The sequence below is a fragment of the Malania oleifera genome, chromosome 3, assembly GCF_029873635.1.
Source record: "Malania oleifera isolate guangnan ecotype guangnan chromosome 3, ASM2987363v1, whole genome shotgun sequence".
In the NCBI taxonomy this organism is placed as follows: Eukaryota; Viridiplantae; Streptophyta; class Magnoliopsida; order Santalales; family Ximeniaceae; genus Malania; species Malania oleifera.
The window spans coordinates 72,830,374-72,902,462 of NC_080419.1; the positions used below are offsets into that span (position 1 = coordinate 72,830,374).

At 36.6% G+C, this 72,089-nt stretch overlaps 1 protein-coding gene and 1 pseudogene across 2 annotated transcripts; both read left to right on the top strand.

Annotated features, from left to right (window-relative positions):
* Positions 1 to 4,662: 4,662 nt before the first annotated feature.
* LOC131151371 (uncharacterized) lies at positions 4,663 to 10,267 on the top strand (annotated as a pseudogene).
* A 5,312-nt stretch (positions 10,268 to 15,579) lies between these two features.
* LOC131151940 (endoribonuclease YBEY, chloroplastic) lies at positions 15,580 to 56,526 on the top strand. 2 transcript variants are annotated; one of them, XM_058103446.1, is made up of 12 exons: positions 15,580 to 16,141; positions 22,139 to 22,390; positions 22,471 to 22,566; positions 42,843 to 43,020; positions 43,172 to 43,240; positions 43,325 to 43,425; positions 43,716 to 43,808; positions 51,703 to 51,774; positions 53,337 to 53,456; positions 53,564 to 53,614; positions 55,073 to 55,261; positions 56,097 to 56,526. In XM_058103446.1, the coding sequence occupies exons 1-12, from the start codon at positions 15,740 to 15,742 to the stop codon at positions 56,262 to 56,264; spliced, it is 1,791 nt and encodes a 596-aa protein (XP_057959429.1). In that variant the 5' UTR covers positions 15,580 to 15,739; the 3' UTR covers positions 56,265 to 56,526. The 2 variants fall into 2 exon arrangements, with proteins under 2 accessions (XP_057959429.1, XP_057959430.1); XM_058103447.1 differs by lacking the exons at positions 53,337 to 53,456; positions 53,564 to 53,614 and having other exon boundaries at positions 15,598 to 16,141.
* The last annotated feature ends 15,563 nt before the right edge of the window (positions 56,527 to 72,089 follow it).

Consider the following 72,089-nt stretch of genomic DNA (forward strand, 5'->3'; position numbering starts at 1 on the left):
GTTGCTCAACCCGCAAGTGAGCTTTAGTGGAATTCTTAGGCTTGTGAGCTAGAGGTAGGGACGTAGGCAGTATTGGTTGAACCCCAATAACATTTCTTGTGTCCACTTTTAATTTCTGCACTTTAATTTACGTACTTGAATGCTTTATTTAATTTGTTATATCTTGTTTTAAATATTTGCATTTCTTATTATCTATCGAATTGGTGAATGCTTAGAAAGACCCTAGGTTGTGCATTATTGAATTGTGATTTTGGTTAAACCTAGGCATAAATTTTTAAATACCCAAGTCACCCCCCTCTTGGGAATACGCCAATTCCAACAATACATCCATTAATTTAACTTTAAATAAAAATGATATTTGTAAAATGTAACCCACACCTATATAGTAAAAAAAAAAATACTTATTTTCCTTTAGTTAATAACTTCGACTCAATAATAGTTCCAATTACATAAATCTACAAATATGTATAAAGGAACCTCTCATTTTGGATTAACGACATGTTTAACCCCCATAACAGGTTGTACAGTCCGACGACTGGACTTAGCCTTGGTTGGCCTACTAAGACTAAATCAAAATAGCTTGTCTGTAAGTCCGATTTGCCTACCGCTTCCTGGTCCGGACTCTAGGAGGGTACACAACCCTTCTCTGGCCAAATTGACTTTTCATCCACTAACACTCTCATAACAGTATGATTGCACTGATTCTCGTTTGTAACTATGATACCGAGCATCCACTAGTCCATCAAGGTTCTTAGAACATGTAATGAAATTTACATAATATAACAGATAACATGATCTCAATTCTCAACACATAATTTGCGGTAATTTCTCCCCATCATTCTTAACAATAAATTTCTTAACAACCAATTTCTCAACACACAATTCACAATAGTTTTTCCAAAATTTTCCAAACATCCATGTGATCGGTATTTGAACTGTCAAATTCACAATATCCGCATTATTCCCAACAATTCCATAAATCAGTATAATACCACAACTTTTGCCATATAATACCATAAAAATTCCAACATGTTTAAATATGCAATATAATAAATTATTCTCATGCCACACAATTTGAGTGTTATATCATAATCTAGTAAATTGACCGGAGAAAGTATGTCATAATACACTCGGTATATTTTGTTAAAAATAAGGCTGTGATCACCTCTATAGTTTTAATTCAACTCAATATATATATATTTTACAGGAAAAAATGAGATGATCACCTTACACACTTTTATTTTTCCCAAATACGTATATAATAAACCCAAAATCATAAATTTCACACGCTTGATTCATTCAGAAAATCCAATATAATATTTCTATATCCAAATACCCAAGTTTAATCGGTTCAATTCCAAAATAAACTAACATAATCAATTCCCCTTACTTTAGCCTTGGAGTGGTGCCTACAACGTTCAAATGATGAAATATCCCCGGTTAAAACGTTGAGGAGCCAAGCTAGGACCCGGGAATGATATTCGATTTTCAATTCGGCCAAGTAATGGCAGAAAAATTGAGAGAGAGGAAGAGAGAGAGAGAGAGAGAGAGAGAGAGAGAGAGAGAGAGAGAGAGAGAGAGAGAGAGAGATTACATGCATATTATTTTTGGGGTCGTTACATTATCGTATAACCCTTCTAACATTTCTGACTATTTTGGATCATGTGGTGCAATAAAAATTGGCAAAAAGGAAACCCAAAAGCCAAAAAATGACACTTCTAATATTTTTGACTATTACGGATCATGTGGTGCAATAAAAATTGGCAAAAAGGTAACCCAAAAGCCAAAAAATGACAAAGCTTTTTACTTCAATTTGCATGCTCAAAAAAATTAAAATTACTACTATACTTCTTCTTCGGAATTGGGAAAAAGACAGGAAAAAGGTACAAAGCACAAGGGTATTGCCTCGATTTGTTCGCCTAAGATCACAATCACTTTCATACATCTTCTTATCATTTCAAACTACCCTAAATCACCCAGTGTAGTCAAAATCGACAAAAAAAGAGAGTAGAAAGGCCCATAATGACATTATTTTGCCTTGCTTTTTGTATCCAAGGTTGAAATTATTATTGGAGCTCTTCTTACTCTTTTAGACTGCCCTAAGTCATCCCACCCGGTGTAGTTAGAATTGATAGAAAGAGAATAGAAAAGCTTGGAATTATAGGATTTTACCTCAATTTTTGTTCCTCAACTCAAAAACACTATCATACCTCATCTTATCATTTTGGACTATTTTAGATCACTTGGTTTAGTTAAAAATGACCAAAAAAAAATAGAAAAGTTAGAAAGTACAAGTAAAATCTAAAGGGCAGTAAATAGGACTTGCAAATCTCCATTTTGGTCATTTGATCAAAATAACCATTGATAGGGATACTAGAAGTCGAGCTGAAATCACCATGTATAATCACTAATTATTTGATTGTCCTTTGACTTGTTTGTCAAGAAAGCTAGATTTTGTTTTTTGCCCAAGTGAGAGATGATGTAGAGACTCGAAAAATTATAGTATTTAAATAGTAAATGAGGGAGGAAAAGGGAATTGTAAAGGGGGTCACAGTAGGTCCTTGCGTTCCCGTTCTTCGCAGGATTGACGATCTGAAACCGCCACGTCACTCCTGGGAAGATTCTCTCCAAATCTACTAGAGTAATCCGTTGGTTAGGCCAACTTGGGAACCATCCTAAAACCAAGGTGAGTGGATTATTTCAGCATTTTCAGTATTACCTAGTTCATTTAAGTCAGATTCTGCATTAGATGTGAAAATACTAAGGTTTTTTGAAGTAAAATTAAGATATTATATTTTTAGGAATAGGGTGTTTTGGGACCTTGTGGACAAGGGTTGAGGACCCCAGTGGGTGGTATTTCAAGAATCCAGGTAAAATGATATATGGATTATAGTTTAGAATTTGTGCATATGTGGATTTGGGGAGTATGAATATGATAATCATTTAGGTTAATTCAGTTCTTTGATTTGGAAAATGTACATGTGTTATCTCAAGATGTTGAAATTATGAATGCCGCACACGTGAGATTGGAAATAATAGTTAGTGCTCAGATAGTCAAGTAAGGGTAATATGTTATGCTAAGAGTTTTAGTATGATAGTTAGTAGAAATTATATGTTTTACCAGATTATTATTATTCGGATTATAATATATATGCATAGCAGAAAATACGAATTTTAGAACAAGTGAATTTATTTATTTAAATTGTGTGGCATGAGTTTATAGAAAATTAGTACAATATTTATATAGTTTACAAATACCATGTTTTACAGTGTATTAGGCAGAAAATATCATGGAATAAATATATGTTTTGTAAAAGATGATTTTCAGTATACATACAGATAGAAATTTTATAGAATATTCAAAGTACCATGATTTATCTATTTTCCATGATACCATGATTTACAGTATGTGTATAGAAACATATATTTACAAGCATATTCAGAATACCATGATTTCAGTCATATAATCACATATGCATACATTAAATGTTCAGCCAATTATTCAAATTAGCAAATTAGTTTTACAATGTTTTAATTATTATAAAATCATGGTGAAATAGTAATACAAATATATCAGTTACATATGTATAGAGGATCAGACCCTGATGGACCAGATTCAGTCAATAGAGCATGGTACCATAACTATATTCAGTTTAGAGTGTAACCACATTACTCAGATAGTATGTGGTATACAGTAGTCGATCGTGCCTATGTTGTGGATAGGCTCCCCTTCAGATAAGGGTTGAGGAGGCCGATCTGAATTTCAGAGTTCAGTTGACTTACTCTGGTCGGCCAGCTAGGATAGGTCCCGCCTTCAGTCACAACCCTGTCATGAAGGGTTAAATCATGACTTTCAATTATCCATCTAGGAAAATTTCTCAATTATTATATATATATATATATATATATATATATATATGTGTGTGTGTGTGTGTGTGTGTGTGTGTGTGTGTGTTCAAGTTATAGAAACTATAGATATATCTATGGATATTAGAAGTATTATGTTTAGAAAATCCAGAAAAATCAGTTTATGTTAAGCAACATAAGTTTGAGCTATACTGTGATATTTACACATGTTTTCTCAAACTTAGTTATTTATGGTATTTCTATATCTAATTTTACAAATATGTAAACTCACCTGTCACACACTAGTAATAGCATATTTTGTCTTACTGAGTGTTGTCTCATCCTAGTGATTTAATATTTTTCAGGTGATCCAACTAGGCGAGTAGATTAGGTTCGCAGGTAGAGGAGACTTCATTGCTGCTCTGACTGTAGGGTGAGTATTTTTAGGTAGTTATTTTGAGTAATCCCAAGGTCCATATGAGGGTATTTTGAGTACTATTGTATATGTATATTTTGGGAAATATTATGACACTCTGGTATTGTATATATGGTTATGGTTGTACGTATTCTACTTCTCGCTGCTTAGGTTGTTTATTGTGTCTTAGATTCCACAGGTCCTATCTAATCCGTGATATTGGTTTGTTTTATATTAAAAGGTATCAGAGCAGTAGAAATTTTACATTAAATTAAAAAGAAAAATTGATTTTGAATTTAGAACAGGGGGGATAGTTAATAGTGAATCTGAGATTTAGTTGAATGAAATAAATTAGGTTTGTATGGGAGATGGAATCCTTAAATAGCATTTTTTTTTTCAGGATGGACCCAAGGAGCAGTGGTATGAATGCTGGGGGTGATAGAGCAGGACCTTCCGGTATGGGAGATGGAGATACTGATGTAGTATTATGCAGCGTCACCTAACAGGTGATGGATAAGATGGCTAGGAGCTTAGGGGAGCGTAGTTGCATGATCGAGCAGTTTATGTGGATGAAGCCACCATCGTTTGCTGGAAGAGCTAACCCGATTATAGTTGAAAATTGGGTCCAGGACATTGAAGATACGTTGACAATGCTTCCATGTATAGACAAATAGAAGGTAGTATTTACGGCGTTTAAACTAACAGAAGAGGCAAAATACTGGTGGAGATTAGCGAGGTTGATTGAGGAGCAAAGGTCGGATCCAATGCCAGTGACATGGAGTCGATTCAAAGAATTATTCTTCGAGCGATATTTCCCTACTATCATTCGGAGCACAAAGGCAACAAAGTTTATGAACTTAGCCCAAGGGCGGATGACAATATCTCAGTACGCAACTCGATTTATTGAGTTGTCTTGGTTTGCCCCACATATGGCACCAGACGAGGAGAAGAAGGCAAGAAAGTTTGAAGAAGGCCTGAGGTAGAATTTGTTTGACTAGGTTATCGGTTTTTGGGCTCAGACATTCATAGAGGTCGTAGATAGGGCTACATTTATTGAGAGTGTCATGCAGAGGGGCATCACAGCTCAGAGTGAGAAAAAGAGGCCTATGCGTCAGGGTTTCAAGCAGGTTCTAGTCGAGGCCCATGGAGAGGAGACCGTTATAGAGGAGGTTAGAGATAGACGATAGGACCTCATGAGAATCAGGGAGTGCAGACCTACCCTGTGTGTCAGATTTGTGGGAAACGACATCTGGGAGAGTGCCGAGCTGGGAGAGATGTTTGTTATCAATGTGGGAGACACAGCCACATGGCACAAGCATGCCTAGGACTTCCAATCCAGGTTTTAGCTCCCAGACCCTACTATAGAGGTTATCAAGCGCCTCGTGGAGGCCAACAAAGGAATATAACTCTGATGAGGGTATATGTGTTGACATCAGGAGACACTGAGGTAGTTGGATATGTTGTCGCATGTATCTTTACTACTTTCCTGTATTAAGTTATTGTTTTATTTGATACAAGTGCCACCCATTGAAGCACAGTTGTTAGATGTTGAATTGGATGTAGCCATGCCGACTGGATCTATTTTGAGATGTGAGAAGATACTTAGGAATTTTCCAGTGGCCATCTAAGGGAAAGTATTATTAGCTGATCTTGTGATACTAGATATATAGGGATTTGATGTAATATTGGGTATGGATTGGCTTGCAGCAAATCCCGCCAGTATTGATTGTCATTAGAAAGAAGTAATTTTTAGGCCCCGTAGTGAGCAAGAATACATATTTGTGGTTCACGTGTGCGTGCCTCGCACAGTTGGTATCTGCCATGCAAGCAAGCAGACTACTTCTAGATGGAGGTCAGGAGTTTATGGCTTTTGTAAAAAAGGTATCAAGAAATGAATCAAAACTTGATAGTACGCCAGTGGTAAGGGAATTTCTCGATGTTTTTCCAAAAAAGCTACCTGGGTTGCCTCTTGATCATGAGGTAGATTTTACTATAGATTTACCTCAAGGGACAACACCGATCTCTAAGGCTCCATATCATATGGCTCCAGTTGAATTGAGAGAATTAAAAGACTAGTTACAGCATCTATTGAATAAAGGGTTTATCAGACCCAATGTATCGCCCTGGGGAGCACTAATGCTATTCATAAAGAAGAAAGATGAGTCTATGAGGATGTGCAAAGATTACAGGGAGATAAACAAGGTAACCATTAAGAACAAATATCCTCTACCTCGTATAGATGATTTATTTGATCAACTTCAGGGTACATGGGTCTATTCTAATATCAACCTCAGATCAGGCTATCATCAGGTGAAGGTTAAAGTAGAAGAATCTCTAAAATAGCATTTCGAACCAGATACGGGCACTATGAGTTTTTGGTGATGTCGTTCAGGTTGACTAATGCACCAGCAGTATTTATAGATTTAATGAATTGGGTGTTTCATCAATATCTAGACCAATTAGTGGTGGTTTTCATTAATGATATACTGGTCTACTCAAGGAGTTTTGAGGAGCATGAGGCACATTTACGACTGGTACTTAAGATGCTCAGGGAAAAGAAATTGTATGCCAAGTTTAGAAAATGTGAATTTTGGTTAGAGAAAGTTGCTTTATGGGGCATGTTATATCAGGGAATGGGATTTTAGTGGATCCTAGTAAAATAGAGGCAGTGGTAAATTGGGAAAGGCCGAGGAATGTTCAGGAGATTAGGAGTTTCTTGGGATTGGCAGGATATTACCGTCGATTTGTAAAGGAATTTTCACGACTATCAGGGCCTCTAACATGACTGACTAGGAAGAATTCCATATTTTCATGAGATAAAGAATGCAAACAGACCTTCCAGGAATTAAAACAGCGACTTGTCACTGCACCAGTATTGACGATTCCGTCTAAAGATGATGGCTATGTAATTTACAGTGATGCATCTTTGAAAGGGCTTAGTTATGTGTTGATGCAGCATGGTAGGGTTGTAGCTTATGCTTCCCGATAGTTGAAAGAATATGAAAAGAACTACCCTACCCATGATCTGGAGTTGGCTGCAATGATACATTCACTAAAGATTTGGAGGCATTACTTGTACGATGAGAGCTACGAGATATTCTCTTATCACAAAAGTTTAAAGTACTTCTTCCTGCAAAAAGAGTTGAATATGTGGCAAAGGAGATGATTAGAACTTATAAAGGATTACGATTGGACCATCAGCTACCACCCAAGTAAAGCAAATGTGGTGGCTGATGCATTGAGCTGTAAATCAGAGGGTACAGTGCAGTTAGCAGTAGTAATTTAGCATCCAATTCAAATGGACTTGGAAAGGCTTGGCGTGGAGTTAGTGGAGGATGATCCTCAGGCATTTATTGTCAACCTGGTTGTGCAGTCTACGCTATATGAAAAGATTAAAGTCGCTCAGGGGGATGACCTAGAATTTGCAGAGGTAATAGCCAGAGTACATGATGGTCAAGGAGAGGAATTCAACATTTCTGACGATGGGGCTCTAAGGTTTCGCACCAGATTGTGTGTGCCTATAGATGATGATATTAGGAGAATGATTCTAGAGGAGGCTTACAAATCTCTATACACGGTTCATCCTAGTAGTACTAAAATGTATAGGGATCTGTGAGAGTATTTCTGGTAGAGTGGCATAAAGAGTGAGATTACAGAATTTGTGCAGCAGTGCTTGACATGCCAGCAAGTTAAGGCTGAGCACTAGAGGCCGACAAAGCAATTGCAGCCACTTTACATCCCTAAGTGGAAATGGGATCACATATCCATTGATTTTGTTACTGGGCTACCGCCGACACTGCATGGTCAAAGTGTCATCTGGGTAATTGTCGATCTACTAATGAAAACAACCCACCTTTTACCTATTAAAGTTAGCTACCCTGTGAACAGATGAGTAGAGATCTATATTCAGGAGATTGTTCGACCCCATGGAGTGCCAGTATCTATAGTCTTAAACTGTGACCCACATTTTACATCACGATTTTGGAAGAGCTTGTAGGAGACTTTGGGGTCTCAGTTAGCATTCAACACCGCCTTCCATCCTCAGATAGATGGTTAGATAGAGAGGACGATCCAGGTACTTGAGAATATGCTGCGAGCATGTGTATTGGATTTTGGGGGTAATTGGACCCAATATTTGCCGCTGGTTGAATTTGTCTACAATAACAACTATTAGGCCAGCATAGGCATGGCACCTTATGAGGCACTTTATGGTAGGAGGTGTCGTTCTCCTTTATACTGGGATGAATTAGGTGAAAGGCTAGTTTTGGGGCCAAAGATAGTGCAACAAGCGTATGATAAAGTCTGACTTATTCGAGATAAAATAAGTGTAGGACAAAATCGGCAGAAAAGCTACACAGATAATCGCCACCGGGAATTAGAATTTAAAGTCGGTGACCATGTATTTTTGAAAATAGCACCACTGAAGGGAGTCATGAGGTTCGGGAAGAAGGGTAAGTTGAGCCCTAGGTTTATTGGCCTATTTGAGATACTTAAGAAGGTTGGGCCAGTTGCCTATCGATTAGCTTTACAACCTATTTTTTTCAGAATACATGACGTATTTCATGTTTCTATGTTAAGGAAATACGTCTCAAGTCCTTCTCATATTATCAGTTACACAGAATTAGAATTCAATGACGCTCCAGTATATGAGGAAGCTCCAGTACAGATCTTAAATAAAAAAGAACAAAAATTGCGCAGTAAGAAGATACCACTAGTAAAAGTCCTGTGGAGGGATCATGTGTTGGAAGAAGCTTTTTGGGAGCTTGAAGAGGAAATCAGATAGAAATAGCCGCACCTACTTAGTGGAGTACAATAGGAATATGTAAGTTTAAATAATGACAGTTTTAATTTGGTTTGTACAGTGTAATTGTAATTCAGAATATATATATATATATATATATATATATATATATATATATATATATATATATAGGATATGAAGTGTTTTAGTTTTGGGAGAATTTTCTTTTATAGTATAATTGTAATATCCATAACTGCTTATGTAACCACAGTATTCCTTCACCACAAATGAGCGTAAGTAATAAAATAAGTAACCTATTTTCTTTAAGGTATGGTGAATCACTCAAATAGTAAATTTCGAGGACAAAATTTTTATAAGGAGGAAAGAATGTAGAGACCCAAAGAGTTATGCTATTTAAATAGTAAAATAAGGAGGAAAATGGAATTGTAAAGGGGGTCACAGCAGGTCCTCGCGTTCGTCAACGAAGTGGCTTATTGGGATCGTCGACGGGGACACGTGTATCATTGATGAGGAGTTACTGAGAGGACTATTTCAAGGCTTGAAATTCATCAACGAAGGTTATAAGTTCGTCAATGAACTCCCTTCTTGACCTCGTTGACGAAGTGATGTGTCTCATTGATGAAGGTAGCTCGTCGACGAAGGTAGTTGTATAAGTATGTTAAAATCGGATTTCAACGCAGGAAAATTTTGCATGTGACTCTTTCTCTCTCTAGGTTTTGGTCCCCTTCACCTTCTCTCCTTGATTCTGGCTTCATTCTTCACCGAATTGACAATCTGAAGCCGCCATGTCACTCCTGGGAAGATTTTCTTCAAATCTGCTGGAGTAATCCGTTGGTTAGGCCAACTTAGGAACTATCCCAAAACCAGGGTGAGTGGATTATTTGAGCATTTTCAGTATTACCCAGTTCATTGAAGTCAGATTTTGTATTATATGTGAAAATATTGGGGTTTTGTGAAGTAAAATTAAGATATTATATTTTCAAGAATAGGGTGTTTTAGGACCCTGTGAACAAGTTTTGAGGACCCCAATGGATGGTATTTCAAGAACATAGGTAAAATGATATATGGATTATAGTTTAGGATTTGTGCATGTGTGGATTTGGGGAGTATGAGTATGATAATTATTTAGGTTAATTCCGTTGTTTGATTTGGTAAATGTACGTGTGTTATCTCAGGATGTTGAAATTATGAATGCCGCACATGTGGGATTGCAAATAATAGTTAGTGCTCAGATAGTCAAGTAAGAGAAATATGCTCTACTAAGAGTTTTAGTATGATAATCAGTAGAAATTATATGTTTTACCAGATTATTAATTTTCATATTATAATATATATGTATAGAAGAAAATACGGATTTTAAAACAAGTGAATTTATTTATTTAATTGTGTGGCATGAGTTTATTGCAAATTAGTATAGTATTTATACAGTTTACAAATACCAAGTTTTACAGTATATTAGGCAGAAAATATCATGGAATAAATATATGTTTTGTAAAAGATGATTTTCAGTATATATACAGATAGAAATTTATAGAATATTTAGAATACCATGATTTATCTATTTTCCATGATACCGTGATATACAGTATATGTATAGAAACATATATTTACAAGCATATTCAGAATACCATGATTTCAGTCATATAATCAGATATACAGACAATAAATGTTCAGCCAGTTATTCAGATTAGCAGATCGGTTTTACAATGTTTTAGCTATTATAAAATCATGGTAAAATAGTAATACAAATATATTAGTTACATATGTATATAGGATCAGACCCTGATGGACCAAATTCAGTCAATAGAGCACGGTACCGTAGCTATATTCAATTCAGAGTGCAACCACATTACTCAGATAGTATGTGGTATATAGTAGTCGATCGTGCCTACGTTGTGGACAGGCTCCCCTTGAGATAAGGGTTGAGAAGGCCGATCTGACTTTTGGAGTTTAGTTGACTTACCCTAGTCAGCCAGCTAGGATAGGTCCCACCTTTGGGCCGCACAACCCTGTCATGAGGGGTTAAATCATGACTTTCAATTATCCATTCAGGAAAATTTTCTCAATTATTATATACATGTATATTCAAGTTTACAGAAACTATAGATATATCTATGGATATTAGAAGTATTATGTTTAGAAAATCTAGAAAAATCAGTTTATGTTAAGCAACATAGGTTTGAGCTATATTGTAATATTTACACATTTTTTCTCATCCTTAGTTATTTATGGTATTTTTATATTTGATTTTACAAATATGTAAACTCACTTGTCACAAACTTGTAATAGCATATTCCGTCTTACTAAGCGTTGTCTCATCTGAGTGATTTAATATTTTTCAGATGATCCAGTTAGGCGAGCAGATCAGGCTCGCAGGTAGAGGAAACTACAATACTGCCCTTACTGTAGGGTGAGTATTTTTGGGTAGTTATTTTGAGTAGTCCCTAGGTCCAGATGAGGGTATTTTGAGTACTGTTTTATATGTATATTTTGGGAAATATTATGACACTCTAGTATTGTATATATGGTTATGGTTGTACGTATTCTACTTCTCACTGCTTAGGTTGTTTATTGTGTCTCAGATTCCACGGGTCCTATGTTCTCCATGATATTGGTTTGTTTTATATTAAAAGGTATTAAAGCAGTGGAAATTTTACATTAAATTTTTTTTTAAAAAAAAAAGGCCAGAAAAAGCAGGTTGTTACAGATGATTTGAAGTTTTAGGTAGGAGACTCCTCTGGCTCAACTCATGAAATTCTAAAGTCTTTGTTCTTTCATGTTAAATAGTTTTATATGGAATACGCGGGTTCTCTTTAAATTAGAGCTTTCATGTGGACTTAGTCAGCCTCACACATGCAAATGAGCAAGGAAAAAAAGAAGATCATTAAACTACCAATAGTTAGGAAATTATTAAAGATTTTTTGAAAAGCTCTTGTTTTTTAGAAGTAGGACATATTTTCCCATATTAGAAAAATGCAATCAAGGGGTACTAAGCGTACATACATTGGAAATTGCAAGAAAGTTAAAAAACTGAAGTACAATATCTATGCATCTGAATACATAATCAAAACATGTGGTTATTCAAAAGTGTTGAAATTAATTTTTTTTTTCAAAATTTATCCCAATTATATGTTAGAAGTGATCAACAGTACCTGAATGTCTTTAGATGCATAGTAAATTTTCATCAATGACTTTTCTAATACATATACAATATTTACGCTTAACATTAATAAAGATAAATTTAATTTTTTGTCCTAAAATTTACCATGAGTAAGACAGTGAAATTCCTATTGAGAACTAAACTCTTGCTTTGTCAATCTTCATGTTTGGATATTCAAGGAGTGTGAGGTGCTACTAGGTGTGCCATATAACACTAGGTGGAGGCAAGTCCATGAGGATTTATTAATATGGCTAGGGACTAGTTGGGTTTCTTTCTTGTCGACTTTTTGAGTTCTATTCCTGTTTTAATTATGACAAACCACAACATCTCAGTTGTGTACCAAGTTTGTACATATATATCTTTCTGAAAAATCATAAATGATGATGCAATATGGAACCCTGAAAAAGCTCCAACACGATCATTTCCAAGGCATATTCCATGGAGTTTTAAAAGGTAGAGCCTGAAGACTTTATGGTTTTTAAGTTTTAATAGTAATTAAGGTTTAATTTGTGCATGCATCTTATGATTTAAATTGAAGCTCTACCTTGACCTAAATTGACCTTAAGAACCCTCAAATTAAATGAAAACCATTTTACACTCAAAGTTAGACTTACACAAAAGGTTCAAATGATTTTGAAATCATAAACAGGCCAAAAACTCATTTTTGTTAAGAGTTAGTCGATCGGCCCGTTAGGCCCAGTCAGCCAAAGTGCTCATTTGGCCAAAACTGAGTTTTTTACAAAAGGGTCAGTCGATTGGCCTCCCATAAGTCTTTTTGGGCTAGTCAACTGGCGTGTGCAATTGGCCAAATTTATAAAGGCCTGGTAGACCGGTCTTCACATAAAGGATTTAGCCTAATAGACTGAATAGAAAAAAATGCCAAAAATATAGTTTTATATAGGGCTCAGTCTATTGGCCTCTTGAAGGCTTAATTGGCCTAGTTGACCGGCCTTATGATTCGGCAGATCGGATCTTGGTGCCTGGCAGACCGAAGCTTGTGAAATTGGAAATCACCTTTGGTTGGTTGACCGGCCCATGGCCCAGTTGACCAAACCTCTCGGGATCAACCCAGATTAAGCTTCAAATGGTCATAAAAATTCAAATTAAAATATTATTTAATTGTCCAAGGGTCACTTAACGACCATATTTCAAAATTGCATATAAATACTAGGCCCAAACACTTTGAAAAGGTTAGAAAAAACTCTTTGGAAGCATACTTGCATATTCTTTGATTACCATTCATTTTTTATACTCCATTTTGAAGATCAAAGTTCAACTTCTCCTACTCTTTAATTTTGAAAATTCTTTTTGGAGAAATTCTTGGGGTTATACAAGCTAGGCTTTGAGCATATATTCATTCATATATCTTTCTTGAAAAGCTTCTTGTTCTTGAGATTTCTAAAGTCAATTTTTATTTGTAGAAATCATTTTCTACATTTCTCCTACTCCTTTATTTGAAAATATTTTTGGAGAAAACTCTTTGGGTTTTGGAAGAGAGCCTTGAGCAATATATTCATTCATATATTCTTGCTTGAGAGGCTTCTTATATTTGATATTGCAAAAGCCAATCATTTTGAGAAAAATCATTTTCCATACTCTCACATTTTCTTGAAAAATATTTTTGAGAGGAAAATCATATATTCTATCGAACTTCATTTCATAAATAATTTGAGAGTACATATAGATTTCATTTGTACATCTTTGCTTATGGAGAAGCACTTATTTGTACAAAAAAAATTATTTTTAATTGTAAAGGAGGGCTCCATCCTGTAAGGAGTACTAGACGCGGGGTATTGCCTGGAGAGGCAACTGCGCCTAGAAGTAGCGGACTGGACATGGGGTATTGTCTGGAGAAAGGGTAGTTTCGCCCTGTGAAGAAGTGGATGTAGGGGGAGTTTCGCCCTGTTAAGAAGCGGATAGTGAAATCCTTGGGGGTTTTGCCCAAGGCGAGGACGTATGTGAGATTTGCTGAACCTCGTTAAAAATTCCAACGTCATTCTCTCTCTCCTTTTACTATTTATCTTTCCAACACATGTATGTTTATATTTGATTTATTGCAAATGTTGTGCATGATTTAAATATTTGCATATATTGATATTTATATTTAAGATTGTATAGAAAGACCTTAAGTTGCAATATACTGGTCGTGGTTTGAAATTAGAGAAAAAACAACCTAAATTTTTTAAATCTCTAATTCATCCCTTTCTTGAGATTACACCATTTCTATTATTTCTCAGTAAAATCAATAGCTATAATTTGCTCATGGAACGTTATCATGCATCTTCCCCTTGACAATAAAATGCATATCAAGTCAATCCAAAATTTTGTCAAATTATAGTACTCTAGGTTCTCTTTCCAAATGAAGTGCAAGTATATTTGAATACAAGTCTCACTTAAAATAGAGAATTTCAACAAGAAAAAATAATCACTTGTAGCAAAACATTGAATGTAGCTATTTTGGTGTATAGAATGTGGAACATTTTGTTAAATTCGAAAAAATGCATTCTAAAACTGCATACTAAATTCTAGCAAAAATGAAGATGTCATAACAACCATAACAACAATCAAATATAGAACACATAAGAGAAAATTAAACTAAACCCAGGGAAAATCATTTTACTCATTATAGTGTGTGCTTTCAAGGCAAGCACACAAAGCAAGCAAACAAGAAGATTAAGCTTGATGCAAGCAAACAAGAAGATTAAGCTTGATGCAAATGACCATCTCTTCTATTTTATATATTTATCTCTACCTTTCCTTTTCTATATGCATCTTTAACGAATATATAAACAAATAAAAATAGATATTACATAAAACTTTGTTATATAAATTTCACCAAAAAATCATTGCAATGCAGTGGCAATTTGGTTAGTTTTTGTAGTGAGCTAGACATTTTGTTAGAAAAGGAAAATGACATAGATAGGGGGTGGGGGGCAAGTGTTCAATTTATCTGGCACTTATGCTCCTTATCACAACGAAGATACCCTACTCATTAGTGAATTGGATGCAACAAAATAAAACAATTCTATTGCAAAGGAGGAGTTGAAAAAGATTCGATTTAAGGAGCACCAGCACATATTATAATAAATCCTACTTGAAGATTTATTTGACAAATATAATTTTGTTAGATAATCGTAAAAGAAGATTTGGCTAGTGAGTAGTGTAATTAGAAGGATATAATTGTATTTATAAAAAGAAAATTTTTTTTGGGAAAGTATGTATTTTTTCAAAAAATTTGAAAAAATTATGATATTTTTAAAATTTTAAAAGAGATTTATAATATTTTTGAAAACCTCATGGGACTTTTCTTTCTATCAAAACTCATGATGGTGTTGTGTCTTTTCTCCAATATTTTATAAGGTCAACTATATAAATTTTTTTAAAAAATAAGTAACTAAGCCTTGCATTCACCGTACAAGGATACCCTCGGCGGAGCAATGTGGGTCTGCTGAGTCGGCGTCACTGTCACGAACTCCTCCGTCCTCAGCACGCAAAGATAGTAACAACGGCCAAACTCAACCTTACCCACCTCTTCAAAGCTAAACTGCCGACCTGAATGCATCCTCGTTTCTCTTCTCTCTGCCGTGCCCTCTACCCATTTTCGTCCTCTTCCACATTGACCCTCATGGTGCGTGTCACCCCACGCACCACCCCTTTCCGGCTGAAGGCGCTCTCGGACGCCACCTACCACTTCTCCCATCGTTCCCATTTGGCTTTTGTAGCTTCTTATTCTTGTCCTTCTTCGTCGCCTGTGAACTCAGCATTGTTTGGCGGGAGATTTCACGGTGTTCGGGCCCGCGAAGATTGGGGCTTCTCGAGACGGATTGGTCCTGTCTTTGCGGCGGAGAGAGGGTATCGGAGGGTGAGGCGGCGACCAGCCAAGAAGAAGGAGAAGGAATTGGAGCTCAATGTTAATATTTGTATTGAAGAACAGCTGCCTGATGATCCCGAAATATTGGTCTCTCTCTCTCTCTCTCTATATATATATATATATATATATATATATACATGTATGTATGTGTATGTATATCGTATTTATGTATGTATGACTATATGCATGAATGATTTTATTCATGTTTTGACTGCAATGTGTGATTTTGAAGATTATTGTTTATTGGAAATGGATTAGATGTTGCCTTGGATGCAAGATATATGTTGCATCTGTTTTAGCATCTGAAGGGTGAGGTTGTTTGTGGGTTCCTTTTCATGTCTGCATTGATTGTGTAGAAATGCATAATAGTTATAATTTTTTAATTGTCTGTTGAAACCATGATAACCGAGTTATAATCAATAATGGTAGGAGTCAATACACAATCTTGGTTGCAAATTTTGTGTGCTTTTGTTTAAGTGTGAAGAAAGTGGATGGTTTTTGTTTCACTCACAATGTGGGAAATTGGAATCAGTATGGTGCAGATTAGATTTTATGTTGATATTGTAATTTACAAATCGACTGATTAAGATTAATTTATTATTTTTTGTGAAGGATAATGGAGGACAGGGGTGTACAAAGGGAAAAAAAAATGTTACATACTCTTTGTTTCTTTGTAACACTCTGTACACAAGGTTTTCAAACCAAATTATGGGTCTGCAAAGAGCAAGATATATGCAGCATTACCTGTACATTGGAGAGGCTGTTTCCATGACTTGACTTGTGAGCTTCGAGTTAAGACATAACCTCCTTATCATTGCCTAAAACCATTTTTCTTGTCAATATGGCTTGGACATGATATGATTTTACTCATGAAGCAACCAAAATAAGTGGAATTTTTTTTTTTTTATAATATTAAAAGGACAACTGTTGGCCTGGATATTTCAACAAAAACAAAAACAAACATTGCAAAAGAATGCATACTTTTTGATCTAAGTGCATTTAGATTGAATATATTTGTCTCTCTTCTTGTTATTCTCTTGTTAGTTGAAAATTTCTTGTACACTTGTAGCATCCTTCTTGTTTACCATTTTGCTAGCCACTATGCCCTAGTATAGAAATCTTTTGATTAGTTTTAAGGGTAGATGTTCAACTATCAATTATAGGAAAAGCTTAGTGTTATGGCATATGGGTACAAGAATGGGTTGATGTTGGAGGGTTTTGATTGGAGCCCCATAGGGGTAGATATTGCTAGTTGGTTAGAGTGGCATTTTGAAGTTGAGGAAGTTATGAGGGCAATCTAGATATGTGGATAAAAATTTACATGGTTTTTTGATGGCTTTATCTTTTTAGGATAGTTAGGAGGTGTTAGAAAAAGATATCATGATGTTTTTTGAGGAGTTTGATTGTTATGTGGTTGAAGGAAATAATGTGTACTCACCTTTATAGTCCATATTCCTAGGAAGAAGAAGTCTAGGAGGGCGAAGGGCTTTAGGCCTATTAATATGATGATGAGTATTTACAAGGTTTTAATTAAGGTATCGCCCAAGATGCTTAGGGAGGTTCTAGGGGATATATTGATGTTGGCTCATTATTCTTTTATTAAAGAAGACAAGAAATTCATTTGCAGCTGTAGTGGCAAATGAGGAGCTTGGGGATGTGGGAACGAGGGCTCAAAAGGGTGTGGTTTTTAAATTGGATTTGAAAAGGTGTATGATATGTGACATGGTGAATTGGGGCTTTCCAAATAATATGATTTGGAAGATGGGTTTTGGGGTAGCGCTGAAGAATTGGATAAGAGGGTGCCTTAGTTCAACTAATATGTTGATGATGGGGTAGCCTAGAGATTTGTTTAGGGTTTCTCAAGGGTTTAGGCAAGGGGAGTTCAATTTTTTTTTTTTCCCCTAGAAAAAATGGCTATTGGGGTCTACATCTATTTTATTTGGTCTGATAAATAGAATTCCCTTGTCTCCCTCTTTGTTTACATTGGTGATTGAATGGTTGAGTAGGATAATTTTCACATGCTTAGGGCTGATCATGGGTTTATCATTTGGGAGGGAGAGGTGGAGTATCTTGAGTCTAAGGATGGTACCATTTTTTTCATGGAAATAGTGTTGGGAAATTTTATAAGGCCTATGTTTTGTTTAGATTTTTAAAGGATATTTTGAGGTTAAAGATTAATTGGTCCAAAAGCGGGGCAGCTGGCTTTAATTTGTATAATGATGACTTAGAGGGTTTCGGGACTCTAGCTGATTGTGATTCATTAGCTTGGCTTTTATCATATATAAGTCTTCCTTTAAAGAGTAAACCTATGCCTACAGCCTTTTGGGGGATCCGGTGCTTGAGAGCGTGTGGAGGATTGCAAGACTGGAAGAGGCTTAGTTTTTGTTAGGGGGTCTGATTACTCTTACTAGAAATTTCCTTTTTGATAGTCCCATTTATTTTTTATCTCCTTTTAGAGTTCTGTGAGTGTTGTGGGGACTTTGAAGTGTATTATGAGAGACTTTCCTGGTCTAGGGGAGGATAAAAGGGATCATCTAATAGGTGGGATGTGGTTAGGAGACCTAAGTTGGGGGGTGGGGGTTGGGGTTGCGGCTTGGTAATGTGGTATCTAAGTCCATATCCTTAATTGAAAAATGGTTATGGAAGTTTTTCGTAGAGGTTATAATTCCCTAGAACCCCTGTTATTAAAAGTAAGATATGGAATTCATTGGAATGGGTGAAATACTAAAGGATGTTGCGAATATTTGGGTGGGAGAGGTTCTGTTGCAGTCTTGCAGCTGTTAGTGCCTTTCCTTTTTAGATTATCTACTCTTCATGACACACCAGTTCTTGGACTCTTTTATTCCTAACACGAGGGGAGATGCTCGGGTTTGGCTAGGGAATTGTTTGGGGCTCTTTTCTTTTAGGTCTTACTCCATTTATCTCCTGAAACCTTCTACTCCCTTCCATTCAGTCGCTTGACTCTTAGATTAACAAGAATGACTTGTTATAGGTAAGGAGACCTTGCAAGACCCTCAGCCTAGATATCTGAATGTTGTGCCTTGAGTCAAATGAGACAAATGCACACCTTTTTCTTCATTGTTGGATGGCGAGACTTTTTTAAAATGCTCTTCTTCCAAATTTTGGAGAAGCACAGGTGGTTCTGCAAAATGTGCATGATTTTCTTGCTAGTAAGATTTCAGGGTTTTGGGGGAAGTAGAAAAGGAGGGCTTTATGGGCTTGTGCAGTGTAAGCTATTTTCTGGACTCTATGGCTTTAGAGGAATGTGAGAATTTTCAAGGATGAGATGACTTCTCCATTTTCACTTTGGGTTAGAGTTAATTTTCTTGCTTCTTTCTGTGCACACCCTTTTTGGTATTTTTGGAGGGATATCGCTGTTGAATTTTCGAGGGGCTGGAAGGCTGTTCTGTTGTAATTACTTGATTTTCGGATGATGTCTTATGCTCCATCTTTTTTTTTTTATTTAGCTTTTAATGAAAATTTTTTTTTTATCTAAAAAAAATGTTTGCTATAGTTTTTATGGAAAACTAGCTTAAGTAGCTTTAAATCTATGTCAGTTAAGAGTGATTTAATACTACTTTAATTAGAGCCAAAGTCTTGCAATGAGCTCTTCCTTCATGGATTTAGGAATCGAGTTCAAGCTTTAGAACTTTGATTTTTTTTTTTTTGAATTTTAAAACAAAAGGTATATTTTATTTGCGAGAAGTGAAAGAAAATAAAATAACATATGAGAATTAGACATCCTCCTTCTCACAAAAAAAAAGGCAATAAAAAAAGAAAAACAAAACAATACAACAAAGCTTTCTAATCATGTTTCAAATATAAAAAAAAAAAATCCCTTAAAAAGCTTTGGAAGCATAAGCCCATGAGGAAGGAATTCAATCTTCCCCCAAAGCAGATGCAAAGGCAAATGTTGAACCTTAAATATCTAAGTATCTCTCTCCAATAAAAGACAAAAAAATCCTAGAAACACCACACAAATCCAGCAGCACCGTTGGCTAAAATTTGTCCCTTTTTAATGCATTTATCCTGTTTAACTTATGGTTTTTGATGCATACAAGTCTTTTTGTTGGAACGTTGATACATAACTAATGGAATACTTAAAGTATCTCCATTACCTGACATAACTTTTTTGCATCTTTTTCCCTTCCAATATACTTTAAGAAAGAAAGCAAGAACTGCAATTCTTTATTGAACTTTGGCACTCAATGCATGAGTTAAACTTAGGGAAATTCAAGTAGGTTTGGGGAATTTAATTGCAAGAAGCCCCAACTCTGAAGTGTGGTTGTTGGGTCTTGGGACACAAGTTTTACAATGATTACTTGGATCCTTGTCCTAACCCTTAAATGTAATCCAGGGCGATGCTCCTAATTCATGGTACTTTATATTCAGCTTTGCTAGCTTAGAGGTGGTTAGAAGGCCTAAATTTGAAGAGGAGCTGGGGCTTGGTAACATGGTTTCTAGAAGCATCTCGCTAATTGGTAATGGTTGTGGAGGTTCTGCTTGGAGGTTAATTCCCTTTGGCACAAGGTTAACATGGTTCTGCTTATGAGGTTTATTGTAATGGATGGGATGCTAATGAAAGTGGCATTGTTTCTCATGCAAGTCCGGGATGTTTGTTTCCCAAGTTGCTTGTCTATTCTTTCCTCTCACCCGTTTCAGAGTGGATGATGGCAAGTTGGCTACAGGTTCAGTTCTGGGAGGATATTTGGGTGGCTGAGAGCTCTTTGGAGTTGATAGTTCCTCAGCTGATCAAGCTTTCTACTTCTCATAGTGCACCTATCAGCTCTTTCATTTCTTCCCCCTGGGGATGGGGGTTCTCTTGGGATTTCCATTTTTTTTGGTAATCTCAATGAAAGATAGGTTGATGAGCTCACGACCTTGCTAATGCCTTGGATTGTTTTTTGTTCCTTCCAGTAGGGGTGATCTGAGGGTTTGGGAGGGTGATTCATCAGGTCTCTTTTCTACAATATCTTTCCCCTTTTACCTCTTAAAAACGTTTTCCCCAATTTCTTCCCTTGGAGCTACTTCATTTGGAAGGCAGAGGTTCCTTTTATGATCAGTCAGACCTTTATCTGGACTGTCAATTGAATTATATGCATGATTTGTTGCAGAATAGAAGCCCCTGCGAGTTTCTTAGTCCTGATTTAGGGAGTCCAATGAAACGAGCACACACCTTTTCCTTCATTATCAGAAGGCAGGTGGTAACCCATCTTTGGAGTGCTTTGGTTTCTTGTTTTGGTGAAGCTTGGGTGGTGCTTCCGTAGGGGAGACTTCTTGCTTGAGAGACATTTGGGTTTTGGCACGAGTAGGTGGGGAAGAACTTTTGTGGCAGAGTGCAGTTTTTTCCTATCTTTTGAAGCCTTTGTATTGACAGGAATGCAGGAACCTTCAAGGATCACACAACCTCTCCTAGTTTGTTATGGGATAGAGCTGTGTGCTTGGCTTCTTGCTGGCTTATTCCTTTGGGTTTTTTTAGAGTTTGTTTCTGTTCAGCCTTGAAAGGGATTGGAAGCAGCTTTTGTATTGTAATTCTCTAAATTTTTGATTTTGCTTAAGGCGCACATCTTGTTCTCCTCTCATTCTTCCTTGCTTGTTCTCTGTTAATATATTTTTCTCATGCAAAAAATAAATAAATGAATAAAATGAGGAAACGGAAGGAAAATGAACTAAAAAATAAAATAACAATAAGAAAAAATAAGCCATCTAATTACATTCAATTAATGCAATCTTCCTTTATGCCACTTTAAATATGTACTTAGTGACTTAGTGAGTTCTTCAAAAGGCACCACAGCCCAAAATAGGAACTAAGCAAGTGTAGATCCCATGTATCACATTACCAAGCTAAGTACTTTATCCCATTGTGCACCTGTACCGTGCCCTACCATGTTGATTGAGTTCTAAACTTTTGAACTTTAGTTTCTTCCAAGGAAGACAACTAATGGAACCTGGATAGACTCCAAATTGCTTGTTCTTTTAGTAGTTCTGTAAGCTTAATTCTCTCATCTTTCTCCATTAAAAAGAGAGATATGGAAACTCCCCTCTATTAATTTTTGGCTGTAAAATGTTTTGTGCATGTTGCAGAATATCGCAGAAATGCTCCGTCTTAATGTACCAATGGCAATGAAGTTAGCATTTGACAGTATAAAAGATTCAAAGTACAAAACAAGAGATACAACTATCAATGATATTGGTGGGTTTGAAAATGTTGAGTTGTCTTTACTTCTTTGCAATGATGAGTTTATTCGCAAGCTTAACATAGATTGGAGGGATGAGGATCATGCTACTGATGTGCTTTCCATGTCCCAACACATCCCTGAACTCAAGCTTCCAATTGTAAGAACACAATCAGTCTACCAAATGTCTATTGTGAGTGACAAACAATTGATAACATGACGTGCTTTTTTATTTTGCAGCTTATGTTGGGTGACATTGTAATTTCTGTTGAGACAGCTGCTAGACAAGCACAGGAAAGGGGGCACACGCTTCTTGACGAGATACGCATCCTTATGGTCGGTTTAAACACTATTTTCTTTATTATCTTGTATGTCGTTATATTATGTGTGAGAATACCACTTTACCCTAAAAGCTCAAGCTGTTACGTTATGATTCAACAATGTATATTAGGGGTTAACACTTCCCTGCATGTGCAGCGTGACAGCATGTGGAGAGATAAACAAACAATAAACAACACACATTACAGGGAATAAGATAGTTCTTAACAAATAGATGATAAACACGGGTGACAAGACTTGAGCCTAGGACCTCCTGGAAACTTGGCTTTGATACTACCACTTTACCTAAAAGCATAAGCTGTTAGGTTGTGGGCCAGCAATGTACATCAGGCCTTAACAATATGCTTTAGTATAATGATTGTGTGTTACTTACTGTCAGAAGATAATGTCATATTTTATTAATTAGTTTGAGTGAGTGGGGTTATTTTTGTGCTTAAGTATTTATTTATTATTACTATACAAAAGGGCAGGCCTGGAGTTGTATGTATGCTTCAGAAAACTATGGCTAGGCTCTCTTCTTATTCTCTTCTCCATCTCTAACCCTAAGTGCTGCAGTGTCTTCATTGAATCTTCAATTTATTTCAGATTTACGACATGGTATCTGAGCAGATTCTCAGAATCTGATGCAGTTACAGCCATTCTCTTCCTCTCCTTTTCTCTCCCTTGTCGACCCACTCTTAACGTAGTTTTTTTTTCCCCTGGTTTGAGAGTTGTTTAGGGTTTCATATCCTTCTCCTCTCATCTGTGAGCCACCCTTGTCAGTGTTGTGTGGCTTGTGGTAGATTGCTCATGTAAAGGCAGCACCCTACTGTTTCTAGCAGACTGCTGTTGCTGTTCTGTTGTTTCCTAGGACTGTTCGTCGACTGATGATAAAGTTATGATGTCGTGGTTGTTCTTTCCATGCCTACCTATCCTTCTAGCTGCTGCCAGGTTATTAAGTGCCTATGCTGCTGTTTTAAGTGTCTCGGTGCATCATTGTGGTCTGCCCTGTTCCAAGCAGCCAGAGTGTGGTCTGCTCTGTTCTGTGATCAAAACCAACTTTGACAGGATGACTGAGAGACTGTTTATGTCTGTGATTCCTCCTAGGATACTGCAAAACTTAGTTTTGTGGTTGTAACTTCTTGTTGAGGTTCTGGTTCATTGAAGATCTGGAGCCCTGTTCTGTGCTTGTATTTGCTGCCTGATTCTGCTTTTTTGCTGTGTGTTGTTCATTCCTGTTGTGTTTGTGGTGGTTGTGATGGCCTATGTAGAGAGAGCTTTGGCTGATGTGGTTAACACACATATCACAGCCATCAAATTGGTTGGTCCTCCAACTACTTCTTGTAGTCTCAGTGTCTGTGTATCAATGCAAAATGGAAGTCCAAGTGTTTGCTGTATTTCCTCCGTCACTAGACTCTAAGGATGATGAATATTGGGTGAAAGAGAATGGCATATTGCTTGTGTGGTTGTGGAATAGCATGGAGCTGTGAATTGTTGCAAATTCGGTCTTCCATAGAACAGACAAGTCCAAATGATTTTGTGAAAGCTTCTCACGAACATAAAAATCAAACTTGAGTTTTTGACTTGTATGAGAAGTTTTGCAAATACCAAGAAGGTAGGTCCATCATTGAGTATTTTAGTACTGGGTATTTGGGAGGAACTCAATATATCAACTAGCTAGTTCCGACATTCGGATGACTAAGAGGAAATAGGAAGAGTTTTTGATTGCCAGGTTTCTATTTGGGTTGAGTCATGAGCTTCAACCCTTGCATGATTATATTCTTGTTGATGAATCCAGACCATCCATGAATGAAGCATATGCTTCAATCCTATGGATCACCAAAGATTGAATTTAGTCGTCTTCTCGAGCTTCTTTCGTGATAGGTTAGGCATGGTTAGGACCACCTCTAACCGTGTTGTTGGGATCTTCATGGCAAATTGACTTGGGCCCCTAAAACTCTCTTATCGAGGGTTACTATCCACACTTCAAGTGCACTTGGCCACCCCTCTTAAAGGAGTATAACAATCTTGTTGCATGGTTCAACGACTCCAACCCATTCTTCTACATTAGTGCTACTGCGGCCCATTGAGGTATAGTTGGGCTTCTTGGCTCTTCATCCTCCTCACTTGGGTTATTGATCCTGGTGCTGCCAATATGAAAGGTAGTCTTAATTTATTTTAGTCCCTACTTTGTACTCTTAAGGTTACTCTTGTTGATGGTTTGTCTACACTAGTTTCTGGTTGCTGCAAGCCTGCAATGTTCCTTTGCTTCCTTCTATCCTCTTCGCGTGTATTATATGTTTCTGAAATTTCCGTTGAACTTGTTATGAGTTAGTCAATTAATTAAATCTTATAATTATTTTGTAACCTTCTTTTCTTCTCATTAGTGCATGATCTCTAGATGAAGAAGAGAATTGATGGAAGGCTTGAGAAAGATGGCCTGTACTATTTCGATATGGTGGTAGATCCAGTTCTTGTCATACAACTTCCATAATTTGTAGTCATGGTGTTTCTCTAGAGCATTGGCATGCTCGTTTGGGTCATCCGTCCCTTAAAAAAATGCATCTTTTTGTATGTGTTCTTCTCATCAGTTATGGAAGCATATTAGAACATCTTTTCCATTTAAAGTCTTGTAGTAATTATTGTTATATATATATATATATATATATATTTTGGGTCCATGTAGAGTTAAGAATTTGATTGGTCATTAATATATGATGTCTTTTATGGATGATTTTGTGTGCATGACCAGGATCTATTTGTTAAGAGTCAAGTTTGTATTTTTGAGTGTATTTACTCAATTGTAAGTGGAAATAAAAACTTAATTTAGCAGTGATATTCAAATTTTTTGATTTGATAATGCTAAGAGTTTGTTCAAAATGAGCTTTAGTCTTTTTGCTTGGCCAAAGTGATTATTCATCAAGCATCTTTTATACATTCCAATTGAATAGCTAAATGAAAAAAAAAAATAGACATTTACTTTGCACAACATGGTCTTTGCTCCTTCGTATGCATGTTCTTAAAAAATTTTGGACTGATGCTCTTCTTGTTCCTACTTAATGAGATGCCTTCTAGTGTTACCCATGCTCTCTGTAGTGCCTTGTGTTTTTGGGTGCACATGTTTTGTTCATGTTTCTCATACTGGTTGAGAAAAATTCTCTCCTTGTGCTATTAAATGTATCTTTGTAGGATACTCGACAAAATATATAGATATTATGATTCCCACTTGCTGTAAATTTGTTAGTGACTATGTCACCTTTTTTGAGGGGACTAGATAGATATTATAATTCCCACTTGCTGTAAATATGTTAGTACCTTTTTTGAGGGGACACCTTATTTCTCTAGTGCCATGTCCTCTTTGGTTGAATCTTTTTTTTAGCCCATTGACGACTTATGGTCCCGCCCTCGTGTGTTGATCCTCATTTTCCTACCTTATCCCTTCTGAGAAATGTTCTAGTCTTTTGAATCCATTAGTTGCTGACCTAGAGAAATAATCAAGGGTTGTTTTTGAATGACGGAAAGTAGGCACAAACATCACTAACACCATGTAGCTGCCTCTTCTACCAATCACTATTTTGACTTTTGGTTCTGGAGGTCCATGTAAGGTGCTTGGATTTTCCCATTGCTTACCAAAAAGTTACTCAAACACGTGCTCAGCAGTATTTAGTTGCTTATCCTCATTATGTTCTAGTTATTCACCTTCCTAGTCCTATGCATTTTTTGCTTTGTCTATGTCCTCTATTTCTATCCCTTCCTCACATGTTGAAGTGCTTGCTAACCTTGTGTGGAAGGATGCAATGAATCTATAGTGGATGCTTTGACCACTCTAGGGGCATGGGGCTTGGTGGATTTTACTTTGGTAAGGAGTTGGTTTGGCGTCGTTAAGTCTACAACATCAAATACCTTCCTAACGGCTGTATCGAACGGCTTAAGGTTCGATTTGTTGCATAAGAGTACACCTAAAAATATGATATTGATTATTTTGAGACCTTCTCTCTTGTTGCATGCAAGGTTTTTATAATCGGGATCCTACATAGGATTGTTGGGAGGGTTGCAGGATTGGATTGTAAGATCGGATCGTGGATTGTAAGATTCTACTTATAATGTAAAATAAATTAAAAATTTATATCTTTTGGCAATTTATGACATCTCTTAATAAAATAATCCTAAAAACTTGGTAGTAAGTTCAAGAAATTAAAGCAAATTTTAGGAATGTTGCTAGCTTGCTAGCTAGCACCTAGCAAGTTTTTCCTTCAACATTTTTGAACCTGAAAAAAAAAAAAATCTAAGTAGCTTGGATTTCAAAGTGCTTTGCAAAGGACAGGCTATTGCTAGATTATCTATTTTATAATTATAATTAAAAAGAAAAACAAAAAGAATGAAGAGAAGAAGGAAGAAGAAATTGCTAATATTTTTCAATGAACTGATGTAAATTTCTTAGTTTCTGCGGTTTTGTCATCAGACCGTAAGAAGAAGAAGGAGAAGAAGTTAAAAAAAGAAGGAAGAGGAAGAAATTTTTGTTAGTTGCAAAGAAAAAAGAGGAAAAAGAAAGCTATATGCTCTTTGCTTTGGGAAAAAAAGATAGGTCTATGGCTTGTCAATAATAGGGGAAACAAAAAAGGAAGAAAGTGAAAAAAACTACAAAGATAACGCGTAACTGCCATAGGCCTGCAACTTTAAGCTCTCAGCCTGACTGTGCAACTCCCTATTTGTTGAAGCTCTTTGCTGATCTCAAAGCTATTAGTGGATCTCTACTGTTGCTAGAAGAAGGAACACCCAAGTCTACTGATAGACAACCTAGGATCTGTCTATCAAGAACTCTGAGCTCCTAGAGAGCTTTCAATTTTGAGGAAGAGAGCTTTCAAGAGATGCTCAGTTGCTCTCTTGACTTGGATTGAGCAAATCCTAGAACATGCTAGTTATGTTGCCCTAATTTTGATGCATTTAGCCAACTAGACCAAATTTTGTGTCTATTGAAAAAGTAAAGTGTTTGGGCCAATAAAAATATATATTGGGCCTTTTTCATTAAATTCCTAAATAGGAAAAATCTATATTCCATTGCAAAAGTAGGATCAATAGGATCGAGATCCTAAGATCATAAGGTTCTAGATAAGATCCTACTGGGATCCTACTTTATTAAGATTCTACTTAAGATCCGGATCGATTAGGCAAGTATGGATTGTAGGATCATTGAATCGCACAATTTGGATCGGGATTTTGATAGCCATGGTTGCATGATTAAGTTATTTTTGTGTATTGGTCTCTTTGGTAGTTAATTTTAATTGGCCCTTATACAATTGGATTTGAAGAATGCCTTCTTGTATGGAGACTTGCATGGAAAGGTACACATGGAGCAGCCTCTTGGGCATGTTGCTTAGGGGGAGGATGGTAAGTATGTAGGTTGCATAAGGCCATTTATGGTCTTTGATTGGCCTTTATACCAGTTGGATGTGAAGAATGTCCGTGTATGGAGATTTGCACGAAGAGGTATACTGGGGCAACTCTATTGGGTATGTTGCTAAGGGGGAGGAGGATCAAGTATGTAGGTTGCAGAAGGCCATTTATGGTCTTGAGTAGTTTTCCTGAGTGTAGCGTGGTTTGAAAAACTTAGTGTGGTTCATAGTTGTCAAATCGAGATTTGAATCATGAATCAAAATTCCAATTTTGGGAATCGAGAATCAAATTGAATAGTAAGATTCGATATAAATTTCCAAAATCAATTCTAAATGACATGCATATTGTTGAAGATCTGCTGCATATGGAAGGCTACCACTTTTAGCAACTCTAAGTATAGAGTGTGCCGAGAATCACAATTAGTGTGTCCTAAATTAGACTTGCCTTATTAGCTATAATTTCCTAGAATTAATTGTATAGAGTGTGAGTTAATTTCTTTTTATCTATAGGCACTTGACTTTATGTATAAAAGCAGCAGTATATAATGACATTATTCACATCATAATACAAAACGTCATTCGTTAGTTTTTTCTACTTGGTATTAGAGCCTATGATTCTTAAGACCCTAGCCTCATAGTCCTGAAAAAACCCTAGCCGCACATTCCATCCCTGGGAAAACCCTAGCCACCTTCATCTTATCGAGCACATGTACTCAGGCCGAGGAAGAGGTTCAGCTGCCACCCTATCAGGCCGAGAAAGAAGTCCAGCCATGATGTTCAGCTGCCACCCTCTTAGGCTGAGAAAGAAGTTCAGCCGCCGCCCCTTTCTCAAGCAAAACCATAGCTGCCGCATGTCCTTACCCACCTGCACCAGACCTCACAAATCATCATGTCTGTTGACAGTACCCACCTACACCAGACCTCACAAATCATCATGTCTGTTGACAGTAAACATCTTGTGTCAGATATGCAATTCAACAGCCAGCATGATCAATCCAACTCCACCAATTATGTCAATTGGGCACAATTAGTCAAGATGACCGTCAGAGGGAAGAGCAAGTTGGGATATTTAGATGACTCTAAGAAGCGGCCAGAAGAAGATGAAGCTGCAACATATAGATGGGAAGATGAGAACTCACAGGTGTTGGCTTGGTTGATCAACACTATGCAGCCAAACATTGGTCGTAACTGCCTATTCATGGAGAAGGCAAGCGATCTATGGGCAGCTATGAAAGAGGAATTTTCAAGTGGAGGTAATGATGGTTCAATGAGTTGGAGAATCAGATCCGAGACACTAAATAAGGTGATTTAGATGTTAACTCCTATTTCAGTACTCTAAAGGGATTATGGATGGAATTGGATTATTATCAAAATTTATAACTTGAGAATTCTCATGTACCAATTAGAGTTACTCGCCTTATGGAGAAGGGTAGGACGTCTAAATTCTTGGTTGGTTTACGATTTGAATTTTATAATGTGTGCTCAATGGTGATTAGTAGAACTCCTTTACCTTCCCTTATTGAAGCTTTTCCAATGGTACGAAGTGAAGAGAGTAGAAGAAAGGCCATGACTAAGGATCGGAGTGGAGAATCCATGGCTATGGTAGTCAACAAAGATCGTAGACCTCCAAATAAGAGGAAGAAAGGGGACGACAAGGATAATCTCTGGTGTGACCAATGCAATAAATGGAGGCATAATATTGATACTTGTTGGGAGATACATGGAAGACTAGGAGCTAATAGAGATAAAGGTAAAAAGGTGAGTAAAGCACATATGGCTGAAGGTGCTCAACAACAGAAGGAGACTGAGTCAGCTTTTACCAACAAGCAGCTTGCAGAACTAATGCAGTTACTAGAAATCCGTGCCAAGACTGCTAGCTCCACAGGGGGTGGTAAAACTTCCTCTGCTCTCTCTACTACTTCAAATAACTGTAACATGTGGATTGTTGATTCAAGTGCTTCAGACCATGTGACAAGAAACAATTCTGTTTTTATTTCATATAAACCTAGCCCTGGTAACCATAAAGTTGAATTTGATGATGATTCAGCATCAATATTTGCAGGAAAAGGAATAGTTCATCTTCGAGGGAAACTGACATTACCTAATGTTCTGCATGTGCCTCAACTATTAGCAAACCTAATCTCTGTTCAAAAGTTATGTAGGCAACTTAACTGTTTAGTGTGTTTTTTTGAATTTGGTTGTTTTCTTCAGGATCTAACCTCAATACAAAAGAGTGGTCTAGGTGAGGAAGAAAATGGGTTGTACCTAGTGAAGATGCACAACAGGCACCAACAGCTGATACGATCCACAAGTTTTCATGGAATGCAACGACCTGGTGATCCTCCTAAAGCTTGGCTGTGGCATATGAGACTTGGTCATCCATCTTTTCTTGTTCTTAGTAAAATGTTTACTAGCCTTATAAATTCCTCTGATGTATGCCAGTTTCATTGTTCTAATTGTGAATTAGCTAAACATCATCGAGTGTCTTATCCTTCAAGTACTAATAAAGCATCTACTCTTTTTTCAGTTATTCATTCAGATGTGTGGGGACCTTGTCGCATATCTTCTGTCTTTGGTCATTGTTGGTTTGTAACATTCATAGCTGAGCAAAGACATATGTGGGTGTATTTGATGCGTGACAAATCTGAGGTTTTTTCACTGTTGGTATTTTTTACAACATGATCCAAAATCTCTTTGACACAAAAATCAGAATACTTTATAGTGACCAAGGTAGAGAATATGTCAATAATGACTTCAAAACATTCTTTACTGAAAAAGACATTATTCACCATATGTCGCGTGCACACACCTATCCTCAAAAATGGTCTGGTGGAAAGAAAAAACCGGCACCTTCTAGATGTCACTCGCAACTTACTCTTTAATCATAATGATCCTAAGCATTTTTGGGGTGATGCGCTCTTAACGGCTACCTTTCTTATTAATAGGATACCTTCTAGAGTTTTAGACTTTGAATCTCCATTGGACAAACTCAAAGTTATTTACCCCATGGTTAAATTCTATTATGATCTCTCACTACGTGTTTTCGGGTGTGATACCTTTGTTCAGAATGTGTCAAGCAATATTAGTAAGCATGGTTTTAAATGACGGTTGTGACAGTTACACAACAGTGTTACGTAACGGTTTTTTGGGTTACTGATACCGTTACACATTGCGAAATGGGTGGGAAGAAAAACCACGGCTGTACGGCCGTTATGGACCGCGACCGTTGCGTAAAGACTGCTATGACTGTTACGCAACCGCTATAGGACCGTTACACCAAAATTTTCTTTTTATTTTTTACTTTTTCTTCTCACTTTTTTCCTTCTCTTTCATAAATCATTCTCAATATACCATGTGGTGAGGGGGAAAAAGATTATAATGAGGATGACAATGATACAAAATTTACTATTTCTTTAAATAGTCACAAGAGATGCATTAATTAACAATTTGAAAATTCTAACTTGTTAGGAAAATATTTTATTTTGATAATATTAGTAATGTGATATTTATATTAATTTAGCACACATAAGAATTTGTCACAGATAAGAACGATGAGAAGTATAAATACGCACACACATGTAATTTTTCTATCAATGGTGGTTTGAAATAAATGTAAACTTGTTGCTCTTACCAAATAACTTAGTTTCTCGAAGTAAAGGATCCAAAATACACTAAAATTGCTTCTAAGACGGGCTAAAAGCTTAAAAACATGCAAGTACACTAATATGCACAAGGTTGTGTGTGCTTCAAAAAAATTCACGGTTGTTACACTCGCTTCCCATTATGTAACATCCGCTACTCCCGCTTCCCGTTACACCCCTTATCGTTATGTTATGCTACTTGCTACCGTGATTTAAAACCATGTTAGTAAATTAGAACCTTGTGCAACAAAGTGTATTTTCCTTGGGTACTCAATGTTTGACAAAGGGTACAAGTGTTATTGTCCACAGACTCGTAAGTTGTTTATTAGTAGACCTTCCACGAGTTGGTCCTATTTTACCTCCCTACTGCTTAGCAAGGGGAGAATAGGGTTAATCTCGAGCAGTTATGGAGTCCTAATCAAGGTCTAGATCAAGTCTTCTTGCCAATTGCTACGCCTACTGAAGTGTAGGAATATGAAGCTATCATAGAACACCTTGACCTGTAGCCTGAATAGCGTGACCACCTGTAACCTGAACACCTTGACCTGCGGCCTGAACAACTTGACCACCCTGACTTGCAGCCTGATCTCTTGCAACTAAAACGTGCACCTGGAGACATCCTACCACTAGACACTTCGCAACTTGAACCTGAACCCACAACTACCGTGTAGGAGACTAACTCTTCTAATTTGCCAAAAATAGCAGAGTTTTTGACATACCAGAGGAGAAACACACTATCAATACCAGACAAAGAACCAGGCACAACTGAATCTATTCATTCCTCACAAGATCCCTTGGATGCAATAGAAGGAAAGTATATCTGAAGGTACAAACTCAACTTTAGATTTGTACAGTGAGCTTGATATGCCTATTGCTATTAGGAAGGGGGTTCAAACATGCACTAAACATCCACTGTCAAATTATGTATCCTATCATAGACATGGACTAGTGTTTAAAGCTTTTGCTACCAACCTAACATGTCTTTCCTGTAACGCCCCGGTCCCAACTTACGGCTCGGGTGTTACTGCAGTGACATCTGTGTACCTGATATACTTCTCAACAGATATATATGCAGCGGAAAACATAAACATCCATCAAACTATTACCAGAGTTCTAACTGCCTGATAGATACATACAACTATTCCAACATCCATATACAATACTGTATGATACTCGACGCATCCTCAAGTCTTACAACATTTTACAAGTTCTAAAAACCTGTAACATAACCTACAAAATCGAGTTCGTGGAGATGCTCACTCAAAAACAAATCGTTACCCTGCCCCAATCCTTGCTAATCTCAACCTCGATAAGGACCTGAAAAGACAGTTTGTATGATAGGGTGAGACACCTCTCAGTAATGGACGATTAAGCTAATAACAGTGTGTGACCAGCATGCTTTAAGTGTTTAACAAAAACGTTAACATATATAATCATCGTTTCCATAATTGTAAAATACGTAGCCCATTTTCATCATATGAACAACCCCATAGTATATGTATAAATCCCCACAATCAGGGTTGACTGCCCCTACTGTCTCAATGCAGCCTGGGTACACGATCAAGAGGCAAACTCATACTAAGACCGCCCCTACTGTCTCAATACAACCTAGGTTCATATAGATCAAAAGTGTGGTGCCCTCACTGGCAATGGGTCTGTGCCCACACTATCAGTCCCTAGGATTCCTAAAGCATATCGTGCAATTTAAGAAATTTAAACACTCTTTTGAAATCATTTCACAAAACACATCATGACGTGAAATTTGGCCCGTAGCCGTCAATTAAACTTCCTGCATTTTCATAACAGTTCCAGTATTTCACAACATCAACACCTGCCACACAGTTTTTCACATTCGAAAACAACCCAAAAGTAAATATAAACAGTTAATATCACAGTACGGGTTTTAAACAACGGAAACAACATTTCCAACTGGTGAAAAGGTCCGGAATGACAAGTACAATATTCTAAAAATATAACATTTGAATTTGACCCGTTGGTTTTGAAAATAAAGCCGGTTTACCGAACCGAGGCCCAGAAACCCTAGAACCGCCGTAACTTGATATCTAAAAGTTATTTCAATACTTCAATCGATTCATATTGTATAAGTCACTATATTAACATAACCCCCTAATTTGTGTGTGAATCGGAGTCCGAAACGACCCGAAACTCAAGCCCTAGCTTTCCGAACCCTGAACCTAAACGGTTCAAAACAACGACACGAAAATCCCGAAACCTAATACTTGAAGAATAACACTTTAGTATATCTCGTACCGGACCAAAAGCAAAAATTGACCCTTACCTCGATTTTCAGGAAAAACTCAGAAATCTTCGAAATGAAATTTTGATCCGTAGAACCTGTAGAGATTCCTTCCCTGATCCACGTAGCGACGTCGGATTGTCGATTCCGGCAACACACGGCCCGGAAATCTTAGAGAGAGAGTGGAGTTCGTGTCTAGAGAGAGAGAGAGAGAGAGAATGAGAGTTTATAAAGAAAAACCTAACTTGACCTTTAAGTAATCAAAATAAATATCTCCTCCAAGATATTTATATATAAATATCTCAAAATATCTTCTCCAAAATATCTCTTTATTTATTATATATATATATATATATGTATATATATATTTGATCGGGTTACTACAATCTCCCCCCCTTATAAATTTTTGTCCTCGAAATTTGCTAGTTGTTCCTATCACATCGTCTGAACTCTAACTGCTCTGTCTCTAGGAAGAGCTCGCGGCCACCCACATAGCAGCCTGTCCCAAATTTATTACCTACCCTCACTTATGGCGGAGGAATACGGCGGTTACATACATTAGTCTTGGAAGCTCACATTACATATACAAACTCTCTCAGAGACAATCCACATACCCTAACCATAAGCAAAAAGGGATACACTCACATATTTACATTACCTGTCTAACTCTGAACATCGCTGAATAGTTGAGGATACTTCTGACGTATCTCGGCTTCTAATTCCCAAGAAGCCTCCTCAACCGCGTGGTTACGCCATAGCACCTTTACCAATGGTATCTCCTTGGTACGCAACTTCTATACCTTCTGATCCAAAATCTAAACCGGTACCTCACCATAAGCTAGCGCTTCATTGATCTCTAAGACTCATAACTGATCATGTGCAACGGATCTGACACGTACTTCCTCAGCACTGACATGTGAAACATATCATGCATCCTAGATAAGGTCGGGGGTAAGGCTACTCGATAAGCAATTGAACCTATCCTCTCCAAGATCTCGAACGGTCCAATGTACCGAGGACTCAACTTGCCCTTCCTCCCGAACCTCATCACTCCTTTCATAGGAGCAACCCTCAGAAATACCATATCTCCGATATCAAATTTCAGTTCCCGTCAGTGAGTATCGACATAACTCTTCTTCCAACTCTGAGCTGATCTGATCATTTTTCTGATAAGCTCGACCTTCGTAGAGGTCTGCTGAACCAATTCCGGTCCCAAAATCTGCTGCTCACCTACCTCATCTCAGTCTCATCCTCACTGGAGGCATTCAGGTGATTATCGCCTCCTACCATAATCCTTTTCCCTTTGGGTTCCATCCTGTACATAGGTAAAAGCCGACTTAATCATTCCACATTTAACACAATAAATGCAAATATGGAACGAGAAGATTAAACAACACGTATTCGAGACACCAACAGCCCATACTTACTAGGCTGTCTTACCTTTCATCTCGACATCCGAGTCAAGTCTCTCAACCTAGAAACGAAACCATCAATGGATTTACCATGGTTTTCCTGAAATCGTCATTCCTTGAAAAGCGCAGAAGACCATCGAAGGAAATCCCGCCTTCGAACTCTCTAACTCTATCTCATTACGCCCAATACTTTGGTAATTTACTCACTGACCGTCAAAGTCTGCAGAACCTAGCAAACCTAGGCTTTGATACCACCTGTAATGCCTTGGTCCCAACATATGGCCCGAGTGTTACTGCAGTGACATCTGTGTACCTGATATACTTTCAACAGATATATACGCAGCGGAAAACATAAATATCCATCAAACTATTACCAGAGTTCTAACCGCCTGATAGATACATACATCTATTCCAACATCCATATACAATATTGTATGATACTCGATGAATCCTCAAGTCTTACAGCATTTTACAAGTTCTGAAAACCTATAACATAACCTACAAAATCGAGTTCGTGGAGACGCTCACTCAAAAGCAGATCGCTACCCTGCCCCAATCCTTGCTAATCTCAACCTCGATAAGGACCTGAAAAGACAGCTTGTATGATAGGGTGAGACACCTCTCAGTAAGCGACGATTAAGCTAATAACAGTGTGTGACCAGCATGCTTTAAGTGTTTAACAAAAACTTAAACATATATAATCATCGTTTCCATAATTGTAAAATACGTAGCCCATTTTCATCATATGAACAACCCCATAGTATATAACAACAATTACATAAATGTACAGATATGCAGGATAGGACATACCATGTATAAATCCCCACAATCGGGGTTGACCGCCCCTACTGTCTCAATATAGCCTAGGTACACGATCAAGAGACAAACTCACACTAAGACCGCCCCTACTGTCTCAATAAAGCCTGGGTTCATATAGATCAAAAGTATGGTGCCCTCACTGGCAACAGATCCGTGCCTACACTATCAGTCCCTAGGGTTCCTAAAGCATATCGTGCAATTTAAGAAATTTAAACACTCTTTTGAAATCATTTCACAAAACACATCATTACGTGAAATCCGGCCCGTAGCCGTCAAATAAACTTCCTGCATTTTCACAACAGTTACTGTATTTCACAACATCAACACATGCCACACAATTTTCCACATTCAAAAACAACCCGAAAGTAAATATAACTAGTAAATATCACAGTACGAGTTTTAAACAACGAAGAGAACATTTCCAACCGGTGAAAAGGTCCGGAATGAAAAGTACAATATTCTAAAAATATAACATTTGAATTTGACCAGTTGGTTTTGAAAATAAAGCCGGTTTATCGAACCGAGGCCTGGAAACCCTAGAACTGCCGTTACTCGATAGCTAAAAGTTATTTCAACATTTCAATCGATTCATATTGTATAAATCACTGTATTAACATAACCCCTTTGCTTGCGTGTGAATCTAAGTCCGAAACGACCCGGAACTCAAGCCCTAACTTTCCGAACCTCGAACCTAAATGGTTCAAAACAACGGCACGAAAACCCCAAAACCTAATACTCAAAGAACAACACTTCAGTATAATCTCGTATACACCGGACCAAAAGCAAAAAACAACCCTTACCTCGATTTTTCGGGAAAAACTTGGAAATCTCCGAAATGAAATTCTGATCTGTAAAACCTGTAGTGATTCCTTTCCTGATCCACGTAGCGACGTCAGATCGTCGATTCCGGCAACACATGGCCCATAAATTTTAGAGAGAGAGAGAGAGTGGAGTTCGTGTTTAGAGAGAGAGAGAGAGAGAATGAGAGTTTATAAAGAAAAACCTAACTTAACTTTTAAGTAATCAAAATAAATATCTCCTCCAAGATATTTATATATAAATATCTCAAAATATCTTCTTTCAAAATATCTTCTCCAAAATATCTCCTCCAAGATATCTCTTTATTTATTTTATGTATATATATATATATATATATATATATATATATATATTTGATTGGGTTACTACATTTCCATTCCAAAGAATGTCATAGAGGCACTTCAACAGGACAATTGGCGGAAAGTAGTATTTGAAGAGTTGGGAGCGTTAGAAAATAATCAGACGAGGAGTTGTGCACACTACCAAGAGGAAAAAGGGCAATTGGTTGTAGATGAGTATTTGCAATAAAGTATAAACTAGATGGAAGTGTTGAAAGGTTTAAAACACACCTAGTAGCTAAAGGATATACTCAAATTCTAGGTGTTGATTACTATGAAACTTTTTCTCCAATGGCTAAGATTAATACAGTTAGAATCCTATTGTCTCTAGTAGCAAATTTGGATTGGGAACTGAAACAGTATGATGTTAAGAATGCATTTCTTCATGGAGAACTTAAGGAAGAGGTCTACATGGAAATCCCTTAAGGGCTAATAGAAGAAGATGTAAAGGGGAAAGTGTGTCACCTTTAGAAATCCTTGTATGGACTAAAGTAGTCACCTAGAACATGGTTTGGGATGAGAGAAATGGGTAATAGGCAAAGTCAAGGTGATCATACTTTATTCATCATACACTTTACAAGTAACAAGATTGCTGTCCTGATTGTGTATGTAGATGATATTATTGTTACATGGAATATTGGAATGATAAAGAAGGAATGGAGAATCTGAAACTGTGGATGGCCCGAGAATTTGAGATCAAAGACCTTGGAAATCTAAAGTATTGTCTAGGAATAGAAGTTGTCAGATCTAAATGGGTTCAAGACGTGTAAACAGCCTTTTGCAAAAATGCAAGGCAAGGCTGCGTACTATAGACCCATTGTGGTCCGCCCCTTCCCCGGACCTCGCATACGCGGGTGCTTTGTGCACTGGGCTGCATTTTTTTTTTTCCTTTTTTTAAAGAAAATATATTCTTGATCTATTAATAGTGGTTGGGATGGAAGTTAGTATACCAGCAGGAACTCCAATTGAAGCAAATGCCAAGCTAAGAATGAAGGGGGTGAAGTAGTTGATATAGGAAGATATCAACGGTTAATTGGTAGATTAATTTCCCTATCACATACTAGACCTGATATTACTTTTGTTGTAAGTTATGTGAGTAGGTTCATGCAGTGTCCTCGTAAAGAACATATGGAAGCTGTGAATCGAATCCTATGGTATTTGAAGTCATGCCCAAGAAAGGGCACCCTATACGAAAAACATGATACATTGAATGTAGAAGTTTATACCGACTCAGACTGGGCAAGATGTCTGGATGATAGAAGATATGCTACAAGATATTGTGTATATATGGTGGGAAACTTAGTTACATGGAAGAGTAAGAAGAAAAATATTGTTGCTAGATCTAGTACAAAAGCATAATTTTGAGCCCTAGCCAGAGGATTATATAAGATATTGTGGATTAAACTAATCCTGAAGGACCTGTGAATGAACATCAATGGAAACATGAAGCTCTACTGTAACAAGTAGTCAGCAATCTCATTAGCTCACACTTCGGTACTATATGAAAGCACTAAACATATTGAGATTGATAGATGCTTGATTAGAGAGAAAATTGAGTCTAGAGAAGTGTGTATGCCATATATCCCTACAGCTTAACAAGTGGCAAATTTGTTTACTAAAGGGTTGGACAGGAAGACTTATGAAGCTCTGGTGGACAAGCTTTGAATGATTGACATCTATTTGCCAACTTGAGGGGAAGTGTTGAAGATCTGCCGCATATGGAAAGCTACCATTCTTGGCAACTCTAAATATAGAGTGTGCCGAGAGTCACAATTAGTGTATCCTAAATTAGACTTGCCTTATTAGCTAGAATTTCCTAGAATCAATTGAATAAAGTGTGAGTTGATTTCTTTCTATTTATAGGCACCTGACTTTATGTATAAAAGCAGCAGTATGTAATGACATTATACCCAACATAATACAAAAAGGCATTCGTTAGTTTTTTCTACTCATATACTGATATACAACCAAGCAGCAAAATAGTAAAACTCATTTGACAACAAAAAAATCATATTTCATTTGTATGCTGTCCCTAAACAAATGAAAAGTAAGAGAATGAGTTAGGAAATATTAATAAAATGAGCTTTATATTAAGGGAAAGAATCAAGAAAAAAATAAAATAACTTGAATTTTTGGTATTTGTCAACAATTAAAAAATAGTAATATTGCATGCATACTCTTTCTTGGATTAAAAGAAAAAAAAACCAAAAAAAGGTACTAATTCAACAAACTACTGAAAAAACCAACTAAATCTTAACAACACAATGAAACACGGCAGGACACTATACTCCTCCTAGAGTGAAGAATGATTTTGTGAAGACAACATGAGACCTGAAAGTCTATTTTCTCCTCCTTTTTAGTACAAAACTAATGTAGGCAAGGAATGGTGAAGGTAATTGTGTTAAAATAAAAGCAATAGAAAAAAGAAAGAAATTTTGTTTTAGGGGTTTCAAATTAGTTGGGTTTGTCAGGACATGATAGGTCCAGAATCGTGTGAATCAATAGATTCGGATCAAATCATTAGATTCAATTCACTAGGTGAATCGATAGATTCGACAATGATTCAGTTGTATTTAGATTCGTTAGTAAGATTCTGATAGATTTGGTGTAGAAGTGATTCGAATCGTATGAATCGAATCATGAATCGTAAGATTCTAACTATGGTGTGGTTATCTTTGTAGTCAGCTTTATCCAGCCTTACTCTAATCATTTTGTCTTTGTTTGCTAAAGAGAGACATGTGGTTCGCCTAGTAGTTTATGTTGATGATGTCTTCATGCATTGACTAGAACAGTATTGCAAATGTGAAGTAGTTGCTTCTTCCAAATCAAGAACTTGGGTACTTAGCGTTATTTTCTTAGTATTGATATTATATGGTATAGGAAGGTTTTGAACCTATCTGAGTGAAAATATACCTTGGACTTGTTAAATGAGATGGGTACATTGGGACCTAAACCAGTTGATACTCCTATGATCCCAATTTGAAGTTGTCTAAGGATGTTGAACAGGACTTTGAAGACAAATATCAATATACATGGTTGTTTGGCAAGTTGATCTATGACTGTTACCAGATTGGCAGACTTAACATATCTTTTGTTGTAAGGGTGGTGAGTTAGTTTATGAAAAATCCCAAATGACCACTCTGGGACTTGTTTGTAGGCTTTTGCAGTATCTCCAAGGTTAGGTTTGATATATATATATATATATATATGTAAGAGTCAGTGAGATCATGGGAGCTAGCTCTGTTGATGATTGGAGATCTACTATTGGATATTGCACATTTATGGGAGGCAATCTTGGTACTTGGAGCAAGAAGCAAACTACGCTAGCAAGATCTAGAGCTGAAGTAGAATACCAAGCTATGGCTGATATTTTGAGTGAGCTTATGTGGTTGGAGTCTCTTATGTGAGGGGTGGGATCCTTGGTAACGCTAGAAATATGTTCTTTGATAATCAAGTTGCCATTTATTTTGCTAGCAATCTAGTGTTTCATGAGAGGACAAAGGACATTTAAATTTACTTTCATTTTGTGAGAGATGCTATGTTGAAGATCGTGAGCATGGTTTTAAATAACGGCTGCAACCATTATGTAACGCCGTTACGTAATGGTTTTTTGAGTTATCGATACTGTTACACACCGCGAAATTGGTGGGAAGAAAAATCACGGCTGTAGCGGCCATTACGGACCGCAACCGTTACGTAAAGGCCGCTACGGTTGTTACGTAACCACTACAGGATTGTTACGCCAAAAAAATTATTTTATTTTTTACTTTTTCTTCTCACTTTTGCCCTCTCTTTCATAAATCATTCTCAATATACCATGTGGTGAAAGGGGTAAAAGATTATAATGAGGATGACAATGATACAAAATTTACTATTTCTTTAAATACTCACAAGAGATGCATTAATTAACAATTTGAAAATACTAACTTGTTAGGAAAATATTTCATTTTGATAATATTAGTAATTTGATATTTATATTCTATATTTTTCAACTTCAACCTTCTTCTTTTCTAGTTATTTTATATTTGTATTATTCGTATGTCTTATGTGTCTAATAGATTAATGGAGTGTATAATGTATTTTGTTTTATTAATTAATTTAGCACACATAAGAATTTATCACAAATAAGAACAATGAGAAATATGAATAGGCACACGTAATTTTTCTATCAATGGTGGTTTAAAACAAATGTAATCTTGATGCCCTTACCAAATAACTTAGTTGAACTAAAGAATCCAAAATATACTAAAACTCTTTCTAAGAAGGGTTAAAAGCTTAAAACATGAAAGTATGCTAATATGCACAAGGTTGTGTGTGCTTGAAAAAAATTCACAGCCATTACACCTACTTCCCGTTATGTAAAATCCGAAATTGTCGCTTCCTGTTACACCTGTTACCGTTATGTTACACTACCTGCTATCGTGATTTAAAACCATGATCGCGAGGACTCCTTTTCATGAAATATGTAGATTAGTTAGGCATTGTTTTCACAAAGCCTCTATCTAAGCCTATTTATTGTGTCTAATAGGTTGTAAAAAGCTGGGGTTGGGTAATATTTGTAAACCTCTAGCTTGAGGATATGCTATTTTAGTACTTAGGTTGTGAGAGTGGGGGTATTTTAAAAAAAATGAAGGGTAGACTAAGAAATAATCCAACAGTAAAGCTTGCTGAAATGAGAACGTTAAGGTGGATGAGTGGCGTAACGCAAAAAGATAAATTAAGGAATGAACATATTTTCTTTAAGTTAGGCGCAGAACCTGTAGAAGATTAGGGCTGGGCACCTTAGATGGTTTGGGCACCAGCAACGTAAGCCAAATAGTGCACTGGTTAGGAGGATTGAGCTAGTTACTCTGATTGGCAGTAAAATGGGTAGAGGTAGACCTAAAATAACTTAGAAGGAGATAGTAAATAAGGAGTTAATAGCCCTTAAATTGTTGGAGGAAATTGCCAATGATCAAGGAAATTGGTGGAAAAGGATTCATGTAACCTGCCCCCACCCCCACCTAGTGAGACTTAAGGCTTGGTTTGTTGTTGCATATAAAAGGGCACACCTAGAGCTATACGTATGCTCCAGGAAACTGCCAGCGTTTTCTCCTCTTCTTCTTCTATTCTTCTCTTCTCCATCTCTAACCGTAAGTGCTGTATTTTCTTCATTGAATCTTCAATTTATTTCAAATTGAAACACTTATAATTATCTTTGCATTGATGATGACATTTCATAATTACTGTTAAGGTTTTTTGTTTCTATAATTATTTGCGATTCAGTTATACATTGCTTTTGTTCAATCTCTTTGAAAAATCATACAGCTGGATGGTAAGATCAAGTGTATTTTCAAATTATAAAAGTTCTGGAGAAATTTAGAGCACACTTTTAAAAGAGAGTATTCGCCTTTGCCAAGAGGACAAAACTATCCTATAAGCCTACTCTATCATAGTCCAGTGTGTTTTAATGGGAGAGGAAAGCAATGACAGTCAGCATCTTGGCCTTAAAGGAAATAAGTGGTTATGTAGGCAGATTTTCTATCATTTCCAGTTTCTAAATAACTCTTTCAGTCTTGGTGCTGCTAATTTGTATTATTTGAATTAAGAAGAATAATTTTGTCACCCTTCTGCAGGTTCATGGGTTGTTACATTTACTAGGATTTGATCATGAGATTAGTAATGAGACTGAAGCAGAAATGGAGGAGGCAGAAGAACTTCTTTTGAAGAGTCTTGGATGGAAAGGAAAAGGGTTGATTCAGTATGCAAATGATTCTGAAACTAATGGAAATCTGCATACTGAAGATCTGGGTGGTAATTTGACTGTTTTTTCTGTTTTACAATTATGACAGTTTCCAATAGATATTCCCATTGGATACTTACAATACAATCTTTATCCAATTTTGAAACCATACACTTGATGTGAGTTTTCCATGAGAGAATCTTACTTGTGAATTGTTAAAAGACAGGAAGAAAGATGGCAGTCTTCGATTTTATAAACCGAAGTTCAAATACATCTTCTGTGATATGGATGGTGAGACCACAACTGAAATGTCCTTGTATGCGTTTTGAGTTTTTTTGCTTACCTTGTGCGGTTTATTTATTTTTTTAAAAAAAGGGACTCTGCTGAACAGCAAAAGTCAAATTACTTCCACAACTGCAAAAGCTTTGATAGAGGCCAGGTCAAGGGGTATTAAAGTTGTGATTGCTACTGGAAAAGTAAGAACCGATGAGATATTACCTGCTTGTCTGATTGAGATTTTACCTGCATCTTTATTTTTCATCACTATGAGGACACTAGTTCCTTATTATGCCACGTATTACAGGCTAATGCAATGTTTCCTATATTTTTCCCTTTATTCTCTCTCTCTCTCTCTCTCTCTCTCTCTCCTCTGAAATTTCCACTGCATTGTTTTTATTATTATTATTATTGTTGTTGTTTTTTTTTTCGTATTTATAGTTTCCTTATTTATGTTCTGATTCAGTTGTTAATTTATCTTTGGGAATAGTCTCGTCCAGGTGCAATAAACACTTTGAAGATGGTAGATTTGGCTGGGAAAGATGGCATTGTTTCGGAGCTTTCTCCTGGGGTTTTCTTACAGGTTTATCTTTTGACTTTGTGCCCCCTCCCCCACCTTTTCAAAAAAAAAAAAAAAACATTTCGCATGCCACCTGCATTCAATCAGGGCACTCTGTAATTTTTGAAGATTTTACATAATATGCAACACGTTGAATCTCTGTTACCCATGCTTAATGTTGTACATGAGAGCTCTTTTCTGTTGTATAATTTTTCATTTGAGCATGTGTACCATGCAATTATTTTTTCCAAATAGTTTGGGTTCACAATAAAGACATTCTGCATATCATGTGAAATGGCTTTTCCTTTTGGGCTTTCTGAGATGCTCACTGTATGCTTGTGTCTAAGCTGGAATGGTGATGATAAGATAATAATGTGTGCACTCTCTGCAATACTGAGCATTTTCTCTAGAAATTGGAGCTAAAGTGGAAGCATCTTTAACATTTTAAGTCTTTTTTATCATTGCTACTTAGTTCACTTCTTACCTATTAATACTTGTGTGCTATGTTTGGAGTTCTCTAATCTATAGTTTAAGGTAGAATTGAAGTAGGGCATTTTTGCAGAGCTGGTCTGCGAAGCATGATATTTGGAAATGTTATATGGTCCAAGCCTTCAGATTGCATGAAGGTTGTCAGGATTTGAATTTTCACACTTGTTCTACTTCTTGGTAGCTCAAGACTTTTATTATTGCACCATAAAATGGCCCCTGATGTAGGATTAAACAGTATGTCTGGTTAAATAATAATGATTATAATAAGTGAGGATTTTAAAAAGTCAATAAATTTGAAAATCAAATTGGAACTGAAAACTAGTTATACTGTAATTTTGTTAGGGCTCGTTGTTTCAGTGTTGGTTATGATCACAGGCATTGAGCTTAAGCCTATTTTGATATAAGCCACAATCTTTTAGATAATTTTTAGTACATGTGTGTGACTTATTTGCATTTTTTTTTGTTTTTCAATGTCTAGTGTTGCAAAAATGAAGGCAGTCTGCTAGACCTGGGGGTCATTCTGCAGCTCTCCAGGCTAGACCTTACTTACACTAAAAATGAAAAAAGTGGAAGACAAAAACACCCCAATATGCACAACCTAAATATTAGAATAGTCCACTTCTCTAAAACTCCCCCTCTAGCTGGAGGTGTATAAATGTTGCAACAATTAGAACAAGGCAGGTTTAAATAAAGCCTTTGTGAACCATCTCCTAACTAATCACCAGATTTGACAAATGGAGCACGCATTACTTTCTTTGTCACAGCATCCATCACAAAAAATGGCTAATGTGTTTTGTCCTCTCATGAAATACTAAATTGCTAGCAATATAAATGGTTGTCTGGTTATCACGAGACAAATCTATTGTCTTTTTTTATCAGGAAAGCCATCTCTGACATAGCAGACTTCAACAACATGAGTGAATGGTATGTGCATGGTTCAGCTTTAACACTGTATCTCACTGCAGTGTTTGTTTTTTGCAATGCCATATAACAAGATTACCACTGGATGCATCAACAAATGTACAGTATTTAGTAGTGGACCTTTGATATTTAACAGAACCAACCCAGCTTTCTTTAGAATATCACATAGGGTCACATTGTGCAACACTTACATACCAAATCTATGCCAGTAGAGCTCTTGAGACATTGAAGAATCATGCAAATAGTGTTCCAGCATGCCTGCTTGGGCTTCTTCATAAACTGACTCCCCACCCTTAGAGCAAAGGGTAGTGATTGTCAAATAGATCAGCTCGCCAACCAATTATCTATATGGAAATGTGTCTTTAAAATTCCCGTAGACAACTTCACAATTGAGGCCCATTGGAGTATTAATTGGTTTAGCTCCTAACATACTGGTTTCATATTACAAGTCCTAGGTGTGTGTGTCTGTGTGTGCACTTTTTTTTTGTTTTGTTTTGTATTTTATTGAAATAGGTTTAGCCATTTCTTATACCATCCAATATTAATACCAAGGAAGTAATGCAGAATGTCCAAGCCCTTGATTTGAATATTTTCCCTAAGCTGGTGCTTCATGCTTGACATTTATGATCTTGTTGGGGTCTCTAAGAGTGATGATGATAGCATTGACATAAACTACTATAAGTGCCACACCTCTCTCCTTTTTGCAGGTAAGCATAGAATGATTAGAGTACTATATAAAGCCAAAAGCATAAGCCATCATACTAAATTTGTCAAACTAAGCTTGAGGAGACAACTTAAGACCATAGATGACCTTATGCAACCTACACAGCTTACCACTCTTCTACTGCACAATGTATGCCAGAGGTTGCTCCATGTAGAACTCTTCCTCAAACTTATATAAGAAGGCATTCTAGACATCCAATTGGTACAAGGCCTAATTAAAATTAACCATTAATGAAATCAAAACATGAAAAGAAATTCAGTTGAGCAACAGAAGAGAGAATCTCAAAATAAAGTACCATATATTATGGAATCCCCTTTAGAAACTAATCGAGCTTTAAGCCTCTTCGTAGATTCACTAGGAAGATATTTGACAGTGTAGACACAATGACACTTAATCAACTCCTTCCTAGGAGGAAGATCCACCAAGTTCCATGCCTCTCGAATGCGTCTTGAGTAAATGCATCCATATCTACATCCATTTTGCATGCTTCTACTCAAGATTAGGAATTGCATGAAGATACATAGAAGGATTTGAAATAGAGGAAATAGACATGACAAAAGAACACATGGTGGATGGATCTCCCGAACTAGAAGTTGAGATAGTTGAGGGTGGAAGAGGTGGCTGATGATGGTATTATCATCTGCACTGGTTTTCAATGTTCATGCTCATTTTCAATTGTATCTCTGGTCCAATGATCAATGGTCAGGAAGAGGAGTAGGACTGTCCTCAAGGAAAGAGTAGGGATAGATGATCAAGACAAAGGGGGATCATAATTTGTTGACAAAATCAAAATATCTACACCCTTTTCTATGTTCTTTTAGCAAAGAACCTTTTCTCTATGCCTTCTTGAGGCCTCCACCAAACCTCTTTTTTATTTGGAGGTCTTAAATAATGCAATGAAAAGGGGAGAAATTTACAAAGTGGTTTTGAGATTTAGTTAATTGACCAACAGATAACAAATTTGAAGAAAATTTAGGTGCATATAATCCATATAAAAGAGGAGTGGAAGGAAAGAGAAGAATATTGCCACAACCAAAAGCTCGGGTAGTTGAATCATGAACAAGGGCAATCTTGGAGTGTAAAGTACTAGTTTTCAAGGAATGAAGTAAATCAAGAGCACCTATCATATGGGAGGAGGCACCAGAATCAGTCGCTTAGGAAGAAGAGGCGAAGAGGGAATAGAAGACTGCGTTTGGATTTGTTGAACCATGCAGACAAGATTGTTATACTCCTCTTGAGACATGGTGGATGTAGAGTGGTCATGTGTGCTAAGAGGATCAATAGTAGAATTACCCTTAGCAAGTGACTTATTAGCCCAAGTCGGTTTTCTATGAAAATCCCAATAATGATCAACAATATGGTTTTCCTTGTTGCAGTGCATGCAAATGTGGGAACTGTTACAACAAACACCATGTCCCAATATGCCACCTCTACCACAAACTGTCCCCAAATCTTAGCCTCATCCTCCAACACTACCCCTATTACGGTTAGAGGCAGTTCCAAGCATGGATGAAATTTCTCTAGAATAGGCTTGTGGACAGGAAAGAGATCCATCTTTCGTGATCTCTTGGGCTTTTGTGATATGGTTCACTCATAGACTAGATGGACTTATGGGCTTGAACCTGATCACAGACAAGTTGGAGCTCAGGACTTAAAGCAGACAACAGCTAAGAATTCTGCTTGTTCCGCCTTAATCATCTCAACATTAGAACTAATTGGTTGGTAGATATTGTGTTCCTTCCACATACTCTTGGGAGTACTATAGTACTCATTAACTACCTACTCTCTTGGTCAACTTTGAAGAACTTCTACTAATCAAAGCATGTGTTTGATTTTTATCTTGTGAGAAGCTTTCACAAGATAAAGGAACAGGGTTGTGTTAAGTTGCTGACAGCCAACGTAAAACTTTCTCAAATCTTTTTATCATGAATTCTTATCAAAATCACCTAGATCAAGGGAATAGACTGGGTTAGTATAAAAGGGAGAGGGTTAATAAGTTAGTACAAGAAACTAAGATAAGATTAGCAACTTGGAATATAGGGACTCTTATGGGAAAAAGTATGGAAATAGTGGAAATAATGTTTAGAAGGAAAATTAATTGAGTTAGCTTTCAAGAGATGAAATGGTAGGAGAGAAAGCTAGGGAAATTGAAAAATTATGATTTAAACTTTGGTACACTGGGAGAGAAAAACCTAAAAATGGGGTGGGTATTATTGTAGATAAGAGATCTAAAAGATAATGTAGTAGATGTTAAAAGAATAAGGGATAGGATCATTGCAATCAAGTTAGTTTTAGGCCTAGAGATAGTAAATGTCATTAGTGCATATGCTGCCCAAATAGGCTTAGCAGAAAATCTGAAAGACAATTTTGGCAAGATATGAATAGTTTTTTACAAGGGATCCGATGTCTGAAAATTCATAGGAGTTGATTTGAATGTTCACATTGGGAAGAATAATATAGGGTATAAGAGGATACATGGAGGCCATGGATATGGAGATAAAAATGAGTCTGGTGTTACAATCTTAGATTTTACCATATCTTACTATTTGGTCACATTGAATACTGACTTTATAAAAAGAGAAGAACACTTAATAACTTTCAAGAGTGGATACAATAAAAGCCAAATAGATTTATTTTTAACTAAGAACAGGGACTTTCTATCTTGAAAGGATTGTAAAGTTATCCTAGATGAAAGTTTGACCATACAATATAGTCTTAGTATTAGATATACATATTAAAGAATGGAAGAGAAGGAGGAGCAAAAATCAACACAAGAGGACTAGATGGTGGAACTTGAAGGGAGATAGTATAGTAAAATTTTAAAGTAAAATGAACAAAAGTGTGATTGGACAATAGGGGATAAGGTATGAAAAGGGGTAGGGGTAGGCCTAGCCTAATATTACTTGGAATGAGGTAATGAGGAAGGATTTAATATCCCTTAATCTAAAAGAGGAAAATGCTCTAGATTTGGTGAATTGGTGGAAAAGGATTCATGTAGTCGATCCCACCTAGTGGAACTTAAGGCTTGTTGTTGTTGTCGAGAAGCTTTTGCAACCCTTACATATCAGCAATCATATGAAATATCACATTTGCAGCAATGCTAGTTTCATGCTATTCCACCACCACACAATTAGCGAGTCATTCTCCATAATCCAATTGTCACTCTTCATAATCCTTGGAGGTCTTAATATGCTGGAGAATGCAGCAGAATCTTAGATTTATTTTTTGCATTAATTTATACATTCTTATCGCTCGAGCTCATTACAAGTGATTGGAGGAGCCAGCTGTGATCTGCATATTAACATTTTCAGTAGACTCCCTATAGAGGCCAACAAACCCCAACATACCACAAAGCAGCACACGCCAGCACCAGCCCCCAAAAAAAGGTAGGAAAAAAACAATGAAAAAGCAGTTTATCAGTTGCACCCCGTAAGAATAGAGGCGTAGAGCACAGAAGGAACCATACATCAGATCATAAAGGTTCCCCACAAACAATGTTTTGGAGGCATTCTAGGGCTTTAGTAACCACCCACCATCATATAACCAAACAGCAGCTATCACAAAGTCACACCACGCCCCTGCAATTGCAGGAGCCTGAGAGTGCTGGTGGCAGGAAGAAACCATGAAGAAAACAACTTGACATGATGGATGGCAGATTCAGACAGGAACAGATACCAAGGTTTGAAAATCATTCAGAATTCCATAACCATAGGCAGGAAGCTGCTGCGACAGAGCAACCAGCAATCCAGCAGATTTCCAGCAGCAGATGCAATTTATGCACATGATCACTAACCACAAACACAAGCTGCATCCAATAATTGTTGCGCACATTCCAGCTTGAGATGAGTAAGAGGCTGTAATCTACTCTTACTCAAGGAAGCATCTGATTTAAGAACTGACTTGGGTGAAATAAAGAAAAAAGATGGAAACAACTATCTAGATGAATTCAGATCAATCAGATTTGGTCTAGGAAGCACTGATACCGACACAAAACTGTTGAGAATTCCACTTGTGAGTTTGTCCCACATTGAAATATTTGAGTGGATGATGCGTGCTTATATACATGGTTGGGCCCAAGACCCAATAGGCTTAAGCTTTTGGGTCATGTTGGTGTTCACCCATGTGTATCAAGCACACCCATGGGCTCCTCCGGTTCTAACAAAAACATGGATACAACACATTACTGATGTGGTGATACGACAATTTTGATAACGTAAGGACATGGTAGGGGTACACTAATTAATCAATACAAAAATATATAGTTAGTCATGTTTTCCCTTTTAGATGATAGTATGACACATTGTGATAATTTTGATTTAAAATGAAATATAAACACAATTAATGCAATTCATATTTCTTGAATAATCCACATCACTTGTGCTTCTTTTGTTACAAAAGATTCCCTTCTTATGTGGATAAGGACCATATCAATAATTACGATTTTATGTATGGATAATTTCTCAATATCTTGTTCATTCTTACAAAAGATTCCCTTCTTATGTGGATAAGGACCATATCAATAATTACGATTTTATGTATGGATAATTTCTCAATATCTTGTTCATTCACAAGAAAATATTTTCTTTGTGCACCGGTAAAAGAAAACAAAAAAAAAAAAGAAGCTTTTTTGGAGAGAGATACTATTTCACCAATCGAGTCGCAGGTACAAACATATTCATACGTAATGATTTTCCACACAGTGGTGACAAAATATATATAACAAGTACAGATCTTTCTTTCCAATTCGTAGAATATTGGTCCCCCCAAAAAAAAAAACTTAAGGGCATGGCTCATCAAGAAGAAAATATTAACAGAGAGTGCCAATTGGCAATGGCTTTGTGTGTGTGGGAGTTTTTTGGGGGGGGGGGGGGGGGGGGGCAGGGGAGGAGAGGGAATTCTGGAGTTGGGAGGTCCGATGGTGCTCTATAAGGATGCCATAGTGGCACTAGTGTTCCAAAGTCCAACTACTCTAATGAAAAGAACCTTCGACTCTCAGCCTCCCGACCTCTCCTCAATATTTTTCTTTTTTTAAGTTTTTCTAGGAAAATTAAAGGGGGTTCGATGCAGGAAGTTTTCTGAACCTTTTGGTGTTAGGAAGTGTCTCAGCCATGTACGAAAAATAAAAAATGAATTATTTAGCTCTCGATATGTGTGAGGGAGTTTCAGGCAGGTGTCTGTATATGACACGTGTTGGATACCAGAAGTGTCGGTGTTTCATAGGATTTGGAAGATCTTGTTGCTCAGATACCATGTTGCAAATCTGAAGAGGAGGAGAAAGAAAGCAGATGGGTAGTTGGCAAGACCTGGGAGTCATGTTACAGCTCTCCTGGCAAGAATTATATTAATAATTAAAAAATAGAGGACACCGTATGCATAAATTAAATATAAATAGTTCTACTCCTCTCATAACATCTTGAAAGCAAGAATTGTGGAATTGGTGCACATATATAGGTTTAGGGTTGGCAGGTTTAATTTCTTTTATTATGTTTTGTGCATCTTGGCTTTATCACTTTGCCTTCTAATGATTGAAGAGGTAAAAAAAAAATTGAGCCTTTTGATTCTGTGGATTAGCTTTAATAAAAATTGCGCTTAATTTTCTTCCCTAATTTCTATCTCTTTGTCAAATTATTGTGAAGTTTTAAGGAATTTGTCAGGAACATAATGTTTGTTTGATGTTTCACATGTTTGCGTTCTTGAAATGGTCTTTGTCTGCTGTTTCATTATTCTCAAGTTGATAGTTTATTTACCATATGTTGTCTTTTCTATTTTTTCTCTTGATGCTAGGGATTGCTTCTTTATGGGAGACAAGGCCGGGAAATTTTTAGGAGGAATTTAGATCAAAATGTCTGCAGAAAGGTAATATATTGTTTAAGATGTTGATGAGCGTTTCCATTTCATCATTTTTACTAGAAGTTATAATTTGTCCAAAAGTAAAAATAAATAAAAAGGTTGTCATGAGTGTCAATGTCAAATCTTTTTGTTCACATCATTTTTCTTTGAAATAGAAAAGGTTTTTAGAAAGAGAAGGTGATGCAGGGGCAGCATCAAGGTTCTGCAGACATGGGAGAATTTAGAAGAAATAAGGAAACGAGGAGGGAGGAGATACCAGGGGGAACTCATATTCAATTCCAATTTCAATTCATCAATAACTGCCTAAATCATGGCTTTCACACACTATTTATAAGAAAGCCTCTAAACACATGAAATTACACGCATACTCCTAAAACTGCATTGCATTACAAACGTACCCCTAGAATACTTACTACAAACAATGTCCCAACATACATAATCCTAATACAAGAAAACAGCACACACATAAACAACTAACTAAGCACATTTGGGTTTCGGACCCAATAAACCATTCACCCTATTCTTTTATGTAGGCCTCCTAATTGGGTCAAAATGATCCATCCAAATACCTGCTTCTTTTCTTACATCAGAAGGTGTATCTTTTTTGTTTGGGTGGCCTGTCTCACTGCTGGCTTGGTATAATTTGGCATATCATAATAGCAAAAAGGGGCAGAGTTGCAAGATCTTCAGCTTTGGAGGGTTTAGGGGATGGACATGCAGGCATGCCCCCAACTCTACCTAATGCCATCTGTGACAGCAAGCAGTGGCCACTGGCTGCTGACATAAGCGTCATGAGGCTGCTATTTGGTGTACCAGACAATGTTGATGCTAGAAATTAGCAAATGGTCTGTTTTAGTTTGACGTAATTTCATTTGCCTGGTTCTATTGCTACCACAGTTGACCTAGGTGGTTGCTGGCAGTTGCACACAAGTGATTGGTGGCACTTACCCTGCACAGAGATACTGTTGTAGCCATCTTATGGTTATCACCTATTTGAAGATGGCTCCAACTGTGCAATTAGTAAGTGCCAGTTAGTATGACCTTTGTGAGGCAGTGACCCCTCATCTCTAGAACATCATTGTTAACCAAGCATTTTGATATAAATCATTTACCCAGCACTTCTTTGGATAACACTTGTCCAAATCATAAATATTTTGGCTTATGTACCAAGTATTTGTCAGAAAAATAGTTCTCTGTTGTAAACTGAGGTTCCTGTTTAAATTCACAGCTTACAATCAAAGGCTTCACTATTCCTGCTAGAAGAAAGAACTTTGGATGCCAATTATAATAAGGAGAATTTATTAATTCATGCTCGTGTCTAAAATAACTACAATATTTTGCTTTTATATGCATTTTAAAAATCAAAAAACCAGATTTTACGGGTCTTTTGTAAAAGTACCAGCCATTTTCGAGTAATTTTCTTTTTTGCACTGGGACTTTCTACATTTGGTTATATTGCTGTTAGAAGCAAAGGGTATAAAGGATGAAATAATTTACAAAGCATGCTAATTTGTTATAGCATACTTATTTTTATGTCTCACAAAAGAAAATAATTCTTAAAATTGCAGGCACTTTTATATTCCTGGGAGCATAAAGTTCCTCTTATTGCATTCAGTGAGGATCGTTGCTTAACTCTATTTGATCACCCTCTCATTGACTCAGCACATGCTATATATCATGAGCCGAAGGTCTCTGACAGAAGAATATATTAGTTTTTTCTCACACTTCTTTCTATAATTTCCTGAGTAGTCTCTTTGTGCATATAATTAATATGGATTTTCCTCATTCTCTACAGGCAGAAATCATGCCTTCGATTGAACACCTCTTGGCTGTTGCTGACATACAGGTGAACAATGAAACTTGCAGGAATAATCATAAGATAAGTTGGTGCAGGACAAGAGAGAGAGAGCATTTAGCTATGGTGAGATAAGGAAATTGGAGAGAAATAATTGTATGAAGAGAGAGACATGAGAGGAGAGAAAGGGATACAAGAGGATGACTGCGACCCTTGCGAGGGATCACCATAGGGCCACAAAGGACCCAAGCTGTTTCACAAGCAGCTTGAAAGCTGCACTTGGTAAGAGCTTGTTCAAGCTTGTTCATTATGTAAACAAGCAATTCCCATGCCCAATTTTGAGGCTCGTTTAATAAACGGGCCAAACTTGAAGATGAATGGGCTCGGCTTGTGAACAGCTTGGTTATGGGTTCGGTTTGGGCTTGTTTAATAGGATAGGATTGAATTAGGATTATTTGTGGGTTAGATTAATAAGGTCGAATTAAGCTTGATAAATTGTAGTGGACTTACAATTAGGGACTGTTTGTGCATATGTTTCTTTAGCTCGAACTCCATAACTTGAATTTAGTGATAAGGCTAATACTTGAGGGCAATAGGCTAAATGGTGGTGCAAGAAAAAAATCAGTATTAGTAAGAGCCCTTTTTCCCTTTTTTGCCTAGCAAAATCTCTTGCCTCTCAAAATGAGAGGTTCCAAAAGAACTGAACCGTTAGCGAGCATCTTGTGCTCGGCTTGGTAAGGACTCATGAGCTTGTTCATTTGCATAATGAACAAGCTTGAACGAATAGATTAAAGCTCTTAGCTTGGCTTGATCTTGAGTTTGATTTAAATTTAATAAATAAGTTTGAGCATGGAAAAACTTGGTTTGGTTCGGCTTGGCTCATTTGTGGCCCTAATTCACCGTGCTTATAGTAACAAAAACACAATTTCAATTTTACTTTGATTGAAAATCCTTTATAATAAAATATTGATGCGGACTTATCCTACGGTTTTAAAAATTGCACGTTTCTCTTTTGAGGTTTAGCAAAAAGTGCAACAGGGACCTTTTTTGAGAATCTAAAAATTTCATAGATATATTTGAGGTTAAGTAAAATGACACGAACCTTCCATATTTGGAAAAAGACAAGTAGTAGGAGTGGGGGGGGGGGGGGGGGTGGTATGACTTATTAGTGTCTCAAAGATCAAATGTTTGGGGTGGTCCCCAAGATTTTTGAAATCTCAAGGTATGTTTGTGGGATTTTTGGAATGGCCTGCATCTTATTTCTAAACCTTAGTGGGGGGATCAATGTCTTTGGCTTTAATATTTTTATTCCTAATTTTGATTAAAATCCTTCTAAAAATTTCAGTTTTTAAGTGGGATTTACTGCTATTCTAGTCACTGTCCTGTCTATCCTTCCAGATGAATTGAACAATTTATCTTGATTGGTCCCAAGTGGACAATCAAACAAAATTAATATTTATTATGCTTGCTGTTTTTGGATTTCCCTGTTATGACTAACATTTATTACAGAAGCTGATATTCTTAGACACTTCTGAGGGTGTCTCTACTACTTTGCGGCCATACTGGTCAGAAGCAACTGGAGATCGTGCCAGAGTTGTCCAAGCTGTACCAGATATGCTCGAAGTTGTTCCAGTTGGAACTTCAAAAGGGAGTGGTGTAAGAGTGCTGCTTGATCATTTGGGTGTCACTGCAGAAGAGGTATGGACTTGTGAAATTTTCATGCCATGTGAGTTTATGGTCCAAACTGAACCATGTTTAACTAACACTGAAAAATGAAAATATGCAACCCATGTCACATAATATATATGTTAGTGTTAGAGCAACTTTTGTCTTCATGACAATAAAAATTGTTAATTTAGAAGACCATAAGAAAGGTGGGACTGAATACACAGTCTCCTTGCCTTGTCAGGAAAATATAAAAATTTTACCGTCAGGATCAATTTACAACATCTTACACCCCCACATTTTGTTCATATTTTGGAAGTCTTTGTTACCAAGAAAAGCATTATCAATGAATTGTGTTTTCTGAAAATTCTGATGGGATGCATGAATTCCTTGTAGAAAATTTATCTGATAAACAACATGACAGATGTCTATAGCTGTTAATGATTTAACGGCTTGACCAACCAACTTTTAAAGCCTTTTAAATATTAGACTTTTGAATTTCAATTTTTTGATGGAGTAAAAGGGACTAATATAGGCAACCCAAAGAGATGGGTAAAGATTGTATTGCTGCGTGTGCAAGTGCAGAAGACGGTATAGGCAATGGCATAATTCTGTCTGAGGTGATTGATAACCCTTGTCACACTTGATCTGCCAATTTCAGTGTGTAGCATGGTTAGCACTGGGTGGTGATGCCAATTGCCAATAGTTTAGAACCCATGTAGTAATGTCTTAAAAACTCTTTTGACAACTGGACAAACCCAGGACTGAGTTGTACTTGCTTATGTTGAAGTTACTACAATGTAAATTCATCAGCATTGGAGATATGACCGCATTGATCTTCACATTGATTTTGACAATTGATTATTAGGTAATGGCTATTGGTGACGGGGAAAATGATATTGAGATGCTCGAGTTGGCCTCTTTAGGCGTTGCTCTCAGTAATGGATCAGACAAGGCAAAAGCTGTGGCTAATGTAATTGGTGCCAGCAATGATGATGATGGTGTAGCTGATGCCATCTACCGGTATGCCTTCTGAGCTTCAAGTTTCTGCATGGAAGCCTGGAAGGTTGAGACTGGGCTCTTGACACAGCTTGATCTATATGTTGGGAGTGGGGAGGTGTCGGCTCCTATGCATTGTTTCTTGGTGATGGCTCCTATACATTGTTTCTTTTATTATTGTTCGTCGTTCAAAAGGAATAATTTTATGAGCCTAGGAAAAGGTCAGAATAGAAGCTTGTAATTTTTTCCCACAGAATGAATAAAAATTTTCATAATTTATTATGGTTTATATGTGGCTATTTTTTTGTGCATGGAGTCCCATTGCCGTGATAAGACCCCATCAATTTGCTTCTTATTGGTTACTAGAGAAAGAAACAAATTGGGTTTATCATAATTTATAATTTGTGTAATATAATTTTCGTAATAGTGTAATTTCAGTAATAGTAGGAGGAATATTTGAGATAAAGTTAAACTTGATAAAGAAATAAATAGCACTTGTAGATTTCAGTATTTTGGATCTATTATGTAAGCTGAAAGAGAAATTGAAAATGATGTATTGCATAGAGTTAAAGTAGGGTAAAATGGAGAAATGCTTTAAATGTGTTTTGTGGTCGTAGAATACTTTTAAAATTAAAAGGGAAGTTTTATAGGATGGTTTTAAGGTCAGCTATGCTATGTAGATAAGAATGTTGGGCAACGAGGAAGCATAATTTTCAAAAAATAAAAGTAGTTAAGATGAGAATGCTTAGATGGATGAGTGGTATAAAACTGAAAGATAAATTAAGAAATGATTATATTTGCAGTAAGTTAGGTATAACTCCTATAGATGATAAGAGAAAGATGACTCAAATAGTATGAACACTTGCAACGTAGACTAAATAATGCGTCAGTGAGAGAGTGAGTTAGTTACTATGGGGGACAGTAGAAATGACATGAGTAGATTTAAAATAATTTAGAAGGAGATAATAAGAATTTAATAGTGTTGAATTTGTTAAAAGAAATGGTTTATGATCGCATAAATTGACGAAAAAAGATTCATAGAGTCGATCCCACCTAGTGGGACTTGAGCCTTGATTTTATTGTTATTGTTGTAAAATACATCTATTGACCTGATAGGTCATACCCTGTTTTGATTATGACAAATACTCCGGTATTTAATGTCTATCAAGTTTGTGTGTAGGTTCATATTAGCTTGATCATTTGATGGCACATGAAAGCTTGAAGACTAAAGACCCTAAAGACTATCTTCTTGTTTTAATTTATATTATTTGGGTCTGTATTAATAATTAGGATATGGTTTGTAATAATCTCTACATGTCATTCATGTAGGTTTCTGTAAGCTCAGAAATGTCATAGATTGACCATAGAGACCGAATGAATTTAGGGAACCCTTTGGTCTACCAAAGGTCGACCGACACCAGGTTTTTTGGCATACATGAAAAGACCTTTGGTCCCAACACTCACCCACATATCATATAATATATAGGAGTGTTTAATCTATGCTTAAATTGAACATAATTAGGAAAATTGAGAGAGCTCGGGTGACCGAACCCTCGGAGTTCAAAACTCCTCGAGTGCCCAAACTGTTGAAGAGTCAACAGTTGACTTGGGCTCTTGGGCGACCGAACCATTTTTGTGCGTACTGTCCATGGGCACCTGAACCTCGAAAGGGACATTCCACCATCTCGGGTGACCGAAATATTTAGTTCAAATTGGCCCCGGGCGATTGAACAAATGAGTTCAGGCCACCAACTGAAGGACCAGGCACCCGGACCTACGAACAAATGCTACTAACTTTGATTCGAGCTGCCGAACCAAGACACGAGCGACTGAACTCCTTTAAATTACTTTTATTACTGCGTCTGTTCGGGCGACCGAACCTCGTTCAGCCACCTGAACCTCGGCGGGTTAAAAGTTATTTAACCACGGTAAAATTGGGTTATGTTGGGTTAATGGCATTTAAACATTTTGAATCTTTTCTAATAATTTCCAACATTTCCCAAACAGTTATATTTTTAACCTTGTCTATAAATATGGGTTCATTTGTAAGATTAGAGAGAGAATAGCCTAAATAATTAACAAAAGTCCTCTCTATCTCAAAATCCCATTTTGGTTATAATTCTTCCAAACACTCTCACACCTTCATTCCATTGATTAATCTTAGCCTTGTGAGAGTTCTTGCTTGGGTTATTGCTCAGTAGTGTTGCTCATACTCCTATTGCGTTGCTTGGTTGATTGTCATTGATTTTGGGGAGTTAAGCAAGAGTTTTCATACAGATTTTTATTTGATAAATCTAGTGTTGGGAAAATCTCGTTAGCTTAAGGATCTTTGTATTGCCATTGCAAAGATTCCTATAGCTTCATTTTTGTGTGCAAAATAATTTTTTACAAGCTACATTATTCTTTAAAGCAACTTTTGATTACTTTGAAGAAAATATTTTGAGTTGTTTTGAATATTTGCAGCATCTTTGAAACCCTAGTTTATTATTGAGATTTATTATTTACTGTTTCAAAGGAATAACTTGATTAGATCACTCTTGAGCATTTTAATGATCATATCTTATTAAGTGTAGCTTGCACAAATATACACATCACAGAGTTTACATTTACCTACATTGTTGATGTGTGGTTGATTGAGTATACTGAGCTGCATTGGTACACACATCTGCTTATTTAGAAGCGAATTTTCGTGTACAAATATTTTTATACACATTGGTTGTATTCTAGGCACGGGCCTGAAGAGGAAGACTAGCCCTGTGAAATAGTCTCGGATTGACTTAAACCCTATTAGGAAGTTAGGTGCGACATCCTATTAAGGCGTGTTAGTTGAGGTCAGCCCCTTGAATTGACCTGGTTGTATTAGGTGCCGATCCACCCATTAAGTGAGCCATCAGTGGAATCCTCGGGCTTGCGAACTAGAGGCGGGGACGTAGGCATAGTTGGCCGAACTCCGATAACATATCGTATGCCTTGTTTATATTTCTGCACTTTATATTTACCACACATGTATGTTATGGGGTGAATGATGGGTATGACTTAATTTCTACATTATTTTTATCTATGCATTTAGAAATTGCATAGACAGACCCTAGGTTGTGTATGTACTGTTGTTGGATAGATTAACCTAGGAGAAAAAGTTTTAAATTCCAATTCAACCCCCTTTTTGGGAATACACCAATTCTAACAACATCTTTGCCTTAACAAACTTGCATGCTCATACTTTTAAATTAATTATTAATATATTGTGTTTGTACTCTTATGGGAGGCCAAAACTAGCCATGTACTGAGATCAATTATAGAGATGTGATGGGCTCTCCAATACTAGTTTTTGGATGTTCTAGAGAGTCTTGACCTAGTGGACTTGAATCAAGGTTTGCTAAAGGGAGTCTCGATTGCTTAATCTTTTTTTAAGCTACTTAAGTGACCGCCACATGTTATTTGTGAGATGTGTTCCCTTTTTATTTTCTCATTATAATTATATGTCATTACTCAATCCACTTCATTATTTTTCATTAACTCGATCGCCACATGTTATTTATGACATGTTTCCTTTTTATTTTCTCATTATAACTACATGCCATAACTTGATTCACTTTATATTTTTTTCAGGTTTCATTAATTGAGGTGTGATATGCAACTTTTTAGAAGATGATATCTCACACACTTTTTCCTCACACACACACACACACACACACACAAACACACAATTTTGAAAATCCCTTCAATCACTAGAATGTCTTCACCTGTGACTACACACTTTTTCCTCACACACACACACACACACACAAACACACAATTTTGAAAATCCCTAGAATGTCTTCACCTGTGACTATCCACACTTGTGCTTATTGAGTAGTGCTTGACTGTCCTATATGCACTAAAACGAAAAATAGGTAGACACTAAACTAGAAGCTTCCTAGTAATGACCCGAAAATTTTAAAGCAAATAAATAACATGATTAACGAGGCCATCAGATAAATGCTTTGATACCACTTACCACGACCTCGAAATATTTCAACACATCATATACATAAATACCCGAAATGTCATATCATAACTACCATCAACACATATATGCCTTGATACCATGGTTGTCATATCATAAAGAACCCATTGGGGTCCAAGGTATCATTGTCCATAACATAATTAAACAAACAATAGAAGCAAATATTTTTCCTAATATCATACCTACCAGAGTACTAACCCAACCAGGACATCTACCAGTCCCAAAATAATACATATGACCACCCCAAATATCCAAAAACATCTAACATAAACCATACAGTATCCTACCCACACTCACCCTCGACGTGATCGTTTAAGTCCCACTCTGGAGCTCCTAGGCTTGACTTCCTGAAGGACCTGAAAAGTTAATATTCTAGATGGGGTGAGACATCTCTTAGTAAGACGAAATACATTATTATCAGTGTGTGACAGATGAGTTTTATTGTGACAATTATTCATGTCTCTTATATTACCCCTAAATATACTCAACATCAGTATAATCAATATGATGTAGTTAGATAAGTCTACTAACATAAATTTTACGACATATCACACACAAGGTATAGCAATTTATAATAAATCTACTAACATAAGGTTTACGATATATCACAAACAATATAATGCAGTTCAATTATATCTACTAACGTAGATTTTACAACACATCACAGATAATTAAATTTACACTTCTATAGCACTTCTATATGCCACACAGGCCTTCTCCTTCGATTTATATGCCACACAGGCTTTTGGCATCTGTATAGACTTCACACAGAGTTTCTATATTGAGCATCATGACTTCAATTTATACGCAACACATGCCTTCGATATCAGTATAGAGTTCACATAAAGTTTTTGTATTGAGCATCACTACTTCAATTTATACGCCACATAGGCCTTCAACATCAGTATGGACTTCACACAAAGTTTCTATACTGAGCATCACCACTTCAATTTATACGCCACACAGGCCTTTAGTATCAGTATAGACTTCACACAAAGTTTCTATATTGAGCATCACCACTTCATATTTTTCAATCAAATGCAAAATCTAACTTACGATTTCTTGATTAATGGAATCAAACTATCATATCCCCATATCCATATCAAACTTGTCATTTTATAATTCCACAGTATCCCACTATATACATATATCCATAAACTAGTATTATGCCACATACTCACAATATCATACCATAACAATTTCAACAAAATCATATAAAGTTATTTGTTAATTAATCTCATGCCACACGATTATACGTTAAAATTTTCATTTAAGTAATTCGCCGGGAAAAAGCGCGTATTTCTAAAATCTGGTTCGATTGTCTTCTGAAAATTCTATTTAATTTAAGCATTCAATTTTTTTTTTTTTAAATGGAGGCGCATGAACCACCCTCCTGGTTATTCCCAAATATGTATAACACTCAAAACGACCATTCCATATGCCCAAATCATACATAAATTCAAATACGGCGTATATGTATAATATACTCAAATTTAATCGGTTCAAAATCTTTAAAAAACTGACATAATGTATTCCCCTTACCTTATCTCAGGAGTGATGCGTACTATACTCCTATGACAAATCTACTATGGTTAAAATGTTGGTGGTTGAATTTGGAATTCAAGGGTAATTTCCATTCTTCGATTGACGCATGTTTGGTCGAGAAAATCGAGGAGAGAGAGAGAGAGAGAGAGAATTGAGAGAGAGCATGAGACAGAGAGGGGGGGGGGGGGTTTCCTTAGTAAGGAAGTTCTCCTTACTTACATATATCCTAGCATCTCATTCACATGAATTATACTATTTATTTTATTACCTTATTTAATTAATCACCTAATTAGTTAATTAATTAATTAATAATATTGTATTAATATTTTATATATATATACACACACATTACTTAATCCCTATATATATATATATATGTATACTTATATATCCATCATATCATTTATGTAATTACTTTAATTTAATAATTAATTTTTTTTTACACTTTCATGCCTTTTATTTTTGGGGTCGTTACATTCTCCCCTCCTTATAAAAATTTCGTCCTCAAAATTTGCTAACTATCACTTATCACAACCTCCTCTGGGAATCACTAAAATGTTTACCCGACTTTAGAAAGAGCCAACAATCACCCACATAGTGGCTCCATTCAAGTTTATTAGTTACCCTCATTTATGGTGGAGGTAACCATTCTCACTTATGTAATTAAACGTATATAAATATATATATATATATATATATTAATGCATGACAAATAATAAAAATGATTTTCACTTATATACACACAAAAATAAACTTTATACTGAGCATATTCTCCGATCAGCATCGACATAGACTTCATACAAAGTTTCTATGCTGAGCATAACTTCTCATTGACATCATTATAGACTTCACATAGAGTTTCTATACTAAGCATATTTTACCATCGGGATTGGTATAGACTTCACATAGAGTTTCTATACTGAATCTTCACACAATAGTTCCCATAGTCATCTCACATTTCCCAGGTCAATGTAGAGTCTAACATATCCTTAAACAACATCAAACTGTCATATTCACATAATCATATAAAACCTGTCATGTCGTGTCTCGGCATAAAGCTGTCGTATCATAACCCGACATACAACCATCATAATCGATCTAGGCATATAGTTATCATATCATACCCCAGCACACATCCATCATATCATAACTCTAGCCATACAATACCATACAATACAATTTATAATAACAACACTGTAACATGATCTCATTTTCACAAGTCCGTATAAAATCTGACATGTTCACAATTATGTATAAAGTCTGTCTTATTATATTTTTGTTTAAAACTGTTAGTTCTGAACTCGACATAAAGCTGTCTAAACTGAATTCAGCATAAAGTTGTCTGAACATCATGTTTAATCATACAATAATAATTATTCTCAGAAGTCTATCGAATATTCTCCAATCCCATTCGTATAAATCTAAAATTTACATGAGCCGTACATATCAAGTACTCGCTGAAAGGTGTTTCACATCATTGTCCCTCAAATCAGCAAGCTCTCGGACCTAAGTCTTGAGGATCAGGGCGCTTAGTATCGCCATCCCCCTTTTTGCCTTTTTCCATAATTACTTCAACCAACACCAGTATTTTCCCCAATTTCCATTCATTCACGTGTTCATATCAAATTATTATATCTATAACTCAGTAAAAATTACATTTATATATATATATATATATATATATATATATAAACACATTTCCACCGTCCAGATAATATCTCCAGATTTTTAATGCAAAAACTACCACCACTAATTCCAAGTCATGCATCATGTAAATCTTCTCATACTCCTTGAGTCTTGAGAAGCATACACACTTACTTTCTCTCGTTGTATTAGCACGCAACCAAACCCTTTTTGAGACATGTCACTGCAAATTACAAAACCTCCTTCTCTTGAAGGAATGGTCAGTACTGGCATAGTGACGAGTCACTGCTTTAACTCTTGGAAACTTTGTTTGCATTCGCCTGTCCATTCATATCTTATATTCTTTCTGGTCAACTTGGTTAAAAGACCTAACAACTTGGAAAAAACCTTCTACGAATCGGAGGTAATATCCCACCAATCCCAAGAAACTCCTGATCTCGTGGACATTCTTCGGTCTTGCCCAGTCCACCACCACCTTTATCGTACTCGGGTCCATAGAAATTCCACCCCTGGATATCACGTGGCCAAGAAATGCAAACTGTTCTAACCATAACTCACATTTCCTGAATTTGGCATACAATCTCCTTTCCTTCAACACCTGAAGTATTATCCCCAAATGATCCTCATGCTCCTTATGACTCTTTGAATATACGAGAATATTGTAAATCAACACCATCACGAACTGATCCAAATATTCATGAAATACTCTGCTCAAGAGGTCCATGAATGTAGCAGGGGCATAAGTCAATCCTAAAGTCATAACCAAAAATTCAAAATGGCCATACCGAGTTTGGAACACTGTTTTAGGTACATCCTCTGCCTTGACCCTCACTTGATGGTACCCGGATCGAAGATCAATTTTAGGGAAAAATCATGTTTCCCGAAGTTGGTCAAACAGATTATCTAAACAAGGAAGCGGTTACTTGTTCTTATTCGTCACTTTATTTATCTCTCAGCAGTCAATGCACATTTTCATCGACTCGTCCTTCTTTAACAAACAACACTGGTGCACCCCATGGTAATACACTCGGCCTAATAAACTCCTTGTGCAATGACTCCTGTAACTATTCTTTTAATTCTTTCAACTCTATTGGAGTCATTCTGTATGGAGCCTTAAAAATTGGTGTCGTTCCCAAAGATAGGTCGATAGAAAAATCCACCTCATGCCCGTGAGGTAACCCTGACAAACCGGGAACACATCAAAAAATTCCCTTTCTATTGAGATATCGTCAACTTTTAAATTAACCTCTAGTGCTCCCTTACACAAGTTATGTACCCCTGACTCCCATCCAAGAGTAGCCTTTTAGCCTGTATGACTGATAGGATCGGTGGCGAAGTGCATACGTACGACCCCCCAAATCTGTACTCCTACTCCTCGAGAGGTCTAAATACTACTTCCTTCTTATAACAGTCTATACTAACATAGATGGATGTTAGCTAGTCCGTCCCCAGAATCACATCAAAACCATGCACATCAAAGCCATAAGATCACAGTCCATACTGACATAGATGGATGTTAGCTAGTCCATCCCCAAAATTATGTCAAAACCGTGCACGTCAAAAATCGCAAGATCAGCCAATAGTGTTCTCCCCTGTATGCAGATCGAATAATCCTTATAAATCCTTCTATGGTCCCCATCGGCATGGCCATCGATAGATCAACACCCAATGGTTGAGTTTTAACCCCACATGATTTGATAATCCTCCTTAGCTATAACTGAATGTATTGCCCCTAAATCAATCAATACAATAGCTTTATTTGACAGAAATGAAATATTACCTGTCATTTGCCTTTTTTGATTCTCCCATCGTAAGAGCATAGACCCGAGCCGGGGTGGTGTTTCTCTACTGGCTGCCTCAGGGTGCTTGACCATCTCCCCGAAACTGGCTAATGGGGGTGGCATTGATCAGCTGTGCACGACATTCTCGTGCAAGGTGGTCGGGTTTATTGCACTGATAACACGTCTTCGTTTCCCACTGACATGCCCCCATATGCCTCCTATTACACTTGGATCATGGAGGGCGTGACAGATCACCCCGTTCAGCTCGATTTCCCCCCATTGGTCTTTAGCCTATATTGTTGTTGTTCCTCCTCCACGAACGCTGACTATAACTTTCTTGAAAACTAGGAGGCCCAGGCCTCTTACTCTGACTCTATTCTTTTGTACTCTTCCGACTCACCTCAGCCACAGTGGCTTTATCCACCAGCTCTTATAAGTCCCGTATTTGCAAAACTGCCACTTGCTCATATGTTTCCAACCTCATCCCTCTCACAAACCTCTGCGCCTTCCTGAACTCACCCGGGATCATAAATGGGGCAAAATGGGACAGCTCCACGAACTTAGCAGCATATTGTGGCACTGTAAGATGACCCTAAGTCAGATTCAAAAACTCTTCCATCTTAGCATCTCTAACAGAGGCGGGGAAGTAGCGGTCGAAGATGATCTCTTTAAACCGTCCCCAAATCAAGGCTATTGGTACTAACATCTGCTCTTCCAAGAGCTTCATTGCTGAGCACCATTGCTCAGCTTCTCTTGTCAACTTAAATGTGACATATAAAACACTCTGCTAATTAGTGCATTGTAGAACTGCCAGTATTTTCTTAATCTTTTACATCCAATTCTCTGCCATAATCGGGTCTGCACTTCTTGAATAGGCTGGGGGATTCATTCAGGTAAACTACTCTATCGTGCAGCCCTAGTCTATCGACCGGCAACCCCTCTCCCTGGAACTCCGTGCTATCTTAGCCATAACTTGCTGAGCAACACTATGCAGGACCTGATCTGAATCACTGGCATCTGAGCTGGAAGCCCCCATATGGCTACTCCCTCTAGCATTTGCATTATTTTTCCTAGGGTCCATCCTGAAAATTAAACAGTGAATGATTTCTTAGAATCCTATTGCCAACACACGACTAATACCATTAACTAACTAATCTTAAAATTCACTACCCTCTCATACTAAAATACCTAGACTTCCTCCTCACCATAAACTAGTAACCCTCCAAATTTCTAATCTCAGATTTTGATCTTACAGTTCATAAATAGAATAGTTGATGGTATGCCATAATTTTCCTGAAATTGTCGCTTCAGGAAAACCATAGAAGATCATCACGAAATCTCTGCCTTTGGGCTACAAGACAAAAACCCCATTCCTATCCTTCCTTTAACTCATTCCTATACTCTGGTAGTATTATCTACTATAGTCAGCAGAACCTAGCAACCTAAGCTCTGATACCACAAGTAACGACCCAAATTTTTTTTACAAAAACATAATAACATGATTAACGATGCCATTAGATAAATGCTTTGATACCACTTACCACGACCCCAAAATATTTCAACACATCATATACATAAATACCCGGAATTTCATATCATAACTACCATCAACACATACATGTCTTGATACCACAATTGTCATGTCATAAAGAACCCACTGGGATCTGAGGTGTCACTGTCCATAAAATAATTAAACAAACAATGGAAGCAAATATTTTTCCTAATATCATACCTACTAGAGTACTAACCCAATCATGACATCTACTAGTTCCAAAATAATACATATGACCACCCAAAATATCCAAAAACATCTAACATAAACCATACAGTATCCTGCCCACACTCACCCTCAGAGTGATCGTTTAAGTCCCACCCTAGAGCTCCTAGGCTCGATTTCCTGAAGGACCTGAAAAGTTAATATTCTGGATGGGGTAAGATACCTCTCAGTAAGACGAAATACATTATTATCAGTGTGTGACAAATGAGTTCTATTGTGATAATTATTTATATATGTCTCTTATATTACCCCTAAATATAATCAACATCAGTATAATCAATATGATGTAGTTAGATAAGTCTACTAACGTAAGTTTTACGACATATCACACACAAGGTAAAGCAGTTTATAATAAATCCACTAACGTAAGGTTTACGACATCACAAACAATATAATGCAGTTCAATTACATCTACTAATGTAGGTTTTACAACACATCACAAGTAATTAAATTTACACTTCTATAGCACTTCTATATGCCGCACAGGCCTTCTCCTTCGATTTATATACCACACAGGCCTTCGACATCAGTATAGACATCACACAGAGTTTCTATACTGAGCATAACTACTTCAATTTATACGCCACACAGGCCTTCGACATCAGTATAGATTTCACATAAAGTTTTTATACCGAGCATCACCACTTCAATTCATACGCCACACAGGCTTTTGACATCAGTATAGACTTCACATAGAGTTTCTATACTGAGCATCTCCACTTCATATTTTTCAATCAAATGAAAAATCTAACTTACCATTTCATGATTAATGGAATTAAACTGTCATATCCCCATATCCATATCAAACTTGTCATTTTATAATTCCACAGTAATCCCACTATATACATATATCCATAAACTAGTATTACGCCACATACTCACAATATCATACCATAACAATTTCAACAAATTCATATAAAATTACTTGTTAATTAATTTCATACCACACGGTTATACGTTAAAATTTTCATTTAAGTAATTTTTTGGGAAAAACACGTATTTCTAAAATTTGGTTCGATTGTTTTTCGAAATTCTATCTAATTTAAACATGCAATTTTTCCTAAAATGGAGGCACACGATCCACCCTTCTTGTTATTCACAAACATGTATAACACTCAAAACAACCATTCCATTCGCCCAAATCATACAGAAATTCAAATACGGCGTATACATATGATATACTCAAGTTTAATCAATTCCAAATCTTTAAAAAGTTGACATAATGTATTTCACTTACCTTATCTTAGGAGTGGTGCCTACGACGCTCCTATGACAAATCGACTCTAGTTAAAATGTTGATGGTCGAATTTGGAACCCAAGGGTATTTTCTGTTCTTCAATCGATGCACGTTTGACCAAGGAAATCGAGGAGAGAGAGAGAGAGAGAGAGGGGTTGAGGAGAGAGAAAGTAGAGAGAGAGAATTGAGAGAGAGCGTGAGACAGAGAGGGGGGCGGTTTACTTAGTAAGGAAGTATTCCTTAATTATATATATATATATATATATATATATATATATATATATATATGTCACTTTTTGAACCCACCAGATGGGGCCTGGGGCGTGATAAGACTATTCATATTCTCTGATACCATTCTCACAGTGAAAATAATAAAACAACCACAAATAAAATACCTGAGTTCTATACTATTCAACCCAAAATGTATATCCATTCACTTATATTACATAACCAGAAATGTTAAACATAACTTTATAAATAACTGTTCCTACTACCACCCAAAATTTCCAAAGTTCTCAACCCTAGCCTAGAGCTTTCTGAGCTAGATTACTTGAAGGACCTGAAAAGATAATAATTCATTGGGGTGAGACACCTCTCAGTATGGAATAATAAACTATAACAGTGTGTGGCAAATGAGTTCATGTGTGTAAAAATTATAGCTATTTAGTAATCAAGATTAACTAAAAGGATACACACACTCACAGAGTCCGTAATCACGCATACACAACCAATATTTATAGTGAAAGTTCCTGAGGATTGGGGAGTTTACACACCCATACATGTAATGCCCCTTTACTTTGACACCGTTTGTGATCGTACCCTTTAATATGGGCGTGGCTACAACTGATATTGATCAAGGCACTCACCTTACTCGGTAAGCCCTCAGACGAAGAGTGTTACTTTACCATAACTATTTATGCATTTAAGTTCACATACTAGTATTCCCACACATTCATATCAATTATCCCACAAAGTTTGCAAGCATATACACCACAAATCATCCACACAGGATACAATACAAGCTACACATCCACACAGGATACCCATACACACAGGATACCACATGTATATTTCACATATCCAATATTAATCGTACCACAGAGATCCATGTATACACATACATCATAACACATCCCTGCTGGATATAGTACATTTGATTGATCTTAGTACGTGGCCCACACAGGGCAACTGCATACCTCTCAATACGTGGCACACATAGGACTACTGCATACTACCCAGTACATGGCCCACATAGGGCTACTGCGTATTACCTAGTACGTGGTCCACATAGGGCTGCTGCATACTATCCAGTACGTGGCCCACATAGGGCTACTACATACTTCACATGAAACTTTCACAAAAAAACCTCACACACACATTTATGTACACAACCTGACATTATTCACAACCAGGCAGTAATCACAACCAAATAGTATTCACCACCAAACAGTATTCACAACAAGACATTTTTCTCAACCAGACAATATTCACAACCAAACTTTATTCACAACTGAACAGCATTTACAACCTGTTAATTATGAAAGGTTAATCTCATGCCACACAGTTTTTCCTCAAATGTGATTTATGATCAAAAACCATTATTTTCAAATGCCTAAACTGTTAAGAAAATCATACTATAAATATATGATTCAAATACTCGAAATTATCCGGTTTAACTTATCAAAAAGTTGGTATAGTTTTATTCCTCTTACCTCTTCCTCGAAATTCTTCATAAATTGAACAGAAAACAGAACCTTGTAATCCACAAATTCTAACTTAATTAGTTCGACCCCCAAAATATTTATCATTTAACATTTCCTAGGCCCAAACAACTCGAATAGCTAATAAATCTTAAAATAACTCCCTTACCCTGATTTTGGGGTGGTGCCCAAGAACTCCAAATCAAGATTTTGCTTCGATTAACTTGGAGAGAATTGCCCCAAGAACCTTGTGGTGGTTTCCCATCGTTGAATCAGGCTGAATTCGGGCCATATTCGAAGAGTGAAGGCAGAGGGGCCATAGCCCTAGAGAGAGAAAGTGAGAGGAGAGTGTTTTTGCTAATAAAAATGACCTAAGGCCTATTTATAGGCTGGCCTTCGTCGACGAATTTAAAAGGTTCGTTGACGAATCCAAGAAGGACACTCATCGACGAGAACAACAGGTTCATCGATGAGTCAATTAAAACTTAAAATTCCCTAGCTCTCGGTAATTCCTCATCGATGAGGCCTTGCTATGTGCCCCCTTAAAATTTTCTTTCTTCTTCTTTATTGATTTTCCTCTTCTTTTATTTATTTTTCTTCTATTTTCTAGGTTCGGGTTATTACATATATATATATATATATACATATATATTAATATCATTATTATATTAATATTATATTATTATTTTATAAATATCTTACTTTTATCTTTTTGTTATATATATCCTATCATCTCATTCACATGAATTATACTATTTATTTTATTACCTTATTTAATTAATCATCTAATTAGTTAATTAATTAATTAATAATATTATATTAATATTATATATATATATACATATATATATACTTATATATCCATCATGTCATTTATTTAATTACTTTAATTTAATAATGTTTAATTAATTAATTGATTTATTTAGTTTTTTACACTTCCATGCCTATTATTTTTGGGGTCATTACATTCCTACTCAACCTACTCAAGATGTTGAAAATTGGGCATTGAGGATTGAGCAAACTCCAGCAATTATCTTGCTTAGCATAAAGAATCTCCTAACTTTGTCACCTATATGGCTTACATGCAAATGTTTCAAAACCTCCAATAATGACGTTTAATGTCCTTATAAAGGATGCTAAAAAGCTTACTTAAGCGATAGCTACCATTAATCAAATGATTCCCACACCCACTGCGGTTTCAAAACCTCAAGGAACTAGCTTGAATGCTATTGACAACTTACTGCCAAGTGAGAACAATAACTCTACTACTTCTCCAATCTCTAAGAGACATGATAATGGTATGCTGCCAATGTAAAGATATCCTTCAACCTCGAATTTGGTAATGGTCTCTCAAACACCACCTTTTAGAGGGATAAACCCTATTGCACCTATTGCATCCACTACACCTCTTCTACAAGTTCAATATGAAGGATCTACTCACATACTCTTTCAAACCTCAATAATTCTTCTTTAACATGCATCATATCCAATTTTACCCCCTTAAATCACTAAAGAGGATTCAAGAGTTTGAGGAGGAATTAGGGGAAGCTTGTTATATTCAAGGTGAACTTCAATCTTCCTTGTACAAATCATATTTTCCTTATCCTAATAATTACATTAGTCCCAAATTTAAGCTTTTCAATTGCAAGTCTGATAACGTCAAGGAGCATTTGGTGAAGTTTGTACATACATACAAAATCTATGGATTGGATGATGATCTCAAATTAAAGGAATTCTCTAAATTCATGACTAAGAGGGCATGCATGATATGTTAATATGAAACTATAGGTTAGTTAAGACTTGGAGTCAAATATGCCATTTTTTATGTAAGAATTTCTTTTTCACTCAAGATAGGGTGATGTGGATCTTGGGAGGCAGCACCATAAGTATAAAAAGGGTTAATGGACTATGTGGAACACTTTGGGAATGTGAGACATTTAGGACATTATTGGGGAGCAAGAGCTTTTGAAAGTGTTGTGCAAATCAACGCATGGTGGAAAATCGAATTGATCAGATCGTGTAATGCAACAACCAACGATGAACAATATGGAAACAATAAATCACACAGATAATAAAGGAAATAAAATAAACAATGACACAAGAGATTACATGGTTCGGCAATGTGCCTATGTCCACGAGAGCAAACGAATGAATTTTCCACTATCAATCTAC

Coding starts and splice junctions, on each gene's coding strand:
- LOC131151940 (XM_058103446.1), top strand. CDS start 15,740: ATGCATCCTCGTTTCTCTTCTCTCTGCCGTGCCCTCTACCCATTTTCG. Junction 53,457..53,563: donor CTATATATCATGAGCCGAAG/GTCTCTGACAGA, acceptor CATTCTCTACAG/GCAGAAATCATGCCTTCGAT. Junction 55,262..56,096: donor TGGGTGTCACTGCAGAAGAG/GTATGGACTTGT, acceptor ATTGATTATTAG/GTAATGGCTATTGGTGACGG.